The sequence below is a fragment of the Carya illinoinensis genome, chromosome 5 (assembly GCF_018687715.1).
Source record: "Carya illinoinensis cultivar Pawnee chromosome 5, C.illinoinensisPawnee_v1, whole genome shotgun sequence".
In the NCBI taxonomy this organism is placed as follows: Eukaryota; Viridiplantae; Streptophyta; class Magnoliopsida; order Fagales; family Juglandaceae; genus Carya; species Carya illinoinensis.
The window spans coordinates 46,267,451-46,338,734 of NC_056756.1; the positions used below are offsets into that span (position 1 = coordinate 46,267,451).

Sequence of the window (71,284 nt, forward strand, 5' to 3'; positions counted from 1 at the left end):
CATAGATATGTTCTTATTAGAAAAAAAAATAATTATATAAAAGTAAATTTACAAGCTGAAGTGGCTTAATGTAATACATGAAATCTACTTTACAATAAAAGTAATTTTATAATTTAACGTATCACGTGAATTTAATTTTATAAAATTTCTTTATGACTAAAGCATTTATTTTTCTTTTAAATTGCTATGTACTCTTTACCGTTTTTTTTTTTTTTTCCCTTTTTATATGTTGCACCATCATCAATACTTTACATATGGTATGACCATTGAATGTGATCATTAACTGGCAAGCTGCTATGTAGGTGGTGCTTGTGACAAATCTGATGCTTAAGTTAGTAATGAGTGATGAATAGTGATTCAACAATGTGTAATCAGATGATTCGAGAGTTACGAGTTACTCTTATATATAGGCGTAGAGATCTATTGGATAAATGCCATAAACAGATTAAATTCGCACAATGCTTATCCATTTGGAGGTTTATTCTTGATGTATGAGAGTTATCTAATCGCAATGTCGTAAATATCCATGGATTGAGGATTCATCCTTCCTAATAAGTAGGGCAGCTAGGCCTAAATTAAATCACACAACTTCCTTAGATAATTATACTTTAGTGGTGATAGGCATTAGGCCTTGTTTGGATCATATTAATATTAATCCCTCCACATACCTAAAGATCCCAAATCAGAGACCCGCAAGGAAAAGAAACAGAATGATCTCACTTTCTCTTGGTTAATCAGATTTTATCATCATTTCAGTTCGAATAAGAGTTGCAACCCAACTCAACTCAACCCTTCGATTCTTTTTTGCTTGGGTAAAGAAGGATACGGACGATACCTTCGGTTAATATCCTTTACCAAAGGCTTATCCATGAACCTTCTATCTATCAGATCAAATTACAAGCCTTTTTTTGTAATCCCTGCATGGACTTAACCCTTCTCTTTAGTCAAATTGTGGATCCGTGAATGACATTGGGCAGAGTTTTCTACAGGCCCAAGAGCACTAGCATTATATTAATTATTTTAATGGTCAAAATTTGGCTACTATATCACTTTTTGGTTGTTGACTATTCAAAACTCGAACTTCATATTAGATTAGTCATTACACTCTCTATAATAATAAAATATTATTATTTTCTTTTTTTTAATTTTTATCTACTTTTTAATGTAATTTTTTATTTATTTAAATATTTATTTATTTTTATTTTCACAATCTCTAACAATTTATATGCTGTTGAGCAAGAAATTGTACTACTGTCTAGAGTATATGCTGTTGAGCAACAATCATGGAAATAATAAAAAATACATATAACTTTGCTACAGTTCAAGTCATATATGACTTGGTTACAATTCAAGTCATATATGATTTGTGGGATAGATTTACTATAACTAATATCCGTAGATGACTTTACTTTAACTAATCTAATGTAGGCTAAATTTGAGTTACATTAATTAAATTATGACTTTCACTGACATCCGACTTAACTAATCTAATGTAGGCTGAAGATTTTATTGGATTACACAACATTTCCACCATTGAAAATCTAAAAGCTTCTGACTTAGGGAGCGTTCAAACCTGTGTAGCTTCCTGAAATTATATCCATTCAAGTTCTCTATAAAAAGGGTTAACAGTTCTAAAGCTCTATAGCTTCTCAAACCAATTTCAGAACATACTTATTTATCTATGATACATGCACTGTACGTTTGGTTACTTCATTATTATTTACAAACAGTTCATTATTATTCACAAATTATTTATTATTTTTCACTATTATTCACTACTCTTTATAGATCACCTGAGATTAGCTTAGCATCCAAATGCACTCCTCGATGCTGCAATTAATCGTTCACAGCAAAAATGCAAGAACTGCAGACAAGGACAAAATGGGATGGTTGGCACCCATGCGTAGGAGTTTTATCTTCCAAATGGTGAGCCAAATTTTATGGTTAGAGAAGAGAACGTACACGAATTTGCTCTCCCTTGACAGCAGCTACACAAAATAGAACAAGCTTTACAAAGAAGCATCACAATTGACAATACAGAGGAATGGCTCAAATTAACAGGACAAAAACATTGGTTGTAGCTTCCAACCATGCTCGTGTTAACTAAGTAGTCTATATATGTATACTACCTTCAAAGGCTCTAGAGTCTAAACATCTAATACAACGGTGGCTCCATGGGGTTCTAAGAGCCTTGAATAAGTGTGCCGTGACAAACCCAGGGGAGACAAGGTAAATGTCAACTCCCCTCCCCCACCCAAAAATAAATAATAGTTGGATATTATCTAATAAGCAGTCATTGCAAGAAAATCCTTAGTGTTAAGTATTCCATTGGTGCCAAGTGAACAAAACAATCACTGGAAAATGACTTGTGAATACCATATATCTTGTACTAAAATCCACAAAGGTCAAACAACACTATTACGAGCAGAACTAAGACAATCACACAGCTGACGTATCAAACCAGGCTGTGTCCAAGAGCAAGGTTCTATACTGTTATAACCAGAACTATAAGCCTATACCCGACCACTACAATTGTTCGACATATATTAGATACACAACTGATGAAGGTAGCATTGTTCTTGGTTGACACAGGCCACTGCTACCCACCCCCTTTGACTCCAGTGTGTTGCTTCAGAATACTTGTGTAAAACCTTCCTCTAGAACAGAAGCATAATAGACCCAGCAGACGTTTGCAAAAAGAATTACAGGTCGGAAAAGAAACATTGGCTAAACATATGTCCGTGTCTTCTCATCGTTGTAATAGAAAGAGATTGTAGTTACTTAAAAACATATTAAATGCACTTTCAGAGAAAAGCATGTACACCAATCCTGCCAAGTTCCAGATACAGACTGAAGACACCAAGCAAAACATGAATAGCTCCCCAATCAATTGCAGAGCAATAACCATGCAAGACTGTTAACTATAAAAAAAAAGTCCTAGTATGCATAGCAGAAAAAACCAGTAACGACAAATGAAAAAAGAAGCAAAATTTCATTTTCAAAGAGCGTTACAGGGCCAACATGCCGGTCATTTATCTGTCAACAAAAACTAAAACTCCTAATTCTTCTTCCTAATCATTTATCTCCATACTTGAGGAGAACCTTCCCAAAGTTCCTACCATATCATTGGTTCTAGAAAACCAAAGACTTCCCACCAATACAAATAATCACCAATTACTCTTTTCCACAATTTGTATCAAAGCAATGAATTTTCAATACTCATTATTCCTAAATATAAATGAAGTTAAACAGTGATCATAAAATCACTTGAGCTTATTCTTGACCGTGACGCCGAGCTCCCCGGCCACAATCACCGTAGTGGCCATGTCAAGGAACATCCCGTGCTCCACAACACCAGCTAGCCGCAAAATCTCATCGCTCGCGGCCTTCAAATCCCCAATATCCTTCTTAAAATACAAATCCACAATGTAATTCCTATTATCTGTCACAAAGGGTTCTCCGTTTTCGACAGAAGTCCTGAGCTGGGCAACGCAACCCGAGTCCTCAAACAGGTTCTGCAGTCTCTGTGCGGTGAACTTCCAACAAAAGGGTACTATCTCGACCGGCATGGCGAGCCCACTACCACCCAGATGCTTGACGAGCTTGGACTCATCCACAATGACGACGAACTTCCGGCAAGAGCTCTCCACCATTTTCTCGCGGAGGAGGGACCCACCTCGGCCCTTGACGAGGTTAAGGAAGGGGTCGACCTCGTCGGCGCCGTCGATGGCGAGGTCGACGACAGGGTGCGCGTCGAGATCAGATAGAGGGATGCCGAGGGAAACGGCTTGGTCGTGGGTTTTCTTCGACGTGGGGATGCCGACGATACTATGGAGCTTGCCTTGGCGCAATAGCTCACCGATGCGGTCTACTGCGTGCTTGGCAGTTGAGCCGGTGCCGAGTCCGAGGACCATGCCGGACTTCACGTACTCCACGGCCTTGTATGCGGCAATCCTCTTGAGCTCGTCCTGGGTCAGAATGACCGGAGACAGAGTAGCAGATGATGGAGAAGAAGGGACGAGAATCCCCGTCTCCATGGCGGACTTCTCTGAACCAATAAAATGGGGATAAGGGATGGCCATCTCCTAGAATATCTTTCCTCACCAAACCCAAGAAAACTAAAATCTAGGATTGCGATTTTAGTCTATTCAAGTGGCTATTTGTACGTTCATTGTGATGTAGGGTTCTGATGTACGAAGAAAACCCAGTACCTTGAATGAGTTAAGGCTTTTATCGGCAACAAAACAAAAGCCAAAAACAAATTCGAGACGAATAGTCGTATACCTGAAGAGATATGGGTTATCCCGGAATGTGTGGTGAAGAGAATGAGGGCGCGAGAGAGAGAGGAGGCTCGGACACTTGAGGCTTGTGTGGTTCGATTTATAAAGGAAAAAAAACTGAAGGTGGGATGGATGGTGCAGGGAAGATGACGGAGCAAATCAGGGGAAAAGGTTTCGATATATTACATTCAAATATTGAATGAATAGATACGAAAGATAGACAGAACTTTGGCGTACTTCAAGCGGCGGGGAAAAAAGACATTGATTCATACCCCTTCAAGCACGTTTTGATTCTTTTGAAGAAAAATCAAGTGTCGATTTACGTTGATTCACATTTGAATTGTTTAAAAATTAAACTAATTTCATTATATTTCTATTAATTAAAATCACAAAAAATAAAAATAAATTATAACATTTCATATAAATCAACTTGTCTTTGATAATTTATATTTTTTAGAAATAATAGTTGCAATTATAAATGTATAAGAGTTGTATAATTATTTTTAAAAAATTGAATAAATATAAAATTTATATAAAAAATTAATTTTTTAATAATAAATTCTATTATTTTTTTAAAATGATTACACATTGCATACTCTATAATTATATATAGTATTATTCATAAACTAATCTTTTGTATAGGTACATGTAATGCCGCTGTATCTATTCATTTGAGTCCAGACTTATATATTTTTTTCAAATGAAGTGTACAAATCTTAAATGCTCTAATACTGTAAAAATTATTTCTCTTCTAATAAAAAAATCACAACTAAAAATAACTTATAAGAATATAAATTTACAAATTCTTAATTTTATAAGACTATATATAGAACATATACATTTGGTTTTATTATCTTTAGAAAAATCAATTTATATATATTTCATTACAAAAATGAGTTATTTTAAATACTTTTATTCTATCATAATATTTCATGTCACTGCCTCATCACTACCCATTTATTTTTTTATAAAGTATTAAGAATTTTTTAAGGTATTTTTTTAACATCCTTAATAATTAAGAAAAAATTTAAAAAATATATAATTTTATTAATAACCACTTAACTAAGTAAAATTAAAAATTAAAAATTAAAAAAAATCAAATATAAAAACAGTAATAAATCGGTAATAAAAGAATAGTACTATCATGAAAAGGGTTGAAAAAAGAGCGAAGGCAAAGTTAAAAAAGAATGGTGAGGGTGGGGTACTATGGACCGTCCATCGTGGGCATGGTCGTGGTCCATCGATATAGGTTGATTTGATATAGGTTGTATCATGAGAGGTGGGCCAATGTGAATGGAATCAATCGATGAGCCAATTTCATGAGTTTTATCGGCATGGGAATTAACTAAAGGCGTGGAGCTTGCTGTCTTCAGTCTTCACGATTCTCCGCATATTCCCAATCTCTCCTGTCTGCCTGCTTTTATTCTCCGTTAATATTTCTTTTTTTAATGAAATAAAATATGAATAATTCTAGTAAGCATCTCATGCCTACATATATAAGATATAAAATTAGGATACATTTTTTTACCAAAGATATGTACTAATCTTGCATTAGTAAAATTTATATTCAGTACTACTCAAATTTTATATACTTTTAGCTGATTGTGATAAGATGATATGACTCATCAATCATTAAAGTCTTATTATCAGGTATGATATGAATTTTAGTCCACTTTATGAGGTTAGTAGGAAACATGTTACTGAGGCCACAGGCCTTGTTAATTCCCAATTCCATTCATGATGCATGGCTAGGAGTAGGAGTAGGAGTAGCATAACGAGATTGAGGGGTTGTTTGGAGTAGCATAACGAGATTGAGGGGTTGTTTGGACATAGAAAAATTTTACTTATTATATTCACACCACACATCATATATAATTTTTTATTTTTTTTCTTTTATCTAGATGATGAGTAGAATAATTCAATTAGTTTAAAAATAATAAAATTAAAAAGAAATTAAAAAATAAAATTAAGTGTGCCGTGTGATGTGTAGGATGATGCATAGCAAAACTCAAATAAATTATAACTTTTTCAAGTAAATTATTACAACTTTTCCAAACTTTCAAATAAAAAATAAAAAATAATTCAATATTTTTAAATCCTAAAATAAAATAATTTATTCTAATGATATTTTAATTTTATAATATTTTTTTTTCAACTTTTTATATCTCATTTTTCAAAACTTAATAAATGTTTAACTCAAATTATCTCATCACTATTCACAAACCATCGTACTATTATTCACAAAAATTTCATCTCATTTCATCTTTTAAACATCTCATCAAAAAAGTTGAAAGCACTATTGTAACTTAAGTTAAAAAATAAAAATAAAAATAAAGAAATCTCACGTATAATATTATGCAATATGAATGGAATCAATCAACAATCCCTTGCACATGATCACAAATAATTGATAATTGAATGAAAAATGTTTTAAAATATGATAAATTTAAGGTATTTGATAACTCCTTTCCCATCCCTTTTCGGATGCCGCACCTCATCAATCATCAAGACTTAAGAATGACCATGGTAATTAAATCTGAGGAAAAGAAATCCAGTCAAGGATATATATGTTAAGAGAGTTTGGAAAGACAAGCAACAAGCATAACAAAGTTCAATTTGACCACGAAATGGTCCGCATACTTTTCAGTTTTCATGCTCTTGACCAGGCTTCAGAGTTTTGAATAATTCATCAGTTAAGACACTAAAATTAAATATTTTGACATCGATTCTATTATATATACCGTTTAGGAATAATTCATATATAAATAAATTATATTTTAAAATAATAAGCAGCATATGAATAAATTATATATATAGAAAAATTATAAATAATCTGATCTAAATTAAGGGTTAAAAAATAAACATATAGTTTAAAGAAATTAAAAAAATAAATAAATAAATAAAGGTTGAAATATTAGTCGATACAGGCCAAAATATCAGTTGGTATGGGCTGAAACGACCAAAATTCAGACCAGTACGAAACAATATTCTTCTTTGTATCGATTAAGTCATGGAAACGAAATATTTCAACCGTACCAAATGGTATGGTACGAAATTTAAAACACTGTCTAGCTTCTCTTTTGAAACGAGGAGGGAAAACAATTTTAGGGCCAGAAAATTATCTATTTGTAAATTTATTTATTTATACATTCAATACATCCAGACCAACTTGTAAATAACATAACTTATTAATCTTTCTTTATTACAAATAGAGGTGTCAAATCGTATTAACGAGTTGTGTTCATGTCATGTCAAAGTATGTATATTATACTATATAGCTCAATCCTAATTTGATTCGTTAAACTTATCGTGTCAAAATTTCAAACCCCAACACGACTCATTAACATAATGGGTCATGTCGTGTCAACCCGTTTTAACTCATTAGTAAATATTATAAAATAGGTTAGCACGATATAATATGACTCATTTCAAACTGTTTATGTAACTAGATTGAATAAGTCCGAAATTAAGCAATTTGACCTAATTAAATTTATCATAATTTTATATAAATTTTAAAATCACAATATTTATAAAAACTATAAAGTTAATTATAAATCCAAAATTACAATCCAACTAATAAAAATATCGAAATTGAAATTATAACAATTTTATTTTAAAATATAAGGGTATGATTATAATTTTAACATTCTTAACTTGTCATAACAAGTTATAACGTGTCATAAAGGATTGATCTATTATCAACCCGTTAAGCAATCATATATTAACGGGTCAACTCGTTTTGACCCGAATCTATTAAGACTAAATCCTAACTAGGGGTGTCAAATCGTGTTAACGGGTCGTGTTCGTGTCGTGTCAAATCGTGTTAACGGGTCATATAGGTCAACCCTAACCCGACCCGTTAAGTTTATCGTGTCAAAATCTCAAATCCTAACAAGACCCATTAACATAACGGGTCGTGTTGTGTCAACCCGTTTTGACCCATTAATAAATATTATGAAATATGTTTTTTTTATAAGTAAACAAATAAATTAAGAAAATATTACAAAATAGGTTAATACGACACAATACAATTCATTTTAAACTATTTACATAAATGGGTTGAATAGACTTAAAATTAATCTGATTAAATTTAGCATAATTTTATATAAATGTTAAAATTACAATATCTATAAAAATTATAAAACTAATTATAAGTCCAAAACTACAATCCAAATAATAAAAATATCGAAATTGAAATTTTAACAATTTTATTTTTAGATATAAGAGTATAATTGTAACTTTAACTTTCTTAACGTGTCATAACGAGCTATAACGGGTTAACCCATTATCAACCCGTTAAGCAATCGTGTCTTAACGGGTCAACTCATTTTGACCCGAATCCATTAAGGCTAAACCCTAACCCGCTATTATCGTGTCGTGTTCGTGTTGGGTTAACGGGTCGTGTGACATATTGCCACCCTTAATCCTAATCCTCTATTATCGTATCGTATTCGTGTTAGATTAATGAGTCGTGTAACATATTGTCATCCTAATTACGAACAACCTTGACTATTTCATAATGTTTGAAACTTAAATATAGATATGGAGCATGTAACTTCCGTATGGTCTATTCGAAAAAAAAAAAAAAAAAGTTTGAATTATCATAAAAAAGTAAAATTTTCAAATGAATAATTTTTTTCAAAGTGCTTATATGAGGATTGAGCACTCTAACTTTGTATAAATCATTTTCCTATCAATTTTTTTTAAAGACAAAAAGGTTTCAATGTAATCAACTGTTGATAATGCATTTGAGTCAATTGGTTCAGTTGCTACAATAGGATAAGTTCAAATTTCAAACAATCAAACCAAATGAAAGTAATTAAGGATATAAACATAGTAACAAAGCCGATGAGCTTATCAGAAGCATCGTGACAGAATTTGGTAACAGGAAAGTCTAGCTAAAGCACAGACTAGATCTTATGAGTTTTACTACATACGAACAAAATTAAATATTAATGAACGAATCGATACTGATTCCTTCATATTCAAAATTATACTATTTATAATAAAATTTACTTTTTGACTAATCACATTAGATTGGTATATATATTAATGTACAATTATGCTTGCAATTAAATTTTTCTAGATCTTATATAAGGAAGCTGATAGGGCCCCCGAGAAAATTCACCGAAAATTTGTACCGACTTTGTAAATGTTTCTTTTCCTTTTTCAAAGCATTTTTTTATGTATTTAAAAAAAACACAAAAATAAAAAATAAACAAACACAATACTAAAAATAAACAAACACAAATCTTACAAATAAGGACATGATTGGTACAAATGATAGGTAAACTTTCTCGAATTATCTATCATTTTCCTTACAATAATTCCAAACCAAAATATTTTCTTGAACTCTTTTAAGTATAGCCATTTTCTCCATTTTTTCTAACATAACCATCAGGAAATATCCTCGAAATTTCATCGGGATCACCTTTTTCTTTCTATTACAGGACACGATGTCTCAACATTATCGAGACTCATGGACTGAGTTGGATTGAAAACCGGTGTCCTTGAAAATCAACCGAACTTCTACAACTGTACATCATAAAAGCCAAATTGTCTGAATTGACAGAAAGACATTCAAAGTAGGATAGCATGTTCGAAACTTAGGAACTCAGCCCCAGTATTCATTTTTCAAAAGGTTTTTGGTGCCGATATCTGCCTACTAGATAAATAATCAAGTCTAATTCCCACAAAACAGTTTATAGAAAACGGAATTAGTCGCAGAGTTGTGCATTCAGTAACTTCCACTGATGCATTCAATAAACAAGAAGAACCATATATAATCATTCTGCAAAGTTAACCTTCATAATATAACCATCAATCACCTCCACCACCAGTACTCAATAGAGCACCATAGAGCAAATATACAAGTAAATCTTATTTGAGCAATATACTACAATGGAGAGAGGTAACGATAATAACATTTACAGTAATCAATAATTGAAGGGCTTCAAGGCAATAGAATATCATACAAACCTCAAACATAGGAGATTATTTTGAAATAAATCACAATATACAATGAAAGAGAGAGGAGGGCAAACACATGCTGCCAGAAGAGAAGCGATGAAGCCTTGCCAACTGCATATCCCCTCAAGCTGGCAATTGCTCCCAACAAAATGGCACTTGGCATTGTGTACTGCAACAAAAGAACAAATCTGTACATTGCATCAACCTGGACCAGAAGATTCATCTTGTCAGATAATGCTACTATACCGATTCCAAGCACGGGAAGCACTAAGAGCCTTGCAATGCTTATACCAACTGTCGTTCGAAGCCCAAGTGTAGAATCTATTGGTCCCTCTGCGAGCATACCTCCAAGCATAAGCATCACAGAAGGCACCATTGCACCACCTAAAATCTCTAAACTGTCAGTGACAAAAGATAGTGGAACATCATATCCAAAGAAAAGAGCCTTTAGCTGAGGCACTGTGCCAATGATGATAGCTAACAAAGAAGCAATCGTTGGGGGTTGAAGTATGTGCTGTATTGGCGTTTGCTCGGCAACAATTCTGATCCTCCTCATGACTTTAGGCTCAGCCAAACATCTAATGGACCTGGGGCTGGACCTGGGGCTGTTCCTACCACCTTCTCCCAAAACCTCGATATCAGGAAAAGAAGACTCTGAAACATTTGATATGCTTTGGAAAGTTCTAGCAATAAAGGGTGTCTTGGAATGCTCAGTTTCTTTATCCTCAATACCTGGCCATTCAGCCTCTACAAGGAGAGGCCTACTGGCATCATTAACTGCTTGCTCTTCCTCAATTTCAACCCCTTCTTCAATAATCTCATAATACTCCAACGGAGGTTCCATCATGTGATACACAAGGGTATAAACAAGAATCACAGAAACCCAGGAAGAAAAAGAGACATAAGCCACCCCTCTCGAATGACAATGGGGTCCAAATGGGTTATCTGCAGTGTGACAAACAGATCCGACAATGGCAAGAGGGAGATTTCCGGTATTACCAAATGCAGTCATGATAATGGTGAATCTTTTAAACTGTGGTGGTGGGCGGCAAATAATCACGACTAAGTACCCAAGGAAACAACCAATAGCAGTACTGATCAACACATTAATGGGTATAAACCACCACTGAGCAAAGTTCTCAAGTGTAGTGCTTTCACCAAGTTCGGTAAAGATTAGGCACGGCAAGAACAGAGCAAAAACAAGCTTGCTGAGGAGCTTAAATGTCGCTCTCGGGATTATTTGGGTTTTTGGGTGGGCAAGAACCAGACCAATAGCCGTGAGGGAAAGGAGGTTCATCAAAGGGATTATTGCAGTTAGCAAATCTTCACCACTAGACTTCATATTATTTTGATATAGCTCAGTCAAGTAACGCGACATTTTGTCCGTTTGCACCAAAAACCAACAATTATTTCTGCAAATAGATCAAACAAAAAATTGACAAAAAATAAATGAATTCAATACAACCAAGATTAAGAATTGCAGACTATCAAGAATTGCAGATAAATTAATAATATTGCCATTGACAATATCATCACAGACTACCCCAAATCAAAGAAATCCAACATACATAGGATGACACGAACCGTAACAAACACTAATACATGAAACATGGGTTTATTTCTCCAAAAAGTAATAATAGAAAGAGGGTATTGCAGATTCTTTCTCTTTAGCTCGAAGAAAACCCACGAGAATAATAAGTGTTTCAAGCACTCAACAAAAAGATCAAAAACTAATTTGCATGAACTAGACAAGAGGCAAAAGAAGGAGATCTTACAGAACATGGAAGAGTAATAACCCGGGAGGCCTAGTAAGCTTGCGGCAAAAAACTTGAGTTACAGAGAGAAGATTCATGAGGTTCGGATACAAAGTACATACCTGAAGACGAAGACAGTCCCACAGCAAACACCCCTCTCAAATCCCAACAAGTTAACATTGTCTTTCCTTGAAAATCATACGGTCGGTCCCATAAGGCACAAACTGCGCCTCCCCCGTTTTGCCCAATAAAACCAAGGTCCGAAGAATTTCGCCGTAAATGCATTGGGCTTGATAGTGATATTTGTCAGTTGCTAAATACCATTGGAAAATGCCGCTCTAACCAAGAATCTCATCTAGCCAAATAGAAAGCCCATTATCTCTGTAACTTTGGGCCGATTTGGTCTTATTTATCTTGGGCTTTAGGCTCGACCTTTGCCCCATTATCTGCGTATGTATGACGCGTGTCACATTTTTTTGGATAATTATTTGGTATTTTGGATAAATTACCCTCCCGTAAATTAAACACTAAAGATTTAATTAATTATAAATATTTAAATATAGAAAAACACCAAAAAAAGAAAAAAGAAAAAAACATGGTGGCTCATTCAACTCATCACCAAAAGGTTCCTATCAAAAAAAAAAAAAAAATCTCATCGCCAAAAGGTAATTATGAGATAATTTTAAACTAGAAATATATGATATTCTTAATTTATTATAATATAACATATTGCTAAAAATTTATGATTGAGAAAGTGATTTTAATAATATAATATTTCTACCATACTTTACGTGCATTTTTTAATTTGAAGAAAAAAAATGATAATTTTTATTTAAACCCTTTTTAAAAATAGTTTTAAATTTCTAATTGAGTTTTCGTTTTAAAATATTATTTGACATTTAGCTTGGTAGTTTTTGTTTCAACTAACGTATAACTAATAATTTATTTTTATATGATTAACATAAGATATATATTAATGATCAATATATCAATAATAAAACATTATATTTTATATTTTTAATATATTTATATTTTATTAGGTGGATGTAATATTATCAAATAACATTTACCAATCAAAGGAAAATAATTATTAAATAGTATTTAGATTTAGGATGGTGTTAGTGGACCGCTCAGCTTTGACTGTTAGTCTGCCTATCAATATAAATTTTATTTTTTATATTTTTTTCATATATTGAAATATTTTAAAAAAATAAAAAATGCATAGATATATTAAAAATTACTTATTTAATTATTAAATAAAAAAATTAAAAATAAAATTAAATGTATAAGTAGTTAAAATGAGGGATAAACCTATATAAATTGATTTATTATAATTTTAAAAGGGAAATAAGTTAAAAGGCAATAATTCCCTCATTGTATACCCTGCATGACTTCTTAGAATTTTCCACGACCCACTAACGTTGGTTTCCGTGTCTCAATCCGGAAATCCATCCCTTTCTTCTTCTTCATCTTTCTTCTTCGGTTTGAGCTCGGCTCCTCCCCAGTACCTAAACCATTCGCAGATCTTGCCATGTAATCCCAAGGTGGGTCCCACCTGGGCTTTCCTCCTGGCTCCCGAACTTTCAACAAAATGGCGAAAAACTCCAAAGAAGAGCCCAAGACCGCTCCTCAGTCCGATCGCTGGTACAATCTAACCTTAGGCTCATCCTTCAAAACTGATTCCTCCAACAAATACTGCACCTTCCGATGTAAGTTTATAAAAAATTTTATATTGATTTTGTGGCTCTAATGTGCTGTTTGGTTCCCCGAGAAAGTGCGACAAAATCAATAAGAAATAAAAACTTTTTTATTTTGATATTGTTGCAGATGAATTCAAACCGGCTTCGATCGATAAGACGAAGCCAGGATCGCTGCACAAGACCAAGGAAAACAGGGTTTCTGTGGAATTCCAGAACAATCAATTGGGAAAACCCAAAGTCACTTTCGAGGGAAGCAGTGAGGAGTACAAGGAACACGACGCCGTTCTTTTCTTCGATGGCCAGACTTTTCGATTGGAACGGCTTCATCGGGCAGTTAATAAGCTCCGGCACGTTCGGCAGCCCGGTGAATCTGCGGCTGCCGGCTCTTCCAACGTGTCCGCGCAGTCGGTTCCAGAACCGAGGTTATCTCCGGTTGGGAAGGCTGCAAAGCCAGCAAATTTTAGTAGAAGCACATCTCACTCTGTACCGGTGAGTTTTTTAATTATTGGTTAAAATGGGTTTGCTTCGATATACATAGAGGATTGAAGCATTGCATTTTGCATTACAAAAAGAATAATTTAAAAGATCCCAGAAGACTTGACGTTAAAATTGGAATGAAACCAAATATATAATTGTAAGCTTGTTATCTTATGGAATTCTCAGACATTAAAATGCTTGTTTGGAGGTTGTTATTGTTTTCACTTCTGGATTTGAATCCAAATAAATGTAATTAGGGAACTCTAGTTGAAGCAGGTAGCCATTGTTTTATCTACTGGCATTTAGTTAATGGTAGAAAGCAATGTGATCAATGTGAAGAACTTTAATTTGTGAGCACTTTATCCAAGGATGAAGGAAGTCCATGAAGTTTTTGTTCATGGCGTAAATGACTCGTGATGAAGTGTTGATTCTGATAAGTTCCTTAATCTTACGTTTAGGTCATGTTCAGATCGAGAAAGACAATAATTCTCATGTTAGTTTCGTCAACATGTTTAACTTCTTAGGATTAATACCTTGATGGGTCAAGCTTGAGTTGTATAGTCTAGAACCTATGTAACATTATAAAACCTTGAGGGAAAAAATGTATCATTGATAATCTTTTTTTGAATTATACATTTGGCATATCATTTCTGTTGTAAATTGGAAACCCCATCGTAGTACATCGAGACTATAGCACATTAGATTATCAAAAATACCTGTTCAGTCCCCATAAATTCTTATCCGATTGTCTCCTGAAGCAAAATGAGAAAGTCTAAGTTGTTTAGGCCATTGGCTTATACTTGCTAAGCCTATTGAATTCAAGTTCTTGTGGAAAGATCAATTAGTGGTAACTCCAAATTTTTGAGAGAAAAAGCAAATGGCCATGGTTATCTATTCATATATCTTTGGAATCTTGATACTACGAGATATGTTTTGAAGTAGACATACATTAATTGGAACTTTTGTGAATCAACTAATGTCCTTAGTTGGATATTGACACCATGAGTATTTTTTAATCAACCCTTGTGAATCATTGGAGTTTTTGTTCGTCTAGTTCGTCTCTGCTTGTTCTAAAAAAGAAATAAAAAGGAATCGGAATTGTTGATCCATTATTCCTCCATTTGATATTTTTGGCTCTTATTTGCTCTGGATTTGTACAGGTTGAGGTGGAACGAATTGATATTGGCAAGCCAGAGAATCCAGGTATCTGTAATATGCTTATATAGGTTTCCATTATATATTCTGATGCTTATAAAAAAAGTATATATTTCCTGATGCAGCAATAAGTTGATAGATTGAAAATATAGCAGCGCACTTGTGTTGGTTAGATTCTGAAAATAACCTACTATTCTGACTTTTCCTGGGGATTTGGAAGATACGTTTTCCATCATTTACCAATAAAAACAAAAAAACAAAAGCTTTTCTGTCCTTGCCTCCTTTCAGATGTTAACTATTGGACTTACCTTTATATTATTATTTTTTATATATTTCATATGATGCTGTTGCTTTTATCTATCTGTATGCTCATATTGTTATTGTCTCCTATAAGCACTGTCAAACATTACATTTTTTTTTTTTTTTTAAAATTTGGAATGGGTTTATTAACAGGTATGCACCTCAGCCTTTGTTTACTTTGCCTCCCTTGCCTGACCGAGGGTAGCATTTTTGCCATGATATTGGATTGGACAGCCTATTCACTGAATGTTAGGTGTACTGCTCTCTATAGGCTTAAAATAGTACATGACTGCCTATTAAACATACTAACTTCTTTCAGGCCAAAAGTAAATTAATTAACCTAATGTTATCTTATCTGAAAGACTTTCAGTGCTTAAAAGATTCTTAAAACGTATTTCACTCATAAATCTTAGATTGGGGTCCATAATTTCTGGTTTTTTTTATTTTATTTATTTAATGTGATATGTGATTTCTATTGTCAAATGGTACTTATAAAAAATTCTCTTGTCAATAACTGGTTTCTCCTCATTAACAGTTCTGATGTGAAATCAAAAAGTATATGAGAGCAGGGATGAACGAAGGTAGGCAGGGGCGGGCCGGCCGCCGCCGGGCCGGGGGGGGGGATTGTGGTGTTAAGTTCCCCCAAAAATTAAAAAAAAAAATGCGATTACTATAGAAGTTAAAAATAAAAGTTAACCCTCCAAATTTGATTGTCAGTTGCCTTGCCCAAATTCAATAAAGCAAATCATGTATTTTAAAAAATTAATAATAGTAAATAAATAAAGCAAATCATGAACATGAAGATACTTATCAATCATTTAATGTTGACAATATATGTGGCCTTGTAGAGATGTTTTATCAGAAGATTTTACTGAACACGAAAAAGATTAACTAAAATTTTAGCTACAATATTACAAGCACAATGTTCCTTATCATCCAGATCTACAAAACTTGTCCACAATTTCTTACTGATGTCTGGTATTGAAAACTACTGGAATGACCAAGGTTTATTATCTAGTTGACAGATTGATTCAACTTGTCTTGACACTTCAAGTTTCAACGGCCACTACTGATTGAGCTTTTCAGCTATAAACATTGTTAAGACAAGGTTTCGAAACAAAATGGAGGATGACTTTCTTGAAAATTACTTTAGTAGTCTATATTGAGAAGAAAATTGCTGAAAGATTAGGACGGATGCCATAATTGATGAGTTTTATTTAATGAAAGAGTGATGAGTTCAATTAGCACAATTCATTGTATTTTATTTTTTTTATGGATTCAAACTTCTACTCAGACATACATACATACATATATATATATGGAGTTATGCCATATCTTATATACAAATTTTTACATGTGCCTTGGCCCCCCCTAAATTAGATTTCTAGCTTCGTCCCCTGCATGAGAGTGTACAACACATACATGTCAAGACCACAGATGATACTTTGTAATGGTTGCCTAAATATTTCATCACATGTATGTTCAGTTACAATTGATCAGCTCCTTTTATAGTGCTTGTGTTTCACCAGTCTTTAGTAGTAAGTTAGGTATCAGGTGCCTATATTTTTAACCATCTTGAATTCTTGTATAAAGTGGAGAGTCGAGACAATTAAACAGCCACATACTGGCTACTTGTTGCCTGTTTTCTTCAAAGGTCAAAGGAAAAATATTTTCAAGTCATTCTGTCCTTCAAGCTATTTTGAGCTTCTCCTCATTTGTCTGTGAATGATTTCATTGATTAATTTATTTAATACCTTATTCTGATGTTTATCAGAGAACTGGCGCAATAATCTGGATTCTTTTTTCCTTTTTCTTCTATGCCATGTTGCCCCTTGTAAGATGAATGCAATGTTTATGTCATGACAGGTGCAAAACATGCGGGTAAACGGATTGCTGATTATCCATCTGATCCCCCAAACGTCTCCATGGCGTCACCAGCCCCTAAGAATGATGAAGTTGAGGACCATCAAGATATAGATATTGATGATCTTTTTGGTAGTGGAACCCTTGAAGATGAACCTGTTACTGAAGAAAAAGACAACGTTGGAGTTAATATCAATGTACCACGTCACAATGAGTCTGACGAGGAGATTGCTGATGTAGATGATAGTGATGATGAGGTGGACAAGGGGCCCAATGCTGCAGAAGCACTTAGAGCCCAGGTGAATGCCGAGGAGAGGGAGAAGCATGCTTCTAGTTATAGTAGTAGCGGGAGTGGAAGCAGAAGTAGCGGGAGTGGAAGTGGCAGCAGCAGCAGCAGCAGCAGTGACAGTGAACGCAGTGATGAAGATGAGGTTACCTCTATATAACATTGGCAAACTACCTTAAACCTGAGGATATAGCAGTTGAAGACAGAAAATACAGAATCTATATGAAACCGAAAGAAGGATGGCTTGCTTGCAAACTAAAAACAAGCCATCCTGGTTTTGAAGGAGACATTTTGTTTACCTTCCTTTTGTTGTACCATTGGCATGGATCATCTTTACATGCTCTGGTGTTTATGAGAGATTTTCTTAAGCTACCCTATTTGTGTTACCATACCGCTTTTGAAAAATGTAATAATGGGTTATATTCTCATGAACAACATGAAACTCTCCTCTTTCACTCAGTATTTATCTTCCCAATCCGTGGGGTTTGACTGAATATGGAGGGAATATACCACCTACCTTTGAGAAAAGTGTTGGTCTTTTTTGTTGTGTGTGATAAAAGTGTGAGTTCTTATCAATTATTCGTCAGGTTTGATTACTTCCTATAATTTATTAACAGGTATACCATACCACATGATTGTTTATTTTCATTTTTTTTATTGGCTTTTTTTAATTTTTTTTTGTGTTGATTTGAACTGTTGTAATAGAGAATTAAGTATGACAGCGATGAGTTACCTAGTGGGGGAAAAAAAAAACCATCTAATTTGACTTATTGAAATTTGAAGTTTCCCATATATTAATTAATATTGGATTGAAAAATTATAATTGGGAATTTTAAACACTAAAGTCTTGCCGACCTTATTTGATTCATGACTAAACTTCGGGGGATTTTGATGGTTTCCAGACGACTTGACACCTCGAGCTGCTAACAAAATACCTTAGTTTTCAAGCCATTATTTATTTATTCATTACTTTTGACTGTGAATAACACACTTCAAAATCATCTTTTCCTCTCTCGTGGCTGGCCTTTGACCAACATACGCAAATATTCAAAATGAATAATGCACTTTACTGATTACTCCACTATTTTTGTCTCTTATTTGACTGTTTATGCATTTATTTATTTATTTTTACTTATTATTAAGAAATTAATTATTAGTATATTAATATTTTTTTTATATATTTTTAAAATATTTAAAAGTATTAAAAATATAAATAAAAAAATTTAAAAATTGAGTTTTACCTAGACTGCATGCCCAACAGTCATTGCTTGCAGTAACTCTATTCAAGATATTTGAATTCTTTTGGTATTTTTTTATTAGATTTTAGATTTTTTTTTAAAAACTATTTAGTTTTTATTGGTATATAGATTGCTAAATTATAACAGAGAAATAAACACATCTGATTTATAATAAATTATATTGCATCACCTTAATTAATAAACCATAAATTAATTGTATATTTTTAATTTTTCACAACATGGTCTTGTATAGTCAAACAACGTTAACAAAGATGATTCTCATAAATAGGAAATTATTCCGTTCTAATTATTATCTTATATATGCATAAATCCTTCTATGTATATATAATATGTTTTTTTTTAAAGTTATATTCACATATAAATTCTTATGTTGCCAAGAGGAAGTGAATAAAGGTTAGTATTAGAAATAAGCCAAATTGACTATCTTGATTGAGTTTTTCTATTTGCAAACTAGTGTGTAAATTATCGTCACTTATCTTATAAGATTTGATTTATAAATTTTAAATTTTAATATCTATCTTTCAAATCAAATTATATCACGTTAACGTTTTGTTATAGATTTATTTTTATCGAAATATTTCAATTTCATAATTTATCTTATCCGATTTTCATATAAATTTGACTTATCATAATTCATCTTATTTGAATTTCGACTTATTAATTTATTCTTTATATTTAATTTTTTTGATGATAACAAACATTTAATCTCGCAAAAGTGACTCTGCATATAGTTTTTGAAATTTGTTTTCTCATCCTATTTTCTAATTCAATTTTATATCACCATCTTTTTCATTTTAGTTTTGATTTGATTTTAATTCTCTCGGTTGCCTCTAATACTAACATATATTATTACTCCCAAGATAGAATTTTTATTATTTGCCTAATTAATACTCCCAAAATAGAATATAATCCAAGAGACATAAATCTTCATGAAGTTATTAAAGTTTTAATTTTAATAATGCGAATCCTTATTTCCACTTACAATATTGAAATTTCCATCAACTCGTTCTATGTGAGCGTGTAATGTTCCGTTTGGTTACTGAATTATACTGAGATTAATTTAGTTTAGTTTAATTTTAAATTAAATTTAATATTTAAATATATAATTTTTAAATCGTTAAACTCATATAAATTCAAAATTTTTTTACGATCCATAATTTTTTTAAATCAATATTTATTTATACGTAAAATCTATAAATATTTTTAACTTATCATAAATAAAATTAAACTCGTATTAATATTTAACCACATATAAATTAATTTTATAATCTCAATTCATTTTTTTCTATTAAAAAATCAACTTAATTCAACGTACAAACGCACCCTAAATCACTCGCATCGGCGGAGATCATTTAAAGCATTTGACTGAGGATCTGTTTATATTATATACTTTGCTAATGCAAGTAAAATGGAGTAATTCACAGTCTCCCATTCTTTCTTTTTCCAGAAATCAGACCGAATCAGTACACGAAGATCAATGGAGAATGAATGAACTCCATTTTCTTTCCAGCACAACAAATCTGACCTGGAAATCCCTACCCTAATGTCTGTCAAATGGTGATAGGATAAAATCTGTAGGAGAAGAGGCTAACGAAAAGAATCGAAGAGAAAGAGATGGGAAGAGAGAATGTAATTACTTTCGGTGAGAAGATTAGACAGTTTCTGATCTAATGTTCCGGAAACTCAAATCCAAATCCAAAGAAACCAAGATCCTAGGTGACCCACTTCACCAAACTCCCTAAAACTCAAATTCAGCCCCACCCACCTCCCCAAATCGTTGTTTTAACTCTTCCGTATAGCTGACCGCCCTGCTAAAAGAAGAAAACCCAACACCGACAGTGACAACAAGAGGAGCAGCGTTATGGGAGCTGAGAAGAGATGGCTGTTCACGCTCTTCGCTGCCGCATTGTTCTCTGTTCTCCTTCTCTTGTTGCTCACTTCTGTCTCTTCCTTCAGCTCGCCAAAGCCCTTCCCTTCTATCGTACAGCACGGTGCGCACTATCCGCCCGCCTTCGCCTACTACATCTCTGGCGGCCGCGGAGACGGGGACCGGATCCTCCGCCTCCTGCTATCCGTCTACCACCCTCGCAACCGGTACCTCTTGCACCTCGCGGTTGAGGCCTCCGACGAGGAGAGACGCCGACTGGCCGCGTCTGTCAGGGCCGTGCCAGCGATTCGAGCTTTCGGAAATGTGGACTTGGTGGGCAAGCCCGATCGTCTTACCTACATGGGCTCCTCGAATATCGCTTCCACGCTTCACGCCGCGGCGATAATGTTGAGAATGGATGGTGGGTGGAATTGGTTTATTACTTTGAGCGCGATGGATTACCCTCTTCTAACTCAGGATGGTATGCCACTTCGGTAACTGCTTTTCGGTTATGAAGTTTTTCTGTGTTAATTTCTTTTGGATATATTGGATTGGTCATAACCTTTTTTGTGTTAGGTGATTAATAAGAGGATTCGGGTCTCGAAATTATTGGAAAATTCTACTTTTAGAAACATTTGGCAATTTTTCTCATTTGATGCTATGTATCCCCCAATCTTTTTGGAAAATTAGCATGTTGGAATCTTTAAAACACGACGATTAAGTGTATTGGAATTGGTCAGGAAAGTCTAAGATTTGATTTTGGTCCTTGAATGAATTCATAATTAGAGAAAGCACTTTAAAATTTTAATCCTATATATAATTAGAAGCTTGTGTTGAAGCCTCTGCGCTTTGATGATGCTATCCCACCTAAGAAGAAATTTGTGTATAAGCGCATGCATATAGGCCATATTGAGTCCCTAGGGACCATAATAGATATTCAAAAACTGTGTTCAAATTTTTTTTTCATATGATGTTCTTGAGACGCAGATTGTTTCCAATCTGGACAGTATTTTTGAAACTTGAGGCATAAGTTGTTAAAGGTCTTGAATGTGTTTTTTGGATTTCAGACTCAGTTGTGATCATGTTGGATTGGGTCGGTAGATGCATGAGGTTTTAATTCAGGTTTCTTTTCCTTTTTTTTTTTTTTTTTAAATGGGTATGCGATTGCTTCTCCTAACCTTTTACTACCGTGAAAAACACTTTTCTCCAGATCCCATAATTAGTCTGTATGTAATTGTGCTAGCATATGCTATAATCAATTCCCTCTTCGAAAGTCCTTTGCACCAATCCTTCATGCTGAGATGAGTGCGTTTATTAATCGGTATAAACAAGTAGCTATTTGCTAAAACCATTAAGGTTGATGCTTTGACTTTTCTTAGTTGACTTCTGCATAAATCTATTGAATGTGAGGTGCCCTTCCAGTTGGAATAGGGCATCTGCGTAAGTTTCTGCAGAAATTTTGCTTACAAACTTCATGGGTACTCAATGATCGGAATTTTAAAACACATTTATTGTTCCCAGGGTCAATTATATTTAGGTTCAGTTTGGCCACTGAGAATTCTCATATGAGAATTTTGAGTTTTAAGATGAAATATTAAAATATTATATTTTAATATTATTATTGTTTTGAGATTTGAAAAAGTTAAGAAAAAGTTAAATTGTTTATTAGATTTTGTATGAGAATTTGAGAAAATTATAATGATGAAATGAGAATTTTGTATTTGAGATGAGAAATTTTAGTGGCCGAACCGAACCTAGACTCAGTTCTCTAGGGGATTAATTCTTGAAATAACATGAACCAGTGCATTTTTTTCAACAAAATCTTAAGCTTCAGCATCCCATAAAAGGCCAAATCCTATTTTTCTTATTTTTCTCAGTCGAACCCAAGATTATATAGTGCTTTCCTTTTCCCATTCACTTATTTCTTTCATAACGTAAAAGCACAATCATTTTATAAGAATTTTTTATTTTTTAAGAAGAGGACGGAATCACGTTATAAGAATTATTATTAGATTAAGGTGGTTATCTTCTATTAGAAGGAATGCCTATATAATAGGATATAATGAATTTTTGAATTGGAGGGAAATTTCCGAGGATGGAACTGTTGCAAGTCTATTTGGATATTGAAATTCCACAAGAGCAATGGCAAACCTGCTCAATTGCAATAGTGGTAAAAAGAAGTGTAAATTCTCTATTCACATCCCAAAGCCCTCAATATATATCTATTTTAATACCCTGTCAAGATCTTTCTGAAACCCCAGTGGTTTGAAATTGCTGTCTTTTCTTAATGAGATTTCAAACCAACTTGATGCCTGGTTTGAGTGCATAACTCAAAACTAAGCAGCGATAAAGTATAGCACATAGCAGCGGCTTCCTGAATCCTGATCAAGTGAAGGGTTCTTTTAGATGATTCTTCCAAGTGAAATACATTACCTTTTTTTTTTTTCCTTCTTCTTTTGGTGGTGGGAATGATCCATTTTCTTTGGAGATTGGAGGGGTTTGTTTTTTCCAAAAGCTTGCCTGGGCAACTCATGGCATATTGATTTAATTACATCTTGAAACCTCAGATGTCATGAATGGTATTTTTCATTTTTCTAGTATTATCTTCCACCCATGGAAAATACTAAAAAGAATTATTATAACTATTGGTCCTCCTTGTTTTTTTTATTTTATCTATATTCAGATTCTGTTGTTTTTGTTTTCTTCATAGTCGATTCGTAGCTTCTGATGTTGGCTTCTTTTATCCACTTTCAGACCTGTCCCACGTGTTTTCTTCCGTCAGTAGAGAGGCCAATTTCATTGATTACACCAGTGACCTTGGATGGAAAGAGTAGGCAAACCCTTCTCACTAATTTTAGCAGCTTCTTGAAAAGGAATTAATTTTTAATCCAATCTGAATCTTAATTGTTTACTTTCTGATTTAGAGCTCAAAGGTTTCAGCCTATTGTAGTCGATCCAGCTTTATACTTGGCCCGAAGGAGTCAAATTTTTCATGCTACAGAGAAGCGGAAAACACCAGATGCTTTCAAAGTATTCACAGGCAAAGTCTATTCTCCATAATGGGCTATATTTGCCACATGAAATACATGTATGGGTATGCTTTATTCACCGATCTTACTTTGCAGGTTCACCATGGATGATTCTGAGCAGATCCTTTCTGGAATTTTGTATACTTGGTTGGGATAACCTACCCCGAATACTTCTCATGTATTTTACCAATGTGGTTTTGTCCCAAGAAGGATATTTTCATTCTGTCGTTTGCAATTCACCAGAGTTTATGAACACCACTGTGAACAGTGATTTGAGATATATGATCTGGGATAATCCCCCAAAGATGGAACCACTCTTTCTCAATAGCTCTGATTTTGATCAAATAGTCCAAAGTGGAGCTGCTTTTGCAAGACAGTTCCATAAAGATGATCCGGTGCTGAACATGGTCGATGCCAAGATTCTAAAGCGTGGGCGTTATCAAGCTGTCCCAGGGGCATGGTGCTCTGGGCGGAGGGGCTGGATGATGGATCCTTGCTCCCAGTGGGGTGATGTCAATGTCTTGAAGCCTGGGCCTCAAGCAAAGAAGTTTGAAGAGTCAATCACGAACCTTCTTGATGACTGGAATTCACACACAAATCAGTGCAAATGAATGTGTGTTGAAGAGAGATCTTTTGAGATGTGATGCAATTCATTTGCATCCGAAATTCATGACCCGTTTGAAAGACTGGCATGAGATCAGATACATTCTTTAGACACTCGGCCTAATTTGTTGGGAGTTCTAGTCCTCAGGCTTTACTAGTGTTTATAACAGGACATGGTTGAAGGCAAGCAAGTGAATTCACTTTAGGTTTCGGGCTGAACTGTACCTTGGGGGGCCTAGTATTTATCACAGAGCCACCAAATCTTTCAATCAATAAGAGAATCTCCCTCTTTGTGCTGCCAATTGCTGCTGTATGTTCTTCCTGTCATATATATTTTGCACCCTTTTGAATGCTGAGTATTTCATTTGTTAAATTCCAAACTATTGTTTTCATGGTTCTCGCCTCCTTCCCTATCTATCTCAGCAACCTCCTTAACAATGATTAAAGAAAAGCAGATGCAGCTATTGCATCAGATGGCAGCTCGCTGTCCCCTAAGCTAAACTTTCCATTTTGGCACCATCAATATCAAGGAAGCAAAAATAAAGTCTTAAAAGGGCAATGTTGTAAATTCTGTTCCGGTGATCGTTCTTGTTTAAGTATTGAAAATAGAATATTTTGGTATAGGATATTTTGGCATATCATTTTGAGATTAATTATATATTATATATAAATATTTATATGTATATATAAACTAATAATTAATAGAATAAATACATATATATGTAAGTGTATACTATGTACATGTGTATATATATATATATATATATGAAAGAATTGAAGATTTATAAAATGAATATATATTGAAAAAATTACAAACTTGAGTTCAGACATAAAAATAAAGAAAAATAAATAAATAATAGATAAATTATTAGAAATAATGATATTTAAAAAAAAAAATGAGGGGATGCATTTAAAGTTACAAAAAAAATTAAAATTATATAAATACATTTTATATTTTAGAATAAATTAAATATTATCTAAATTTAAAATTACAAAAATGTTATCCAAGTGTAAGAAAATTACAAAAATAGTTTGAAACGAAATGAAACCGAAATGTCAATTCCAATCGAAATGGTTAGAATTTGACCAGAATGATCAAAATAGAACGAAATGGACTGAAATTTAAAATAAAACAGAATGAGATGCTATAATACCATACTAAAACGAAAATCTACTTGATCGTGTGTCATGGCTAAAGCTTGTTCAGGATATTCAGTACCTGTGTGCTCATGGTCGCTGGGCCAAAGCATAATGACAAGGCTATCAACATGCAGGCATCGGTGACACATTGGCCCAAGATTTGCAACCTAAATTAGTCGAAACACAGCTTGTTGTAGTCTATCTTTTGAGCCCCAATCAACTGATCAGCCCATCTCCGAGAGTCTCGTATAGATACCCAAACATCTCAATCACTCACTCATTGGTCTCATCCATCGACTACATTTTCAATATAAATAATATTATAATAATAACATACATTGGTGTCTTATAAACGGTATAAACTCTCTGGCTATAATTGTCATAATTATGATGAACTCAATAAATATTTGCTTAAATGTAAAATTTCTTGGTAGTCCCAAAAATTTGCCCCTTTTTTATAGGCGAAATTGTAATTTTAAGGAGTATAATCAACAAACAGTATGTCCTTCAAAATTACACCATTTTCATGGTGATAGTTTCTATAGGAGGTGATGGTTTGAAGAAATGTCTTGTGATACAACTTTTTGACGAGACACTTGTTAATGGTTGTCATTTGCCGATCATTGTATTACGAAGGGTTGTGCCATTTGCTAACTAGTCAATTTTTTTGTCTATCACTAGCTTGTGAAACAGATATCCTTACAAGAGTATCACAATATTGTCAAATTTCCATTCGAACTTCGTCCAGTTTTATTCTCTATTTTTCTACACTAATTACATATTTTTTCAAACTCTGAACACAACTTTTTGACATGTCACTTGTTAATGGCTGTTATTTGCCAACTATTGTATTACTAAGAGTTGTCTTTGCCAACAAGTCAATTTCCTTTATCCATCACTATCTCTTGAGACAAATATCCTCACGAGAGTATCACAATATTATCAATTTTCTATTCAATTTTTGTCCAATTTTATTCTCCATTTTTTTTACACTAATTACATGTTTTTTCAAATTCTGAAACTTGAAGTGTAGGACACGGTTGATCAATAATCAACTCAGCTTGTGAACCATGTGGCATGTCTTAATGACTAATTCAACCCCTACAGTAGTTCAAACTTGGCTATTTTCATGATTACAATACAAAACTTTAACCTAGTTATTGGGCAAACTAGATGAATATGCACAAGAATCATGATCATAATGTTACCAAGTTAATTATCCATCCAGATGACAATTTTGTTTTAATATCTTGCTAACGTCGAAAGATTGTTTACATTAATAAAGTGTTGGGTGTATTTATAATTAGGTTTAGTTATGAATTTTTCTTAGAAATTAGGCTCAAGCTAAAGATATGTGGTCTGATTGACATAACTCAGCATTCAAAATAGAGGTCTGGAGTTCGCGATCGCCCTCTCCAAATGTTTAAAACAAAAAAAAATAGAAATCAGGCTAAAAAAAGTCACATATCCAGCCTTTGGTTTCTCTGGCCAATATGTTGAAAGGACAAGCAGAAGACTTGAGTGATGACTTGTAATGGTTAATATCCTATATTCTAATAAATAAATAAATAAAATTGCTTGTAACGTTGTCTATAGTGACAGATACAGAGGATGTATACAACGACGTTTACCAAAACCACAGCTAACTCGCCCAGCTGGCGTTTTTACTTCAATTATCGTCGTTCTGGAGTCATCTGCGAGGTTTCCATGAAACTTACTTCGATATATATCTGGCGCCTATAGTCTTACCGTATCTAACCGAATCAAATACGATCTAAGTTCTCAATAAAGAAGAATGTGATGTTCACACCGTGGTATAAGATTTTTAAAAGAGAAATGATAGTTATAATGTTGAGAATATAAAGACTGTATAATTATTTAAAAATAAATAAATAAATACATGATTTACAAGAAAAATTAATTAATTTTTTAATAATATATCTTACTCTTTTTAAAGTGATTATATGACGTTTGCGTACTTTTTAACTGTATGTAATATTATTCTTTTTAAAATTGATATTTATATACTAATTTTAATGACATGATTAGGATAAAGTGTGTTACATTCTATATTATACGCATGATCGATCTAGCTAGGACTCATTTTCTATGCAACTTCTAGATCATCTGTTCCTATCCCAAATTAAGGTCACTTCTTTAATTTCACAAACAATAAATGGAGCCATAGTTGTCCAGACTGATTGAAAATTAAGAAAAAGCAAATTAATTAATAGGCCGAGCCCCACGACGCACCTGCAATTATCAAAGCGTTATGGAGGTTGACTCATGCTAGCTATCTAGTTCGCCGTCTGAGCGTCTCTGATAAGGATAAGGATCATCCAGTTCAAACTGGATAGCTTGCAAACGTTGCCTCCTGGCGTGATGTTCGGCAGTTATCATTTTATCATTTAACTTGTATTTAAATCTATTGTAATTCTTATCTCCTGTAACAAACACATGATCTCTTTGACAACTCTGTTTATATATATATATCTGAGAATATACACAGTATGTTTTTCCAGATTTCTTTCAATTCTTTCACTCTCGACTGCATGAGAAGAAAGAATAGACTTGACATGGGATATTAGCCGAGAGCTACCCCATCTTCTGCATAAGTTTTCCCTAATGCTCTTAAATGATAGGACCCATCTTTTAAAAAAAAAAAAAAAATTGCACACGAATAGATTATATAAAATAAGAGTAATATTACGTATTGTTAGTTTTATATATATTTTTTATATTTTATTGATATGATTAATTTTATTATTATTTTTAATATACAACCAATCACATCAGTAGACTATATAAAAGTGACTGTATATATAATTTTTGATAAAATAAATCTTTAAACTGACGTGGTCTTACGTGATCCGTTATATCTATTTTATATTAAAAATAATTTTATAGTTTAATATATTATATTAATTATATATTAATTTATAGATTTATTTTTATGTACTAGTTAAAATATTTCTCGTGTGTATATATATATCATTTATATATGCGCGCGCGCGCTTGTAGCCTGTGGCCCGGTGCTAGTTATTCTCAACTAGGTTTGGCAGCTCTACAAAGTCCAGCCCCATTAATGAATTAGTATGTATATATATGATGTATGGGAGATCCAATATTAAATGATTAATATTTTTTGAAAATTACTTGTCTTAATAAACTGATTTAGACGTGTGTTTTTAGTCTTTGTGAAAGTGAACGATGAGATGATCAGATCCACTTAAAATATAAAAGTTTTACCAATATTTTTTTTAATTTTTTGAAAATGACTTTTTAAGATTATTGTTGTTAAAGTCATGTGATCCGCTAACACGAAGAATAAATAAATTTATTTTTATTTTTATTACAGATAGAGCAACATAACAGCCCACAAAAAACTAATTTGAGAAAACCCTAAAGCAACCAGAAACACAGAACCAGGACAACATAGATACTATACCTACAGATTGTAACAAATTAATGTCTTTAGGGGATCATGTTTTCTTCAACAACGTACACCAAAGCTAGCTAGGCAGATTATAAAAAAATAAAAAAAATGTCTTTCGGGGGATGGAGGCAGCTAGCGCCCCGGCCCAGGCAGGCCGGGGTTGACTGGAATTGCAGAGTATTAATTGACTTCAAAAATTAATTTTTTTTATGGTCAACCATTTATAAATTCGATCCGGGGGGAACATTAATATTTTTATTTGCATAATATATATATAATTGCAATATATATTAGCATTATTATTATTTATTTATTTTTAGAATTAAATGTTGTGGTAGTAATGTTTACAAAGTAGCTAGGAAATTATTGAAGACAGATGAGGTCCATATCATTTATTAATTATTTGATGTGCTTTAGTACGGATCTCTGTGTATATATGAATAATTCCCGATCGATTCGTGCCCGTCTTCATGGATCGGTACTAGAGCAAATATTCCCAAATGCATGCGCGCGAGAGAAACCTCACCACAAAAAGTAACATCTTAGAGAAAAATAAATTTACCTACCGATCGAAGAGGGTGATCATAATTTAGTAATTTTTGTTTGCATTAAAATCATGATCGTGTCCTAATTAGTTAAGAGATCATCATCCCCTCAGGCCTCAGCTTAATTATGGCCGGCCGGAAACAGAAAAAAGGAGTACTGCTCCATATTAATCTGTTAAACAAATTAAGAATGTCAAGTTTTCTGTCATGCATGATGTTTCGTAGAATGGTATGCATGATGTAATTGGGGACACATGATGAGCTAATTATAAATGAATTAAGTGCTATATATAATATTTTTTTTATTTTAGTGCTAATTAAAGCACAACTTGTACCCCAAGTTCCTCTCCGCATCCATCCTCTTAATAAGAGTAGGTTGTGTATATTTTTTCTATATATATAGACCAATTCACAATCCATGTCCTTCACGCTTCTCCCAAAACTCTTGGAACCCTCTCTCTCTCTCTCTCTCTCTCTCTCTCTCTCTCTCTCAGACGCAGTACTTATTAATCTGCTTGTCTTTATTGATAAAAGATCCAAATGGGTGCTCTCGACTTTCTCTCAGATTATTTCACCATTTCCACTCGAAGAAAGAAACGTAAAGCAGTGCAGGTATTTTCTTCAAAACCAATGTCATCTCTCTCTCTCTCTCTCTGTTCTTGACTGATATTGGTCTCCTCCGTGGCTTAATTCTTCATGTCAAATCTGATATTTTTTTTGTTGCAGACTGTTGATATCAAGGTGAAAATGGACTGTGATGGCTGTGTAAGGAGAGTTAAAAATGCTGTTTCCAACCTGAAAGGTTCATACCACTCCCTCTCCCTCTCCCTCTTTCTCTCTCTATATTATATCTCTCTCTCTCGTTCGTCACCGTTAAGGCAACAAGATCTTGGCTCAAGTTGAGGGTAAAATAAGGTAGGAATATATATCGTATAGATATTAAATTCCACACCTTCACTAACAAATTAATATTTACTATTTTATTTTCAAACGGACATATACAGATGGAAAAAGGTCGGGAACGAATTTCATGTAGGAATTATGAAGGATACAAATTAAAGGGACTACCTGCACCCCCTTCCCTTTTATGTAAAACTTACACCGTGAGCAGCTCACACTTCTTGGAAAAGACTGGAGTTGATCTCCTCTTTTGAAACTTTCAGTTTTAGGTTTTGGGAATTTCAACTACGGTAAAAAAGCTAGGAATATGCAGTGCAAAACATTTTTTAGCTCCCTAGCTAGCTAGCTAGCTCGTTGGTGAACTGGAAGATGTAGCTGTAAATGTAATTAATCATGTTAATGTTGACTACTCGAGCTCATCTCTTTTCTGGTGTCCATGACTCCTTCAAGGTCTGAAATCATTCATTTTCAGCAGACTTATTTTGCAATTTCTGATTAAGATCTGTCGTTAAAACAAAAAACAGATCAAATGTAGTCATGATCTTTTTTATGAGACAATTTATATAGAGCTTTTCCAACGTCGGTGCTCCTCGATCTCTCTTTTTCCTTGAGCTTTATCCCATCATTTGTATATGGAAAAGTAAGTGGGAAAGCATTTAAAGCTCCTACACTGACGTATTAAATGCTTTGCAAGATCCCCTAGACCAGACGGCAGACAGGCCCTTATCATAATGGCCAGCGGTAACTAATTAGCTAGATTATTATCTATTTATTATTTCCTATGTTTTTACTGAGGCAAATATGGTGCAGACACATGATATCCATGCAAAATATTTAATTATAAAGGTATAAAAACTGCATGCAGCTTGTAAAAATCTCCTTCATAATCTCGTCTCTCTTTTTTTTCCCCATCTTTTTCTTCGATCTGTCGCAATCTTACTGCCTTTGCTAATTTGTACGTTTTTCGTCTGTTTGTTTAATAAAATCATGACAGGCGTAAAAACTGTGAAGGTCGACCGGAAGCAAAGCCGGGTAACTGTAACTGGATATGCGGAGCCAAACAAGGTCTTAAACAAGGTGAAGAGCACCGGAAAGAGAGCTGAGTTTTGGCCATACATTCCGTACAACTTGGTTGCTTACCCCTACGTGGCTCAGGCCTATGACAAGAAGGCACCGTCTGGTTTCGTGAAAAACGTAGTCCAAGCCCTCCCTAGTCCAAACGCATCAGACGAGAAGCTCGCTACCCTCTTCAGTGATGAAAATCCACATGCATGTTCGATCATGTAAGCAATAGGAACTTGTAGATTTTGTGATCTTCATAACCAGTTAGTACTTATATATGGTTTTGCGTAAGTAAATGTTTGAGCTTGCATGGTAATTTTGCTCGTCTTTCAGCTGTAGATTTTCTTCCAGACAGAATTAGTTGTATACCAATTAATTACCATGTTTAATTATCTAATGAAAATTATCTTGTAATTTTTGTACACATGATGGCCGCTGTGATGATCTACGTACGTGCCGACAAGTAAGAAATCAGCAGTCCATTTTTCTGAAAGATCATCTTTAGGTCAAGTTTAGCAGCCAACTGCATGGGAATTATTTACTAATTAATTTGCAGTGCTACTGTGGTCCCAAATTGTACTTTTCTTTTTATTTCAAACAATTTTTAAACATTTAAAAAAATAATAAAAAAATATCAATATACTAATTATCACTTTTTTAACCATTAAGTAAAACAAATATTAAAAAATAAAATAAAATATAGAGCGGTTAAATTGAGGAGACAAACTCAGGAAGCGTGCATAGTATCATTTTCCTATAATATATATATATATGTACGTATATGTGTTGATGTGAAAGAGGTAGGGGATCATGAGTATATAATTAATTGAAGGCAGGATAAGATCATATCATGCATATTTAGGAGAGAAGGAAGCTTCTTAATTCAAAAAGTCGACAGGTTTAATTTGTGTCATAAATATAATATAGGATTGTATGAATATTATTGATTATATGATGATGACTTTACCCCCACTAAATTCCAATCAATTATATACGATCGACATATTTTATTTTATCATGCACTATCATCATTTTTATACAGGAAGATATTTTCAAAGGAATAACTTTTTAATTAATTAATTAATTAGCCTAAGTGATAGATACAAAATTTATGAGAAAATGACTGCCACTTTGGTACGTAGTACAACAAGTATGACGAATATATGCGTAGTGTCGTCCCCATCCACTCTCGGTAACACTCATACTTGTAACCTCTAGAATTTCAAGAAATCAGACGAATAAATTTTACCACTAACTCCGAATTAACCAGTTTTGGTCACAACTCGATCGTGCAATCTCCCCTATATAGAATGAAAGAAGTGATCCCAGCTTGCTACCGAATGCACATGAATTTGTATGGATTATTAAACCATGTATCGTTATAAGAAAATTGTTTATCTGTAATTAGTTATTTTTTGTTAAAATGATTATTATTTTTTAAATGAGTCTATTAATCTTGTCAAAAATTGTTACTCGCATTGCAAATAACTTGTCATAAATGTTCATTTTTCTTATAATGTGTTAAGTGAATAGATCGTTGATCAACATTTGTTTTGCTATGTAATTTAGGCCTTGTTTGGATAGTCATATGAGATAAAATGAGAAATTTGTAAATAGTAATGAGATAGTTTGTGAATTGTAGTGAAATTGTTTGTGTTTTATTATATGGAATTTGGGAGAGTTATAATGATAAGATGAAAAGGTATGAAAGTGAAATTGAAAACTGTTTATGTTTGATACTGTTTAGATGTTGAAATAAAAAGAAATGAGATGAGATGGGTTGAGAGGATCAACTGCATTTCGAAATGGAGTCTTAGCCTACAATCCCTCGGACAAGGGTAGTCATGCCATTTGAGATAGGCAGGCAACATTCATGTGGCCGGCAAAGTCCATCGGTCCCGGTCCCCCCCCTCCCCCCCCCCCCCCCCAAATTTACAATTTTCATATGTTCATTAAAATTTTCTAAAATTTCAATATATTTGGAATGTCTTTCTCCAATTTTTTTTTCTTATGGTTCCAAAATTTTGTATAATTTTTATATATTATTTATTTTCAAAGATGTGGTCTTACCAAAATTAAATTAAAACTAAGTTGAGTGAAAATAATAAACTTATTAATATGGATCTCAAGTTTTCTATTATACAATATTAGACTTTTTAATATGGAATCCAAAGTAAAAATATAAGAAAAAGCATTTAAGGTTGATAGTTTACATGAAAAAGAGTTGAGATATTTTATCCTCTAGGCTTCATTGAGTAAAAAAAAAAATTATTTAAGGTCTCAATTATAGCATTAGAATAAAAGATAATCTTTTAAAATATCACTTGATAGTTTCTATGAAGAAAATAAATTTTAAATATTTCATTACAAAAAATAATAATAGATTAATATTATTCCATGAAACATTATCGTTAGAAATTTGAAATCTATATTAAGTTGTGTTTTTTTATAATTTTATTTCTATATATATGTAGCAAATTATTGAGATCTAATTTTATATATAGTTATGTTTTTATAATTTTTTTATTTTATATAAACGTGTCACACAATAGAAAAGTTGGCCTAGCCCCTCATAAAAGTTTTTGGTTCCGCCACTAATCGATGGTACATGATGTCAAAAGATTAATTTGTTGGTGATGCGAATGAAGTTCTTCTCTTTCTCAGAACTGAACTTTTATTTGGTTATCACTTATGATCAATGATTCAGTGGTGCTTCCCAGCCAATACTCTTGAAACTTGAAAGAAAACAAAGGGATGGAAGCTTGTCCAACTCATGTCCGTAAGTGGTCCTTACAACAGCACCAACTCTTGTTTCCATTAACTACGTTATAGTAAAGCTCTAAAAGCACTTTCCCTTGTTCTTCTTTTCCATCTTTCCTAATTAATAACAACTTGGAGACAGCACTCTTATTATATATATGTGTGTATATATATATATATATATATCATTTGATGATCATGACCCATTCACTAAATCCCACGTACATGACTAAATATATATAAGAGAAATGCAATAAACCCAAATGTGGGTATTGTCACACCTCAACTTCAATTCAAAATGAATTTTGCTACTCAACATCCTACACATCACATACCTAATGTTATCACAAAAACTTTAAAATATTTAACTCGACTGCTCTTTCAAATAAAACTTTCTATAAAGGACATTTTAGAACTCTGCTTCTAACACTCATGTATCCTCTAAGCTCTCTTATTGGCATCTTTCTCTTTAATTTCTATAAAATAAGTAATCTTTAATAGCTTGGGAACCAAAAGAGACGGCAGGCACGTTTCCAATCATGCTTAATGAAGAGAAGATAAAGCCTAGGTGAAACTCACCGTTTCATTTAAGCTGCACGCACTGATTATCTTACTCTTCTTCTGCTCTTTTTTTTTCCCCCCAAATTTGTTTTTAAGGGCACAACATGGGCCTAATAAGAGGTGGGCTTGGGCTTGGGCTTGTGTATTATAGATAAGATAAAAGTAGTTCAAAATGTCAAGCTTTTATAATTATTTTTTTAAGGAATTACTCGCATTATAATATTAACAATTTTTTTTTAATATAAATATAAATATGAGTGGTAATTACAGTAGTGTGGCAATTTAAAGCTATGTTTGGTTAATGAAGTCATCTGAGATCACTTCAGACTACTTCACTCCTACTATTTACAAACTATTTACTATTTTTTTTATTATTGTTTATTACTTTTTACTACTAATAGATCATCTGTGATTACCTTAATATCTAAACGTAACTTTAGACTGTAGGTATTTCGAGTCCTTCGTATGAATGAAGTCCAAATGAGCGGCTGTTTACCGCACTTCTCATTTGTCAAAAATCTTCTGGTCATAGTGAATCGGTTTGGTCCTATGCTGATGGATTTATGTTATGTAGCATCTAACCCACAAAGGAGAACTGACACAATAAATATTTGGGGCTACTGCTACTGTTTATTTAGTGGGTTTGTGTCTCTTGTTGTATGGAAAACAATCATATTTTGCCTTCCCTGACCTAATTTATAAAGTGGGCCTAGCTGACCCAACTATTGGTTCGGTAGAAATAAATAGCCTCATTACTAGGGTCCATCCACTTGCACTATGGGGCACAGGGACATGGTCTTTTATAGTGATGGAAGACCGAGGTCTATACCCACTGCAAGGCCCAATAAGGCCCACCCTCTCTCTCTCTCTCTCTCTCTCTCTCGTTTGTTTCTTTTGTTTTGTTTGCCATCAGAATCCAAAGCAATTCAAGTGTGGGACCCATCCAAGAGACTGGCTAGATTACTATTCTGGAGCATGGGATCCCAAAAATTGTGGGTCCCAATGGATACCAGTACCATAAAACCATCCTCATCTTGATCCTGAGCTTGATCATGATCCAGATCTATGAATATACAACAACATCTTCAGATTTTCTCAACTGCTGGTCTCAGATAATCTCATTCTCATCATATAAAAAACAAACAAAACCAGCGGCAGTTAATTGTGGAAGAAAATTACAGACTTCATGAACAAGCAAAGGTCGTGTAGCATTAAACAAAGAAAGAAAATAAAAGCAAAGAAAAAGAAAAAGGGTACTTCTGGGTTGGGACAGGATGCAGAGAGATTTTGCAGGTGGCTTGGGAGCAAGTAATGATGACATAGCCAACCCAAGGCAACACATATCCCCAGTCCCTAGTTCTTACATATCTTGCTTCACTTTTATCTTTCTGTGATTGCGTGCTATGTGCCGAACCCACAAAAGCTTTGGGAGGACACACACACGAGGTCCAAAAGTCACATCTTCTCCTGCATTATGCAAAAAATGGTTAAAATATGAGAAAGTATGTTTGGAAATTGTGACCTAAGAGGTAAAAAAAAGTGGACTTTTGGTTTCTCAGATTATTTATTTTTTCTACCCGGATAGAGACTAATAAACTACAGCAGTGAGTGCAGGAGGTTTAACCATCTTTCTCATTTTTCACAGGTGACCGACCATTCAATTCGGTGTTATATTCTGAGCACCAAACCCAAAGGTCTTTTCTGTTTAGCCTTTGGATACTGCATATTTCAAGACATAAATCGCCTGAAATGCAGAAACTGAGCTCATTCATAAGTTGGAGTTAACCAAGGAAAGCTACATAGCTAGCTTCAACAATCACAGCGGCTACTTAATTGTACCCATTTTAGTAGGACTGCATAAAGATTCCTCATTTTTTTGGTTAATGGCCAGTTGCAGTTGCATGGATAATCCGACCTCCATTAAAACGGCTTTCGTAGCAAAGCCATCGCTATTTCACCCAATTACCAATGGAATGTGTTTAAAGAGAAGTAATGGAAGAAAATCGTTTCAGAGCACTGAAAGCAGGTGTAAATGGGGAGTCCAATCGAGAAGGGAAAGGAAAAGGTATGGTTTAACATGAAAATAATAAAAAATAATATGGAAACTTTAAAAATTGTGCTAAATTAAAGAGTAGCAGTGTGTAAAACTTGTCCTCGGAACTGAAACCCTATTTGTCTTGCTCCCCACAACGGACTGATGTTTGGCCCACCACTCACGGGGATATGTGAACCAACCATTTTTGCTATTTCTTTTTAACAAAATTTTGGTGGTTCCGATACTAATTTTATTTTATTTATCACGTCATTACCAATTTCCCGTTTGTAATTAGTTTTTACTTTTATTTTTAAAAAATAAATTATCATCGTTTGATTACCATTTTGGATGGTCCTTTATGTTTGGATTATGAGATCTATGCTTCTTCAAAGAAACACGACAAATTCGAGAAGTGGATGCCCATTTAGCTCAACCGACACATTGTATCATTATTGCTTCATTCACCTATTACATTACAACACATACATGACCAAAGACATTAAAGAGCAAAGATTATTACATGAGAATAATATTACGTAAAGTCATAAAATGTATAAATATTATACAGTTATTTTGAAAAAAAAAATAGAATTTATTAATAAAAAATTAATATTTTTTTAGATTACACAATGCTTACACACTCATAACTATAATTATCATTTTTTCTTATTATACGAAGACAAATATATTTGAAGGAAATAGGAGGAGAAATGTTGGGAGTGAGGGGTCCTTCATTTTGCGTATCTTATAAACCTAAGAAAAGTTACTATGACTTTTTGTTTCTTGACTAAGATTATTTTCAATTGTTTTCGGTGAATTAATGGGAAAATGTACGTACATACATACATATATATATATATAACCTAACTATACGTACAACTTGGCTACCATCCCAAGAAAAATAAATTTGCATGGCACAACCAAGTAAATAAAATGGTCCATACTCATAGGATACATTATGCAGCATAGTCTTTAATGGCCAACCTACACCGACAACCAGTAGAATGGACCCTTTACCGGTCATTAGCAACCATTTGAGGTGATTTTAGTAATCACAAAGACCATTCCTTTTAGGCTAGCTAGGTTGATTTCATTATCGAATACTGTCATAAAAGCCATTCAAAACCAAAACCATGCACATACCTGTAAAATGGGGAACTATATCTTTGATTTTTACTGATGAACATCGTGTTTTTCATGATTTTTAGCTGTGTATGGAGCTTGTCATGAAGGGAAACTAAGGATAAAAGATGAAGTAAAAAGTGCAGAGGACAGCAAATGCATGTGGCCATAATTCATAACCTCCACACATTGGCAACTAATTCATAACCTACCCTGTGTTTTCTTTGGGTGGGGGTCGATCTTCACTCCTTTTCTCTATATATAAAACTCAAGGTAAAAGCATATGGACGATGCAGTGTCAATTTATCAATCCAAGTGGGTGCACACATTCCTATGTAACACATTATACACTCAATGACCCGTTATCCCCACAAAAGGAATCATACACTACAATAATTTTTATAAGTTATTTTATAAAAATCTTCTCCATTCAAAATAAAATTAGGTAAAAATTTGTATATGTGTGATTTTCTTATAAATAAATATGATAAATCTCTACCTCAATAATATTTAATATATCAATGCTTATTAATATTTTAATTCACTAAAAATCCATTTCCAGGGGTTTAGTTGGTCAACAATCGTCTGACTGAGTCTACAGTTTGAACTATATTCCTAACGACCAAACATTAAAAGCCAATATCATAGAGGTATGATTATTAAGTTTCACTATTAAATTCGAAAGTTTATGAACACAGAATTGAAGAAAATACTATTTGAAAAAGAAATAAAATAAAGAGGAAAAGGCTTTAGTTTCCAAAACACTATCATCTTGTTTGTATGGGATATTTTATAATATCGATTATGTACTGTGTTTTGTGTTAAAATATCAACCATTTCTGCTTCATCTCGCACGTGCATGCTACTTTATTCAGGAGAGGAAAATAAGGAAAGATAAAAGAAAAAGTTTAGAGAACATTACTTTGGAGTTCGAGACAGACGCAAGACACATTTAGCTTTGTTCAAAATAATTTATCACGAGAAATACTGGGGTAGCTGTGACAAATAGGACAGATAGAAGTCGGCCTGTCAAGTCGCTGTTCTTCTTTTATTGTTTTGCCTCAGTTTTTAACGTTAAATCACATCATTTCAGAATTCAGAGCAGCCTCTCTCTCAGTCTCTCACTCCCTCCCTTATTTTACTCTTTCACTTTATTCTTTCTGACTTTCATCTTCCTCCACACTTTATCCTGTCATTTTCGTTAGGCGATTAAATTTGCCTCCTGTGTGTCTCGGCATTTAGTTAATATTTTGTTTAACTTTAAAAGCTTAAGACCCATGTGCTTTTGTTTTGTTGGTCTTGAAAGAAGAGACTGAAGAGAGGCCAAAGGGGAACGGGAAGCATCTATAAGTTACAGTGAACTCACATGCCAACCCTTTTTACCCCCAATTGCATAAGTGGTATCCTTCTTTCTCTTCATTTATAGCCAGAGAGAAAGAAAGAAAGAAAAAAAAAAAAACTTTCATCCCCAACAGCACTGAAGAAATGACTAAAGAAGAAGACTTTAAGCTCCTCAAGATCCAGGTCTCTCTCTCTCTCGACCATATTCCTTCTGTCTTCATGTCTTTCTTTTTATTTTATATATATACTTATTTTACTATGAATACAGCAAATTGGGTGGGAATCTTCTTCTAGTTTTGTTGTTTATTTTGTTTCTTTATCTTTATCTACAGACTTGTGTGCTCAAGGTGAATATACACTGCGATGGGTGTAAGCACAAAGTGAAGAAACTCCTTCAGAGGATTGAAGGTGCTCAGACTTTATTTTCGTCGTTATAGTTTTTATTACGTGTATCTTGCTCCCGTTGGGGTGTCAGTGTAAACCGCATTGTTTGCTCAATCAATGCACATATATTTTGCTTGGGATGTACGATCTTTTAAAGCTTGTTTGGTTGCTGAGAAGTGTAATTACCGAAATTGAACTTCATTTTTCGGGCCCTTTTAAAAATAAAATCATAAAGCGAACTGTGCTTATACTAGTATTTCACTTTCTTAAGGTTAGCATCAAATTCGGATTAACGTCAAATTGAAGAAACTCAGCATTTGTAACACTTTTAAGTGAGTGATACATTATCCTATATGAATATGTGTGTGTGTGTGTGTGAAGACTTGTTTTAGTTGCGGCCGTCCGAACTATTGAACTGTCATTATCCCTTAACTGTTCAGAAAACTTCGTCAAAGAAGGATGCTTTTTCTGGTATAAATTAACCGCTGCCTATGACTAGGTAGTTTATTTTCATTTGAGAAAAAACTATTTCCATTCACTGTTCTTCAACTAAAGACTAGGTCAGATAGTTAAAGTTTTCCGGAGTAGACAGGCATAACTTTGGGCTATCTCTCACTAACTAGCCTTAAAACTTGAATACGAGCATTTGTAATGTCTTATTTTGTTTTACTGTTTTACAGGAGTGTATTTAGTAAACATAGATGCGGAGCATCAAAAAGTCACAGTTTCAGGAAGTGTCGATGCTTCCACTTTGATCAAGAAACTTGTTAGAGCTGGTAAACATGCCGAGCCTTGGTCTCAAAAGTCCACTCAAAACCAAAAACAGATGAACAACTGCATCAAAGATGCTAAGAACAACAAAAGTCAGAAGCCACTGTTGTACAAAGGTCTTGAAGCCTTCAAAAATCAACAAAAATTTCCTGCTTTCAGCTCTGAAGAAGAAGATGACTATTTTGATGACGAGGAAGAAGATGAGGAAGAGGATGAGCTGCGGTTTATCAGGGAGAAAGCTAACCAACTGAATCTGCTCAGGCAGCAGGCAATTGCTGCAAACAATGCCAAACAAGGTGTTGCAGCTATTGGTGCTGCTTCCAATAATGGAAAAATGAACAATGTCGGCAATGGGAATACTGGAAATATTGGAAAGAAAGCCAACACAGAACAGAACATGGGAATGAGGGCCAGTCCTGGTGGGATTGATCCGAAAACCCTGGCAGCTCTTACATTGAACAGTGCTCATTTGGGTGGTGGTAACGTGAATTCTGGTGGGGAAGGGAGAAGGGTGAATGATCTCAATGCCATGATGGGTCTTGCTGGTTTTCGTGGAAATGGGCTTAATGTTGCTTCTGCTGGTGCTTCTTTAGGAGGCAATTCCAATGGTTTGGGAGGGTTTCAAGTCCAATCCAACGAGTATCAGGGATCTTCTGCTGGGTTCCCTACTGGTGGATATGCCACCGGTCAATACCCATCATCCATGCTGATGAACATGAACGGCCACAACCATCCATCACCTATGATGATGAACATGCAGGCCAGGCATGCCATGCAACAACAACCCCAAATGATGTATCATCGGTCTCCCTATGTTCCTCCTACCACTGGCTATTACTACAATTATTCCCCTAGCCCCAACCCATACTCTTACACTGAACCTAATCACACTGGTCGTAACTCTGCAGCCTACATGTTCAGTGATGAGAACACAAACAGCTGTTCGATAATGTAATAAAAGGGAAAAAAAATAATATGTAGAGATAAAGTATGTTGTTGATTTGAAATCCTTTGTAAGTGGAGTTGGTGGTTTTTGACTGTTTTCTGCTGTCTGGAAGGGATGGGTTAGGATGGGATGCCTGCACAAATCCTATCCGTGTATGGTGTAGTTGTTAAGATTGTGTTCCTTTTTATCTTTTTAACTCTTCATTCCTGTCCTTTTGCTCTTTAGCCGTTTCAGGACTGACTTGAGCGGTGGTGAGACACAATCCTTATACTAGTAAATAAACGAAAGGAATGATGATTGATATAATTAATTCTGAGGGTGTTCTTGAAGGCCATGGTCAATCTCGAGTTCTTTATTATATCTATTAAACAGACGGGGGAGACAATGGATAGTGGATGTTCTAGTGCCATGATGACGGTGTGCAAGAGAGTAAAGAAAGCTTTGGTTTGACGATTTATCATGCTGTAAATGGATTTTTAAATGCAAGATTGGTAGGTGTGTAGCACTTGTGTGTGGAGATGGTTTCAACTTTCAACGACTGGACCACAACATTTTTCTCTAATTTTTTATGGTCCTTTTAGTTGTTTTAGATGGAAAAGACAGACGTGGTCCATACTAGAATATAGTCCCTTCCTATTATAATGGTGTTAGCTCTCTTGTTTTATTGATTTTAAATGCAGGCACGCGACACGAAAGAAAAGAACGCTTAAAAATGGGACACGGACCAATAACTTGTCCGATCTATTATTTTATTCACCATAACGCCAATAAATTGACTGCAGTTTTTGTGAAGCATCTTTATTCGGGTGGGACTCTTAAAATACGGTGGCTTTCCCAACTTCGACAAAAAATGTTCTTCATGGTTTTCTTGTATTTTCATTCAGTTTCTTTCTTTCCCATCAATGGTTTTCCATGAGCCTGGTTTTAGGTTTTCCATCTCCTCCGCCACAAGGGAGAGTCTAGTAATAAAATTGGGATAGTGTCATGGTGATGGGATTGAGAAGGAAACCCAGGTTGTTAAAAAGATGAAATGATGAGAAAAACCTCTTGTTCCCCTGCTGCTAGCTGAGGAAATATATTGTAGTTTATGTTGATGAGAAAGGTAGACAAAATCTGCACTGCCATTGTATCTTCTTCTTTGATTTTAGAGAGTTGCAGAAAGTAGAAAGAGGCAGAAATGTTGAGAGCAAAGGTGAAAAGAAAACTAGAGGAAATTACTTATGTGTATTTTGCATATCAGAAAAATTTATGAAATCTGTACAGGTACAAAGTATATATGAAAATGTAAACGTGACTTTATACACATGTGGCTTATTAGTCTGAAAGTATACTTCTTCTAAGAAAGGCCAAGGCATACTATGGATGAAAGGGCAAAGTGCAATTATGCAAGAATGTCCTTTTATGGTCCTAGCATTAAGGGTACGGTTGACAGCATCTAAAACTTTAATGATCCGTGGAAGTAGTCATGAAAATAGGTAGTTTGGTCTTTCTGCATCCTGAATGCAATGATGGCTGGAAACATCTGTCTCTTTAGAAAGAGTTGCAGAGGGAGAAATGTGAGAGAACAATTAATGGCTACTAACATTCATGATTCAGCGATTCCTTATGTTTCTGGGTCCTGCATCTCGAATACTTGTTTTCAGGAGTTGTTTGGCTTCTGTGATAATCTAGTTTATAATCATTAAACACCAAAAAAGGGCAACCAAGAGTTATTGTATTGTCACATATTACCACTAGAGCTTGTAACAAAACTTCAACTTGGTGAAAGTCAGCCAACTGGGTTGTGGAAGAAAGCAAACATGGAGAGAATACATAAACTCAAGTGAAGGTTACTCTCAGCATTATAGGGAAGCATAAGCAAATGAACCAACATAAATTGCAGCAGCTACAAAAAGGTTTAGGTTGGTTTGGATTCAAAGATGAGATGAGATTGGATGGTTTTAGATGAAAGTTGAATAAAATATTATTAGAATATTATTTTCTAATATTATTATTCTTTTGAAATTTAAAAAAGTAAAATTAGGATTGAAAAATGTTGAATTGGTTTTTTGTTTGGATAATGAGTAGGTAATACTTAGATTTTAAATTGAAAAATGTTTTGTATTTGAGTGGTGTTTCAGAATAAAATTACAATAAGTTTTGATAATTTCATATCATTTTTGTGTCTGGAGGCCATTTATATTAAAAAAACACTCTCAACCCATCTTATAATTACAACTTTTTCAAAGTTTTATATAAAATATAATAAAAAATTCGACATTTTCAAATCACAATTCAACATTTTCAAATCCAAAAACGATAGTAATATTAAAAAAATATTCTAACAATATTTTATTCAACTTTCATTTAAAACCATCTCCTCTCATCTTACTATCCAAAAAACTTCTAAATGTCCCCTTAATCTCATCAAGAAGCAATGATGTAATGGAAATCACATTCATTCACATGGAAATTACATCAAGAAGCAAGAAGCAATTCCACAATTTACAGTACTAGGCAGACAATACAAGATTTATTCGCAGTTGCAGTACAAAAATGAAGTTAGCAAGAACAAAAATAATAGTTGTGTTGATAGTTTTTTCAGAAGCAAATGGATTGCTTCCCAACACAACTTTGGTAATAATATCAATATCCTGATTAAGGCCCAAAATCGTAAGTGAAAAGACATACAGTAATGTATGAGGTCCATTCCCTAGACGTGATTGATGTGCTACAGATTGGACTACCGATTCCGTGGCCCAAAATTCAGGCCCCAGGTTGCTGCCAGAGACTCCCGGCCCAGAAGAGAAAAGGACTGCAAAAGCCCTGGGAATTACCCCTAGAGGGCCTACCAAATAATCAGGCTCCAAAATATCATAAATTTAATAGTTTTATTGAATTAAAAAGAATATAAAAGAAAATGATCGAGTAGGTAATCTCAACAGATGTTGCAATGGATAATATCTGGTTCACTAGAAACCAAATCACCTATGGTGCTCAATGCCTTCCATTAACTGGTTTGTCACAACAGTAACACAAATTTAAAAAGCACCTAGCAGCTTGGACCTACATAAAAGCTCAGCAGGAACCTATATGGCAACCACCACCAATAGGATTTTACTCACTCTTCTTGGATGTAGTTGTCAGACAAAATGAAAGTATTATAGCAGTTATATGCATAAATGACAAAGGAGCTCCTCTCTTTGCCCAAGCAGAAGTCATCCATATTACAAATCCTAATGTAGGAGAAGCTTCAGCAACAATAATGACAATAACAGAAGGTGAAAAAAGAAATCTTAAAAAAATCATCATTGAAGGAGACTCAGCACAAGCAATTTTGGCTATCAATAACCAGAAAACAGCAACAAATTGGACCATGCAGACAACCACCAAAGAAATTCATTTCTTGCTACAAGGCTTTGACTAGTGGACAACAAAAAAAATTAAACGATCACAAAATCGATGCGCGCATCAACTAGCACAATGGATAGCTTCTAAGCAAGTCTTTGAAAGCATACCCCTAAACTGGATCCCTCAAAGTCTCTTAGATTTCCCGAGTGGAAAAGACCCTCCCTTTAATATTGTTTAATTATTGTAATATTAACTCGTTACTCTTTTGTATCAGTTTTTTTTTTAAATGAATGCATATGTTACTTGAAAAAAAAAAAAAAAGGTAATCCTAACAGATTATATACCTGTCATAGTAAATATAGTCATAAACAATAAATATGAGTGTAACCGGTCCGGTTTTAAACAAAATTTAGGATTGAACCGGTATGTACCGGTTTTGTATTTTTCAAAATCAATTACGTACCGGTTATCCTCCTAAACCGGTACTCTGATTTTACCGGTTTTCGGTCCGGTTTGGTCCAGTTTTACCGGTTTTAATGTACTATATTATATATTATATAATATATATAATATAGTATATAATACTATAGTGATAATATATTGTAGTATATTATAATATATATTATAATTGTATTATAGACTATAATGATATATTATATTATATTATAATATATAGTGATATGGTATAAGTATAACCATTAATATGCACTATATAATATTGATATAACTATTAATACAATAAGCAAAATGATATAAGATTTTAAAATTTAATATTATATTAATTAATAATTTATCATATAGTACAAAACTATTTTATATATAGTTATATATTATATATAAATATTATATACAATATAAAAAATTAAAAAAAATATATAAATCGGTCCGGTCCGGTTTTAGAAAAAGAAAAATTAGAACCAGACCGATTTTGACTGGTTTTAAGAAAACTAAAACCGGTACTGGACCGAACCAACCTCGGAATCGGACCGATGTCACCGGTTTGGTCCGGTTTACCGGTTTATTGATTTTTTTTTACACCCCTAAAAATAAAGAAAAAGAAAACAATAATTAGTTTGAGGCCTCGTTTGGTTTCACAAGAATCAAGATAGTTTCAACCAATCTCATCTTATCTTAACATCAAAACATAATTCAAACATAAACCCTTTTCAATTTTTTTTTCATTTAATCATTATCTAACCATTACAACTTTATCAAATTTCTAAAGAAAATATAAAATTCATTTTTTTCAAATCTAAAAAAAAAAATATCTTAATTCAAATTATTTTACTATTATTCACACACTATTTTACTATTATTTATAAATTTTTATCTCATCTCGTCTGTGTAATTAAATGAAACCTGAGTCTATCTTTTGAACTGAAAACTATCAAAAAAAAAAAAAAAAAAACTGAAAATCAGTTTTTAATACAATCCCACCAAGTAGTTAATGATTCATTACTTGTTGTATGTTAATTCTTGATATCTCTTTATTAGCAATTTATCATCTTATTATAATCGAATAGGTGCTAAGATCCTAGTACTAAAAAATATAACAGGCATATTTACTAAATGGCTGATGAGATGTTTATTAGGTAATAAATTAATTTAAGAAAATGGTGGACGATAATGCTTCACCAAACAAGGCACTTAGTTCTCACAATAGCTAGTGCTTTACACTTAGGATATCCACAAGAAAATATGAAAACTGAAATCTAACTCATGACTATATATGCATGGGCCAAGAAAAAAATAGAATAATACTCATGACTATGGAACAAAGATATAGAAAATATTACTTTCCTACACATCTGCATTCAATCAACTTCAGTCATTTTAATAAGAAACCCCACCAAAAGTTCTAGTCAATACAATGATCTCCATGTCCATATTTAAGTAATTTTTCATTTAATTGTTATTCCAAATTAAAGAAATATACACACATCTTTTGAATTAATTCCCATTTTGAAAACAACGAGTTTATATTTTCAAACACAAACTGCATTATTATCTACACAACCAGATAAAAATCTGGCCCCACATGTAGAATCGAAGGAGTTAGTGGGAGGACTTGTTGTGCTGATGTGATGCTCTTTGCCCCCACAATTTTGGCTGCTTTTGAACTTTCTGTGGACACATTACAGACTCGTATACAAATGATAAGGGAATCAACCAAGGTATGGCATTTTAATTTATAACCAATTGTTATGGTCCCATCAAACATGTGGCCTGTTTTCACCTTTATATTATCTGTTCTTGTGTTTGATGCTTCAAAAGCAGTATGCAAACATGGGGCATTTGATATTCAATCATCACAAATATCTTCCTCAGGACATCAAGCTCGATCTACTAGTCAAGCTCCTTCATTCTTGACTTTCCCACAGAGAGATGAGAAAAAATTATAAGATCATGTCAACACAAAATAATGAGTTTTGAGAGGAAAATGCATGTCATTTTGGCACTAGTACTACTATATCCTCCACATCCAAACAAGATTAGTATTTCATTTGAACATGATCAACTTAATTCCATTGATCTTCTTGCCAGTGATTGATTCTTTGTGGTTCCTCTAATCAATTACCTTCATGTACATTCTTGTCTTCCACCAACTGCATGCCATCCTCGTCATCATCTACAAAGTCTATTATAACTTTAAACTAAATTATTACTTAAAGTCTACAGAATTTATAATCTAAGATTTGATCAAAGTTAGGTATTAAAGTCTGCATAATCAATTACCTCAGACATGATCGAAATCCCTTATCAAAATCTCTGGTTTCTATAACCTTTAACCCAATAAACCATGATAGTCTGCATAATCTAGCTAAAACCTCAAACCTTACAAATATCGTTCTCCTAAACTCTACAAAATCTAATACCTTATATCTCAAAGGAATTATAAAACCTCAGATTTCAAAATCTAGACAGAGTCTAAACCTATTCCATTTATAACATTTTAATGGAATGTCCAAATCACATTACCTATATTTTAAAAAGACTAGTTAATCATATAATTGGACCCTTATTGAAATATCATAAAGAATAATAAATTCTTCTTCCAAATCCAAATGGGATCCCATACACCAACTACCGTTCTCTTTTACGAGGTATCACAATAATTGTTGCATTGTTACAGAAATAATACAACCAATTTTCTTAACATATGAAATACAAAAAGGCAGATTGTTTATAGCTCCGAAATACAACAACCATTGGAAAGCGGAGTTCATGAGGACTCGAACTTGTTGGAAATTAGAGATATTAAACTCATTAATTAACTTGGAATTAGAAAAACAGATAATATCGACAAGTTTGTCCAGCGAGCATGGCCATCATCTCTCTAAAGAATTATCGAACATAACTTTCTTGTGCAAGTAGATAATAAAACAAAAAAGATTTGTCTAAAATCCCACCATTAATTTATGTGAAACGCTTTGGAACAGACCAACCGGTAATGGGAGAAAAACAACCTTCCAATAACACAAAGACACGTAAGAAAATTAGAAAAATACACAATGCATAAACCCACACATGATTAAAACCCACGAATGAAAAGAGCACGGTCTCCTCCCTCCAACTTCTTTGAATCTTCAATAGCATCTCATTCTCCCAGCAAAACCCAAATCCAATCGCATGTTGTTCATCAATCTGAACAAGAAAACCTACTAACAAAACCCAAACCCAATTGCAACAACCCTTAAAGAAATAGGAAAAAAAAATCACAACATAGAATTTCTCCAAGGCCCTAATGCTCCAGATCTCACATTCACAACAACCCACCTTTAAATCTCATTAACAAACCGATTTATGTGGTGATGAACGGCTGAAGGAAAACCCATTAACAAACCCACCATTGAATCCCTTTCTTTATCGGATAAACTGTAAGTTTTTGTGGAGTGTGGTGTTGTGTTCATCAATTTATGTGATGACGAACGGTTGAAGGAAAACCGAAGGTGGAAGGTGAAAGGTGCCGGCGACTTAGTCGTAGTTGATGCCGATGAATGACTGGGAATCTGTAACTCAGAAAGAAAAATCACTAGACATTGAAAAAAAAATCAATCAACTAGAAAAAAATTAGAATGAAAGTGGATGAAGGAGGAACCTAGGGATGCTTCAGTGGGCAACTGCAGGAGGAAGGGATTTCACGTGTGGACAGGTACATCGTATATGAAATGGGAGAGCTACGTGGAAGTTTTTAGTTGGAGGGCTGTTATTTTAGAAGGAATGGACCGACCGGTGATAAGATATTCTCTTAATTTATTACACAGGAGAAGTACTATTCATCACATTAGGAAAGCCACATCTTATTGATCTCAAGGTTCATACTCCAAAACAAAAGTGCAGAAAGCTAGCTAGCTAATTCAGTCATGTTGGGTTTTTGGGTCTCCCTACTAATCCTTACACCAAGTGAGTCATTGTTTCTGATCTCCTCTAGTCTTCTATACGCCACATGCATTGCATCCTGTGTGCAGATAGACGAACCTTAGCTTATTTCTCCTGGTTTTGAAAGCAAGAAACTTCTTTATATTCATTATTTTTTTGTCTCTGTTTCTGAAGGTTATAAGATTTATGGAATAACCTTAGCTTCTGATATTTGCAATTCTTCAATGTGGTCAGTAAATATATATATCTGCAATTTGTTGGGAGCCTGCAAGTTCATGATTTTGACCTAGTTTGCAATAAATGGAAGAATTTAGATGTGGGATTATTGATTTAACAATCAATGCATTAAGCTCCAAAATCGTTTAGAATTAAAAGAGGCGTACGGCTTTCGCAATGTAAAGGTCCAAGTCGTGTTATAAGTACTTTTCTCTTAAATTTAGCAATAGATGTTGCCTACTCTTAAAGTAATAGGACTAGACGAAAAGAACATGTAATGGAAGTAAAATTAGACAAATTCATTGGAATAATTGAAGTTAAAAAAAAATGAAAAAGAAAAAAGAAGTGCACGAGAAGATGCCACAGAGAGAAGAGAGGAGGGAGGGGGGGAGGGGGGCGGATGCGGGAGTTTGTGTGGTTGTCTAGTTGTAAGTACACTTGTACACTAATATATGTATTAATTTATTGTAATTGGTCAAAAAATAGATTTTATTAAAAACAGTGCTAATTTAACTTTTAAGTATGAAAGAATCAGTATTGGTATACAAATTAATACGCGACTTTGCTTGTACATAACAAAATTCTAATCTTTATGCTCTCGCTTTACCTCTGTGAAACATCAAAGGTCCACCAACGAGAAAAAAAGGGCCTGCTTTCTTTTTACACAAGGATTCCCTCAGATAATAATGCAAAAAATCTAGTTACTAATATAAATACCACAAAAACCTCACTCACTCTTCCATCAAATCTCTCTCTCTCTCCCCGGTGTTCTAGCATGCAAACAAGAGATGATCACTGAGAGAATTATGCTATCTAATCTTCTTTTTGTTGCTATTTTAGGACTGCTCACAACTTCATGGGGAGAGGACAGGCTTTTGGATCCATCCAAGTTGGAAATGTTTGTGGATGAGCTTCCAGACATGCCCAAAATCCAAGGCTTTCATGTCGTGTCTGGTGTTCTCAAGTCCAAATCACTGAAGATTGGCATGTTCAAGAAGAAATGGGTAAGTAAGACACCATTTTTCTATGGTTTCAGTTTCTACTGTCAAAACTATATATAGAAGTTCATTTCTCGTCCTTTCGTGGTTTAGAATCTTAGATGCATTCTAGGATAGTAGAACACTTGAGATAAAGTCATCCGCCACTTTTGTGGGTATCAATCATCATGGCACTCCATGCTCGTGATTGCAGAAAAAGCAATCTCCATGAAGCTCTGAGACCATCAATATCTCTGTTGCTTAGCTTTTTCTCAATGTTGTTTAATAGTTTCCTACTGACGACTGAGAGAGAGAGTGAGGGAAGGAATAAAAAACTGTGTCAAAGTGACTTTTCTTCTCCCGTCTTTTCCTTCTTCCCACCAGCTTTCCAGCTTATAGATGACAAAAACCAATGGCCAAACCATTCCGTACACATCACTCTGCCCCCTTCCCTCCTCCCCCCGCCTCTTGGCCACTGGTAAAGCTACTTTGCCAACTGAATATCTCTAGCCTGGATCATGAACTAGGCCATGATTTGTTGCTCCCTTCCACTTTACAGCACATTAATATTCTAACTCCGCACTTACCCATTGAGATTAATATTGCAGTACTTGATTCACTAATCCTTTTCCAACATACAACTTCAAAATAGGAAGAAGATCAACTCTGTTTGACAAATGACAGTGAATCGTTGTTGTGGTTTGGTTTTGCAGAAATTCCATCGAGATCTACCCCCGACCCCGGTGTTTGCCTACGGTGTGACCAAGGACACGGCAACTGTTCCTGGTCCAACAATCGAGGCGCTTCAAGGAGTTGACACATACGTGACGTGGAGAAATCACCTCCCTGGAAAGCATATACTTCCTTGGGACCCAACCATCCCAACAGCCATGCCAGCTAAACAGAGGGGGATTCCCACGGTGGTTCATCTCCACGGTGGCATCGATGAGCCCGAGAGTGATGGAAACTCAAACTCCTGGTTCACCTCTGGGTTCAAATCAAGAGGGCCCACCTGGACCAAGAAAAAGTATCATTATCACAACCAACAACACCCTGGTAATTTATGGTACCATGATCATGCCATGGGATTGACTAGGATCAACCTCCTAGCTGGCTTGATTGGCGCTTACATTATCCGGCACCCGGATGTGGAGACGCCACTTGGACTCCCTAGCGGCGATGAATTCGATCGGCCGTTGCTCGTTTTCGATCGTGGGTTTCGCACTGATGGTTCCATATACATGAATTCCACCGGAAACAATCCCTCCATACATCCTCAGTGGCAGCCTGAATATTTTGGTGATGCCATCATAGTAAATGGCAAAGCTTGGCCTCGTATGACCGTGCGACGTCGCAAATACCGGTTTCGAATTATCAATGCAAGCAACGCTAGATTTTTTAGGTTCTTTTTCACCAACGGCTTGAGATTCATCCACGTGGGGTCCGATTCAGCTTATCTTAATGAGCCGGTGGTTACCAATGAGATTTTACTAGGGCCATCTGAGATCACTGACGTGGTTATTGACTTTTCCATGTCAAAGAATGACACTGCTATCCTGGCCAACAATGCACCCTATCCCTACCCATCGGGGGATCCAGTCAACGAAGTAAATAGCAAGGTCGTCAAGTTTGATATCCTCAAACATCAAGAATTCGACACGTGCCGAGTTCCCAAGAAGCTGATAGAATACCCAGCTCCATCTTTGTCCAGCGTATCGCGTACACGGTATATCGCTATGTATGAGTACACTAGCGATATCGACGAGCCAACCCATCTGTACATAAACGGGAAACCGTACGAGGCACCCGTTACGGAGGCTCCTAAAGTGGGGGCCACCGAGATCTGGAACATAATCAATCTGACAGAGGATAATCATCCTCTGCACATCCATCTTGGACTCTTTAAGACGTTGGATCAAACAAAGCTGGTGAATTTGGAAGAGTTCAAGAGCTGCATGACCAAAATCAACGATGCGATCAAGTGCCAAATAAGCAAACATGCACGCGGCAAAAAGATAAAGGTGCTGGCTCACGAAAAGGGGTGGAAGAACGTGTACAAGATGACACCCGGATATGTGACAAGGATCCTAGTCAAGTTTTCTTACATACACTCGAACGCATCGTATGCCTTCGATGCAACTTCAGAGCCTGGATACGTATATCATTGCCACGTAAGTATTCAAATTCTCCAATATTTAGATAAAAAAAGAAAAAGATATAGGAAAATCTGCGTTTTCCAATGAAATTTTGCCGTCACGACTCACGGGTCTCCTTTGGTTCTCTGGAAAGAGCAGTAAGGGTTTGTCGTTCGGACAACGATACATCACTCACTATTTTATAATTTATCTATAATTTTATCTTAAAAAATTATTATTTTTACTTTAATTCAAAATGATTGCTTCAGCAAGATTTTAAAGTACAATAAAAAATAATTATTTAATACATATTTGTAAACTGTAATATAGTTAGAATTATATCATTTTCCTTGTCGTAAAGCTCGTCAGCTGTGTCCTTTGCCTGACTCTAAAATGGCCATTGGCCAGGCTAGCTAAGCCAGCGTGACAACGAAAGTCAAGCTCTGTATTTTCAAGTTCAGAAATGTTATTTCACCGAAAATAATTCCGAATAGTTCTTTGAAACTAAAAAAAATATACACATATTTTTATTATTATTTTCTTATTAATTGTAAAAATATTTTTTTAATTATATTATGAATTTTTTTATTTAAAAAATATTTAAAAATATAAAAAGAAGAAAAAAATTAAAAAAAATTTTAAAAATGTTACGTTAAGAGATGCTGCTGCCTTCAGTTTGTGCACATTTTAGCTGAAGGAAAATGCTATTCAATGGGTATCTATTTTTTTTATTTAATTATTAAATAAGCATTTTTTTTTAATAATATTGTAAAATTTTTTTAAAATATTTAATATAATTAAAAAAAGAAGAAGATTAGATGTCTTGAGACCCAGAATCAGAACCATTATCGGTAGAACATAGCATTAACCTTACCTGAAATGCTGCATCTAAATTGATATGTTAAGAATATGAAATATTACATCTAATTTTTTTTAATAAAAAATGAAAAAATCTTCTCTTTGAAATCTTTTTGCAGATCTTGGATCATGAAGACAATGTGATGATGAGGCCCTTGAAATTCTTGAATTGAGAAGAATATCCACAGATACAGTACGTAGAGAGCCAATGCATATTGATTTTTGTAAGTCATTTTTTTTTTACTAATCTTGCTATGATATCTCTTATTCTGTTTTTAACGACAAATTCCCTTTTCCATCTTTAAGTTTTTCTTACTATATGCAGGATCAGCTTTGAAATAATCCTGTCTCGTGGTTGGTCCTTTTTATTTTTTATTTTTTTTTAAATTTAATTTTTATTGGTCGGGGGTTGTCAGTGGAGTGGTTAGAATGTCTGTTTTATAAGAAATAGAAGATATTGTAGTTTGAAGTTTAAATTGAAAGACATTAGCTGTTAATCACGGAAGTAAAAACTCTAATGTCAGACCGATTTATAATGTTATAATTAGAATAATGTTACATAAGTTATTATTTGATCGATAAATGCTGATTCAACGAGGCTTTAAAGTTCTTCTTTCGACTCCGCATCCTGCCCAGCTTCCTAAAGTCATATAGGAGTTATGTTTTACGTTTACGTGTTAACCTTTGCCAACTTGCAATTGGGAAACAAATCATTACTGAAAGATTACTCATTCAATTATAACAAAAAGAAAGAGAGTTTTGCTACACATAAATCTACACATTAAATATCATATATTTTTATTTTATTTTATTTATTATAATTTTTTTAGATTTATTATTTTTTAAATTAATTGAATTCTTCTACTCATTATCCATATATCAAATATTTGATAAAAAAAAAAAAAAAGTGGTGAGTGGGCTTAATTTTTATAGATAATAAATAGAAAAACTCAATTAACCAATTAGGAAGAATAAAATAAAAAATAAAAATAAGTGCTATAAGGAGTTGCAAAACTCTTTCACTTCTTATATTTATGAAAAAATATGATTGTAAGCAATTCTGTGCATAACTACATATACCTATTTAATGTGATTGGTTAGAAAGTCATATTTTAATAAAAATGGTGCTAATTTAAATTTTAAATATGAAAATAACAGTATTGATATATAAATTGATATGCAAGTTCGCTTGTATATAATAAAAATATTTATAGCTACCATTGAGTGGAGCCATAATCATCATTATATAATTGATGTTTCATTTATAACTATTGTCATGTCTTCCAGCACAGCGTTCAATTCATTTTCCACTATTAGGTGATGGAAGTCTCACTCTTATCCACTTGTAACTGACGTGTTGAGTGATTAGATCTAAGATTTTTTACTTGTTGGTTGGCTAGATCTAGGGTTACCTCAAGGCAACACAAAGATCTAAATTAGTTTGTTAGTGAAAATAAGACTAACTCAAACTAACACTTAACTCTCAAACGTATTGAAGAAAAAATTCTTATTCATTGAATAAGATTGATGAACTTTGAATAGGAATTCCCCCTAGGGTTGGTGCCACACGCCTTCCCCTCTCTTCCCTATATCTAGATCTAGATCTCACTCTTACATCCACTCCTAAATTTAAAGAAGCAATATCTAATGCCTAAAATAAATTAAATTAACTAGGAAATAAATTAGAAATTAAATTAGGAAATAACATAAACATATTAAAAATAAATAAATCCCTAAATAAAAGGGTTATGGCAAGCCACCACCCCTATTTTTTAGGAACTTATCATCTTGTCATGCAACCTTCTTGTCATCCAACCTTGTCATCCAACTTCTAAAATCAAGGAATTGGCCAACACATGAAACTCCTCTAGTTGCACTTGCCTTGGACATCTATTGCCTCACCACCCGAGCCATGCATGCAATCCAATGCAATTATCCTAGTTCTGGTACGCCTAGCCCTCTTAGTGACATTGTGAAGAAGACTTTAAGCTCCTCAAGATCCAGGTCTCTCTCTCTCTCGAACATATTCCTTCTGTCTTCATGTCTTTCTTTTTCTTTTATATATATACTTATTTTACTATGAATACAGCAAATTGGGTGGGAATCTTCTTCTAGTTTTGTTGTTTACTTTGTTTCTTTATCTTTATCTACAGACTTGTGTGCTCAAGGTGAATATACACTGCGATGGGTGTAAGCACAAAGTGAAGAAACTCCTTTAGAGGATTGAAGGTGCTCAGACTTTATTTTCGTCGTTATAGTTTTTATTAGGTGCATCTTACTCTCTTTGGTGTGTCAGTGTAAACTGCATTGTTTGCTCAATCAATGCACATATATTTTGCTTGGGATGTACGATCTTTTAAAGCTTGTTTGGTTGCTGAGAAGTGTAATTACCGAAATTGAACTTCATTTTTCGGGCCCTTTTAAAAATAAAATCATAAAGCGAACTGTGCTTGTACTAGTATTTCACTTTCTTAAGGTTAGCATCAAATTCAGATTAACGTCAAATTGAAAAAACTCCGCATTTGTAACTCTTTTAAGTGAGTGATACATTATCCTTTGTGAATATGTGTGTGTGTGTGTGTGAAGACTTGTTTTAGTTGCGGCCGTCCGAACTATTGAACTGTCATTATCCCTTAACTGTTCAGAAAACTTCGTCAAAGAAGGATGGTTTTTCTGGTATAAATTAACCGCTGCCTATGACTCGCTAGTTTATTTTCATTTGAGAAAAAACTATTTCCATTCACTGTTCTTCAACTAAAGACTAGGTCAGATGGTTAAAGTTTTCCGGAGTAGACAGGCATAACTCTGGGCTATCTCTCACTAACTAGCCTTAAAACTTGAATACGAGCATTTGTAATGTCTTATTTTGTTTTACCGTTTTACAAGAGTGTATTTAGTAAACATAGATGCGGAGCATCAAAAAGTCACAGTGTCAGGAAGTGTCGATGCTTCCACTTTGATCAAGAAACTTGTTAGAGCTGGTAAATATGCCGAGCCTTGGTCTCAAAAGTCCACTCAAAACCAAAAACAGATGAACAACTGCATCAAAGATGCTAAGAACAACAAAAGTCAGAAGCCACTGTTGTACAAAGGTCTTGAAGCCTTCAAAAATCAACAAAAATTTCCTACTTTCAGCTCTGAAGAAGAAGATGACTATTTTGATGACGAGGAAGAAGATGAGGAAGAGGATGAGCTGCTGTAACAGCCCGCTAGAAATTCAATTGTGAAATTTCTATTAACTTTAGGAACCTCATGAAAAGCCCATAAGTTTTCACAAATCCATTAATCGTATAGGTTTTTGTCTAACTACATAGTTAGTATTATTATTTAATATGGTATCAGAAGTGTGTTTTTGATTATTGGAGATAGTTAGAAGTGTCAAAATGTATTATGGTTTGTGCCATTAGACTCGGAGGGTTATTTAAAGTCTTATGGCGCAATAACATTTTTTCATATTTTCAGACAAAACGTCTGTTCAAAACTGTAGATATTATTGGATAAAAATAAATATCTTAAGGTAATTTTCATGAATATTATTGGGTAAAAATATTTTAAGTTGATTTTTATAGATATTATTAGATAAAAATATCTTAAGTTGATTTTTTGTAGATACTATTGGATAGAATATTATGAGATAATCTTTTATAGATATTTTGGGTAGGAGAAAACTACACTCAACTCTCAACTCCAGCCTCATCTCTTCCATATCTCATCCATAAGTATCTCCACCCACCTCTTCCCACGAAATTATCTTCATTTACACTTTCCATTGAAAGAATATCAAACACTCTCTCTCGGACAGCTTTTAGGAGGTCTTTTGCACGCCCATTTCGAAGCTGTTGTAAGTGTTTTATCATAAAATCTCCTGCATATAAGTTGTTCCTTTTTTAGTCTAGTTTACATGGATATCTTATTTTCCCCATTTGAAGATCATTTGGTGAGTCAAATATTGTATAAACTATAGAAAGGTCATTCTGGGAGATAAACTGGAGAATATGTTATAGTTTGGAGTTTTTGACCAAGCTAATGGATAGATATTGGTCCGAAATTTTTATGGAGTATTGTTAACATGTATATATGACTATTGGTTGAGAATTTTTGCATGATTAAATATTTTGATGAAAGATTTTTTAGATTTAGAAACTTAGAAACTGGAAGAGGAAAAACAGTTTCTGTTTTGAGAAAGTTTAACTCTTTGGTGGTCTAAACCTATTCTAATGACTTTGATAATTTTATTGGAGGATCCTAAACATCTTATATACATGTTATATTATTATTTTGAAGATAATTGATGTTAGTTTCAAAGATATGAAATTTTATGCAAAGAGATATTCAGATAAGCCAAAGTGTGGATATTCTTGGCTAAATTTATGTTTTGGTTAATTTCTAACCATGTGATCTTGAATTAGAAGCTTATATATGTTTTAGGACATCTTTTAAACCATGTAATGGTTTGGTTTGAAGATCATATATTTATAAGTCATAGATCAAGAGATTTATCAAAACTAGTTGAGGAAAAAGTTTCTATTTTTGGACTAAGTGTAAAACCAAAAACTCCAAATGTTATTTTGTGATTTTGGTGACTTTAGTTTGATGATTTAAAGCATGGTTGATGTTAGGATGATATTATGAATATGTTAGAAGTATGATTTGATTTTTGAAATTCTTGGAGATGTTTTGATTTAAGGTCAAAACTTGTGATTCAAGTGCTTGGATCTTTTTACAAAAAAGGTTGGTGTTGATTATTAGCTTTTTCTAAATGGATGTTTTAAGTATGGTTTTGAACTTAGGATTGGAAGATGTTTGTTACAAAATTTTGGTTTAAGCATGAGTTTTGAAGTTGGAAGGAATTGCAACAAAAATCAAGGAAAATGGCCTATGGATGTTTCGGCCATAGTGTGTTCTTCATAGTTGTGTTTTGTTTTAAATTTTTCTGAGTTTATATTTAAGTTTAGGACAAAATTTACATGAGGAATGTAAATTTTAGAAACTTTTGGAGTTAGTATGCAAAATCCTTAAGTTATGGGTAAAACGGTCATTTTCCCACATGTAGAGAGTAAAATGAAAATTTTACTCTTTAAGTTAGTATTTTCCATATTTCAAATATTTAGTGATTTAGTTCTAACTTTTAGAATCACTAATTACAGTTCCTCGTGGTCGCACTTGAAGTTTTATAAGAAACGCGGAGATCGAGGTAAGTTAGCTTTTAACTTACTAGTAATCTATTGTGTATGTGTGCTAAGTAAAGGAACTACAGTGTATGTATGTGTGTTATCATATATGTCATGACATGCCAAGTTATCACGTAATTGGCTATTATACAGAATTTATTCTGTCAACAATTTTTATCTGTTACATAATATATTCTGTTATGTATTACTGTACATTACAAGTACGTCATGCTAAGTATGTCATCTATTACATGTATGTCAAGTCATGTAATATTCACTGTTGCAAGTATGTCATGTTAAATATGTTGTCTATTATATGTTATGTCATGTTACGAAATGTTTCTATCTCAAGTTGGTCATGTATTTCAGTTATGTTCAAGTCACGTTACGTTACGTCAGGGCTTCAATCCTTTCGTATTCCAGTCACGTTTCATCTTGATTACTTATGTATGAGGTCACAGCAATTGTGACGCATACACTACGTGAGACACAACAATTGTGACACGTAGAATACATGGGGCCACAACAACTGTGGAGTATGTATTTACACGTAGAATACATGGGGCCACAACAACTGTGGAGTATGTATTTTTCATGTTAAGTCAAGTTTGTGTAGAATACATGGGGCCACAACAACTGTGGAGTATGTATTTTTCATGTTGAGTCAAGTTTGTGTAGAATACATGGGGCCACTACAACTATGGAGTATGTATTTACACATAGAATACTTGGGGCCACAACAACTGTGGAATATGTATTTTTCATGTTAAGTCAAGTTTCAGATCAAGTTCATGTCAAGTCAAGTTCAGTTCATGTTTCAATTTAAGTTATGTCAATTATGCTATGTTGCACGCCAAGTTATGCTTTAATTGCTTATGAATTTGATTATGCATTTATGCTTTTACTGTCATGCATGCATCATTAGCTTGTGTGGAAGTTTTTTGTTAACTTACTGAGATTTGTAATCAAATCTCACTTTGGTAGTCCCAACTACCATTCCCCCCGAATGGTAGATCTTGTTACAGGACCTGAAGGAGAATCAGGAGCTGATCAACTAGACACAGTTGACTAAGTGACGGTGCGACGTCAATGTTAATATAGTAGTTAACGTAAATTACTACTTGTACAATGAAGTTGCATCTTTAGTATTTTTGGATCATAACCATTTTGGACTAGTGTTGTGATCTACTCAATGGGTCTTTATGTATGAAGTATGTTTTAAGCAATTGGGATATTTTCAATTTTGTGCATAGTATTGCTAAAAAAAAAAATTATCCGCTACGAATATTGCATAATGTTAAATGCATGTTAGGAACATTGCATCTTATATGTCATTAACGGGGGCAGGTAACCTTGTGTTGCATGTCTCGACGCTTCAAATGTCCGTCCGATCCCAAACGGAATTTGGGGGCGTCACAGCTGCGGTTTATCAGGGAGAAAGCTAACCAACTGAATCTGCTCAGGCAGCAGGCAATTGCTGCAAACAATGCCAAACAAGGTGTTGCAGCTATTGGTGCTGCTTCCAATAATGGAAAAATGAACAATGTTGGCAATGGGTATATTGGAAATATTGGAAAAAAAGACAACACAGAATAGAATATGGGAATGAGGGCCAGTCCTGGTGGGATTGATCCGAAAGGCCAAGGCATACTTTGGATAACAGGGCAAAGTGCAATTATGCAAGAATGTCCTTTTATGGTCCTAGCATTAAGGGTACGTTTGACAGCATCTAAAACTTTAATGATCCATGGAAGTAGTCATGAAAATAGGTAGTTTGGTCTTTCTGCATCCTGAATGCAATGATGGCTGGAAACATCTGTCTCTTTAGAAAGAGTTGCAGAGGGAGAAATGTGAGAGAACAATTAATGGCTACTAACATTCATGATTCAGCGATTCCTTATGTTTCTGGGTCCTGCATCTCGAATACTTGTTTCAGGAGTTGTTTGGTTTCTGTGATAATCTAGTTTATAATCATTAAACACCAAAAAAGGGAAACCAAGAGTTATTGTATTGTCACATATTACTACTAGAGCTTGTAACAAAAGTTCAACTTGGTGGAAGTCAGTCAACTGGGTTGTGGAAGAAAGCAAACATGGAGAGAATGTTGAAAGCCACCGAAGTGGCCATGATTTGCACATGCACCGTAAGGTGCATTGTTGTGTTAGGCCCCGTTCGGTGCTTTATTGTTATCAGGAGCCTCCCATAATTTTAGCAGCAATTTGCTGCACCGAATTTAGCAACCTAGTGAGGAGAACTCCTCCTATAAATAGGAGAGTTATGATCTGCAGAGGAGGCAGTGGGTGAAGAGAGAAAGAGGGACGTGAGAGAGAGAATTTGTAGATTTATCTGTAAATCTTGTACAAATTCTATAAAAGAGGCTCCAGTGGATATAAACAATTTTCTGAACCACTTTAAAATTGTTTTGTGTGATTTTCGGACAGGCTAGAGGCACAATAATTGGTATCAGATCGCTGGTTCGAGCTGTCCGAAAATCAAGTTGCTCGAAATCAATTTTTGACAACTCCAGGGTGTTCCTCGCGTTGAGACGAATCCGTTGCCACAAACGGAATCGAAAACGGAGGTCAGAGGAGCCCACACGCGCCCCTAGAAGGTCAGCGTGTGCATCTGCTGTAATTCACGCGCCCCTACGCGCATCGGAGGAAGAAGACGACTGAGCCACACACGCCCACGCGCCCCCACGGCTCCAGAGGTTGAAGACGCGTGAAAGACACACGCCCACGCTCCCCCACGCGCCCTACAGAGGTTCAGCGCGTGTACTACACACGCCTCACTCTCCCCCACGCGCACACAGTACTATAGAGCGTGTAATACACGCGCCAACTCGCCGTCCACTCGCACTGTGCAGTGCGTGCATCCCACGCGCCAGACAGATCAGAACCGTTCGTTTTCTAGATCCATTTTGGGTTTGATCTAAGCCATCTGGAGTCCGATTTTAACGATCAAATAGTGCTTTTCAACTATTTGGATTATTCTGGACTCATCTGTACGGTTAGAAGTTTGAAATTTTGAGTCTAAAATTTCTAAATTCAAATGGAAAGATCTGGAAGAGATAGGAGTTCTGAAAATGCCAGTAGTTCCGGGCGTCGGTCTACTGTGTCAAATGCCAAGTTTGAAATTGAGAAGTTCGATGGAACAAGCAACTTCAGCATGTGGCAGTGTGAAGTCATGGAAGTTTTGATCCAACAAGAGTTGGATATTGCTTTGGGAGGAAAGCCAGATGATATGACTGATCAGGATTGGAAGAAACTTAATACTCAAGCTTGTAGTACAATCCGATTATGCCTTACCAAAGAACAAAAGTATTTTGTCATGAGAGAGACAAATGTTAAGGTACTCTGACAGAAATTGGAGGATAAGTTCATGAAGAAGAGCATTGAGAGCCGTTTGCACTTGAAAAAGAAGCTCTTCAGATTCCAATTTCGTGAAGGTATTTCTATGTCTGAACATCTGAATAGTTACAACCAAATTCTTGCTGATTTGTTAAACTTTGATGTTGAAATCGAAGATGAAGATAAAGCTTTACTTTTGTTAAATTCCTTGCCCGATACATATGAGCATTTAATTACTACTCTACTATATGAGAAGGAAAGTATTAGTTTTGACGATGTATCTAGTTCTTTAATTAGCAATGAGTACCTGAAAAAGGATAAGCAGGTACAACAAGATACATCAAGTGAAACTTTAACAGCAAGAGGGAGACCACAGTCAAGGTATCCCAGAAAGAAGAACGGTTTTCAATCGAAAACCCGGGCCACATCATGTGGTTCATCAGTCGGCAGAAAACTCGCCAAAGACGAGTGTTCCTTTTGTCACAACAAAGGACACTGGAGGAAGGATTGTCCAAACCGGAAGGGACAACAGCAGAATCAACCCTCCACAACCAATGTCGTGGACAGAGATGATGATTCGGATTTTTCATTGATAAGTTCATCATCCATTTGTCATTCCGATGAATGGATTATGGGTTCCGGATGTACTTATCACATGTGTCCCAATCGGGACTGGTTCACTAACTTCACAAAGATCGAGAGTGGAGCAGTACTTATGGGCAATGACAGTGCCTGTAAGACACAGGGAATAGGTAGCATTCGGTTAAAGCTGCACGATGGCAGCGTCAAAACTCTAACAAAAGTTCGATATGTTCCGGACTTGCAGAAGAATCTCATCTCACTGGGATCTCTGGATTCAAAGGGATTCAGAATCGCCATTGAAGACGGAACTCTCAAAGTACTAATGGGAATTCAGGTAGTAATGAAGGGCTTGAGGCGAGGAAACTTGTACTTCTTGCAGGGAAGTATTGTTGATGGAAGAGCTTCCACAGGCTGTGAGAAGCTAGATGAGACTGATGCCGACACCACCAGTCTTTGGCATATGCGTATGGGACATGCAGGAGAAAAAGTTTTGCAAACACTGATGAAGCAAGGCTTACTCAAAGGTGCCAAGACTGGTAAACTATATTTCTGTGAGCACTGTGTATTAGGGAAGCAAAGGCGGATCAAGTTTGGAACCGCAGTACATAATACACAGGGAATACTTGACTATGTGCACTCCGATGTTTGGGGACCTACCCAAAATGCATCTTTGGGAGGTAAACATTAGTTTGTAACTTTTGTTGATGATTATTCTCGTCGTGTGTGGGTGTATACGATGAAGAAAAAAGATGAAGTACTGAAAATATTCCTTGATTGGAAGAAAATGGTTGAGACTTAGACCGACAGGAAGATCAAGCAGCTCAAATCTGATAATGGAGGTGAGTACACTTCAGACCCCTTCATGGAAGTATGCCGGAGAGAGGAAATTGTCAGACACTTCACTGTATGAGGTACACTACAGCAGAACGGTATGGCAGAACGAATGAATCGTACTTTATTAGAGAAAGTGCGATGTATGTTGCTGAATGCTGGACTCAGTAAGAAATTTTGGGCTGAAGCTATGACATATGCTTGCCACCTCATCAACTGACTACCCGCAACTGCCAATGACGGAAAGACACCCATTGAAATGTGGAGAGGTACACATGCTACTGATTATGACTCTTTACATGTTTTCGAATGTCCTGCTTACTATTATGCTAAAGAAAGTAAGCTTGATCCTAGAGCCAAGAAAGCAAACTTATTGGGCTTTAGTACTGGTGTAAAAGGGTATATATTCTGGTGCATAGAGTCCAAAAAGGTAATTATCAGTAGAGATGTAACATTCAACGAATCTGAGATGCTTAAGTCACATAAGCATAAAGATTCCAGTGAAGGCAGCCATGATAGCGAAACACCTGGTGATTCACAAAAGGTGGAGTTTTCCACTCGAAATGATTCAGGAGAAACAAATGGAGAGCATGGACAGGATGAGGTTGATAGTCCAGTCACAGTACCTCCAATACAACCTGAATCAATAGCAACCAATAGACCGAGACGAGAGAGACGTGTACCGACACGTTATGCAGACTATGTGACATATGCATTACCAGCTGAAGGGGGTGAGATCCCAACCACTTACAGAGAAGCGATACAGTCCAGTGAACAAGTTGAATGGACAAAGGCGATGAATGAAGAGACTGCATCTCTTCACCAGAACCAGACTTGGGAGCTTGTGCCGCTTCCAAAAGGAAAGAAGATAATTAGCTGTAAGTGGATCTTCAATCAGAAAGATGATCAAGCTGCTAAAAATGGAGTGCGAGACAAAGCTAGGTTGGTAGCCAAGGGCTACGCTCAGACAGAGGGAATTGACTACAGTGAAGTATTCTCTCCTGTTGTGAAGCATTCATCCATTCGGATATTACTAGCTTTGGTTGCACAATATGATCTTGAGTTAGCACAGCTCAATGTAAAGACATCTTTCTTACATGGTGATCTGGAAGAGGAGATTTATCTGTCTCAACCAGAAGGATTCAAAGAAGCTAGCAAAGAAAATTGGGTATACAGTCTGAAGAAGTCTCTCTATGGCTTGAAGCAGTTACCTCGGCAATGGTATAAGCGGTTTGATCGCTTTATGATGGATCTGAAATACACTCGTTGCCAATACGATCATTGTGTATATTTCAGAAAACTTGTAGATGGATCTTTCATTTATTTGCTTTTATATGTAGATGATATGTTAATTGCATGTAAAAGTAAGGGGGAGATAGATCGTTTAAAAACTAAGTTAAGTAATGAGTTTGAAATGAAAGATCTAGGAGAAGCACGAAGAATACTGGGGATGGAGATCAGCAGAGATAGGGTGAAAGGTACAGTTCACCTTACTCAGAAGCAGTATCTGAAGAGAATATCGCAACGCTTCAACATCGACTCGAAGACGAAGCCGGTGAGTACTCCTATGGCCTCATATTTCAAGCTCAGTACATTGTAGTCTCCTAAAACTAATGAATAGCGGGACTACATGAGGAATATCCCATATGCAAGTGTTGTTGGAAGCTTAATGTATGCCATGGTGTGTACACGACCTGATATCTCCCAGGCCGTTAGCTTAGTTAGTCGCTATATGCATAATCCTGGAAAGGTTCATTGACATGCGGCTAAGTGGATTCTACGGTATATTATTGGGACCGTAGATGTTGGTTTGAGGTTCGAGAAGAGTGAAGATAGTCTAGTAACTGGATATGTTGACTCAGACTATGCAGGTGATCTTGACAAACGCCGATCGACAACTGGTTATGTGTTCACTATGGCTGGAGGACCAGTTAGTTGGCGATCAACTTTGCAGTCAACAATTGCACTATCATCAACTGAGGCTAAATACATGGCTGTAACAGAAGCCGTGAAAGAAGCTATTTGGTTACAGGGATTGGTAACAGATTTAGGCTTTGAGCCGCAAGAGGTTACCGTTTACTATGACAGTTAAAGTACAATCCATTTGGCCAAGAATCAGGTTTATCACTCTCGAACAAAACATATAGATGTCCGATTTCACTTTGTACGTGAAATATTAGAAGAAGATGACATCAAACTTCAGAAGATTGGCACTGGAGATAATCCAGCAGATATGTTGATGAAGGTCGTCACAGGAATCAAGTTCCAACACTATTTGGACTTGATCAGTATTGTACACTGCTGAGCACCCTCGGGTGCAATGGAGCATATTCGATAGCAGAAGTCTCTCATGTCAAAGAAAGAGGTGCATTCATTTGAAAAATGAATCAATTTGTAAAAAGCCTAGTATGGCACACTTGGGTGGAGGGGGTAATTGTTGAAAGCCACCCAAGTGGCCATTATTTGGACATGCACCGTAAGGTGCATTGTTTTGTTAGGCACCGTTCGGTGCTTTATTTTTATTAGGCGCTTCCCATAATTTTAGCAGCAATTTGCTGCATCGAATTTAGCAACCTGTTGAGGAGAACTCCTCCTATAAATAAGAGAGTTATGATCTGCAGAGGAGGCAGTGGGTGAAAAGAGAAAGAGGGACGTGAGAGAGAGAATTTGTAGATTTATCTGAAAATCTTGTATAAATTCTATAAAAGAGGCTCCAGTGGACATAAGTAATTTTCTGAACCACTTTAAAATTATTTTGTGTGATTTTCGGACAGGTTAGAGGCACAACAGAGAATACATAAACTCAAGTGAAGATTACTCTCAGCATTATGGGGAAGCATAAGCAAATGAGCCAACATAACTTCCAGCAGCTACAAAAAGGTTTAGGCTGGTTTGGATTCAAAGATAAGATGAGATATGATCGTTTTAGATCAAAGTTGAATAAAATATTATTATAATATTATTATTGTTTGAAATTTGAAAAAGTAAAATTGGAATTGAAAACAGTTGAATTGGTTTTTTGTTTGGATAATGAGTAGGTAATGCTTAGATTTAAAATTGAAAAATATTTTGTATTTGAGTGATGTTTAAGAATAAAATTACAATAAGTTTTGATAATTTCATATCTCATTTTTGTGTCTGGAGGCTGTTTATATTAAAAAACACTCTCAACCCATCTTATAATGACAACTTTTTCAAATTTTTACATAAAATATAATAAACAATTAGACATTTTCAAATCCCAATTCAATTTTTACAAATCCCAAAACGATGGTAATATTAAAAAAATAATATTCTAACAATATTTTATTCAATTTTCATCTAAAACAATCTCATCTCATCTTACTATCCAAAAAACTTCTAAATGTCCCCTTAATCTCATCAAGAAGCAATGATGTAATGGAAATTACATTCATTCACATGTAAATCTCACTTAAACATACAATTCCACAATTTACAGTACTTGGCAGACAGCTAATACAAAATTTATTCTCAGTTGTAGTAAAAAAATGAAGTTAGCCGGAACAAAAATAACAGTTGTGTTGATAGTTTTTTCAGAAACAAATGGATTGCTTCCCAACACAACTTTGGGGTAATAATATCAATATCCTGATTAAGGCCCAAAATCGTAAGTGAAAAGACATACAGTAATGTATAAGGTCCATTCCCTAGATGTGATTGATGTGCTGCAGATTCAACAGATTGGACTACCGATTCCGTGGCCCAAAATTCAGGCCCCAGGTTGCTGCCAGAGACTCCCGGCCCAAAAGAGAAATTGACTTCTTTTAAAGCCATGGGAATTACCCCAGAGGGCCTACCAAATAATCAGGCTCCAAAATATCATAAATTTAACAGTTTTATTGAATTAAAAAGAATATAAAGGAAAATGATCGAGTAGGTAATCCCAACAGATTATATACCTGTTACAATAAATATAGTCATAAAAAAATAAAGAAAAAGAAAATAATAATTAGTTTGAGGCCCCGTTTGGTTTCACAAGAATCAAGATAATCTCAACCAATCTCATCTCATCTCAATATTCAAATACGATTCAAATATAAACACTTTTCAATTTCAAATTTTTAACTTTTTTATCTAATCATTACTTAATAATTACAACTTTATCAAATTTCTAAAGAAAATATAAAATTTGATTTTTTTAAATCTCAAACAAAAATTATATTAAAAAAAATTATATTTTAACTTTATAATATTTTTATTCAAAAAACTAAAAATTAGTTTTTAATACAATCCCACCAAGTAGTTAACGATCCTCTACTTGTTATATGTTAATTCATGGTATCTCTTTACTAGCAATTTATCATCTTATTATAACCGATCGAATGGGTGCTAAATATCTTGGTACTAAAAAATATAACAGACATATTTACTAAATGGCTGATGAGATGTTTATTAGGTAAAAAATTAATTAAAAAAAATGGTGGACGATAATGCTTCACCAAACATGGCACTTAGTTCTCACAACAGCTAGTGCTTTACACTTAGGATATCCACAAGAAAATATGAAAACTGAAATCTAACTCATGACTATATATATATATATGCATGGGCCAAGAAAAAAAATAGAATAATACTCATGACTACGGAACAAAGATATAGAAAATATTACTTTCCTACCTACTCATCTGTCATTCTATCAACTTCAGTCATTTTCATAAGAGAGGAGCACTTCTATTCAATAAAATAATCTAAATGCCCATATTTAAGTAATTTTTCATTTAACTGTTATTCCAAATTAAAGAAATATACACACATCTTTTGAATTAATTCCCATTTTGAAAAAAAGGAGTTTATATTTTCAAACACACACTGCATTATTGCCTACACAACCAGATAAAAATCTGCCCCCACATGTAGAATCGAAGGAGTTGGTGGGAGGACTTGTTGTGCTGATGTGATGCTCTTTGCCCCCACAATTTTGGCTGTTTTTGAACTTTCTGTGGACATATTACTGACTCATACAAATGATAAGAGAAGATTCAAACAAGCAATGGCATTTTAATTTATAACCAATTGTTATGGTCCCATCAAACATCTGGCCTGTTTTCACCTTTATATTATCTGTTCTCGTGTTTGATGCTTCAAAAGCAGTATGCAAACATGGGGCATTTGATATTCAATCATCACAAATATCTTGCTCAGGACATCAAGCTCGATCCACTAGTCAAGCTCCGGTCATTCTTGACTTTCCCAGAGAGATATCAGAAAATTATAAGATCATGTCAACACAAAATAATGAGTTTTGAGAGGAAAATGCATGTCATTTTGGCACTAGTACTACTATATCCTCCACATCCAAACAAGATTAGTATTTCATTTGAACATGATCAACTTAATTTCATTGATCTTCTTGCCAGTGATTGATTCTTTGTGGTTCCTCTAATCAATTACCTTCATGTACATTCTTGTCTTCCACCAACTGCATTTCATCCTCGTCATCATCTACAGAGTCTATTATAACCTTAAGTTTGGAACTACATTATTACTTAAAGTCTACAGATTTTTTAATCTAAAATTTGATCAAACTTAGGTATTAAAGTCTACATAATCATTTACCTCAGACATGATCGAAATCCCTTATCAAAATCTCGGGTTTCTATAACCTTTAACCCAATAAACCATGATAGTATGCATAATCTAGCTAAAACCTCAAACCTTATAGAAATCGTTCTCCTAAACTCCGCAAAATGTAATACCTTAAATCTCAAAGGAATTATTTTTTAAAATCTAGAGGATCCAAACCGTAAACCTTATCAAGATCACTTCTTAAAGTTTGCAGAATCTAAAATAGTAAAATTACATAAAAGTTACTTCTTAAAATCTGCAAAATATACAACAATAGATTTGACCAGCGCATATACTAAAATTTATAAAACCTAATACCTTGACTTTCATCAAAATTAGATTTAATGTTTGCAGAATCCAAAACCTCGTATTTCATAAAACCTTAGATTTCAAAATCTAGGCAAAATCTAAACCTATTCCATTTGTAACACTTTAATCGAATGTCCAATTTACATGACCTATATTCTAAAAAGGTTAGTTAATTATATAATTGGATCCTCATTGAAACATTATAAAGTGCAATAAATTCTTCTTCGAAATCCAAATGGGATCCCATACACCAACTACCGGTATCTTTTACAAGGTATCGCAATAATTGTTGCATTGTTACAGAAATAATACAACCAATTTTCTTAACATATAAAATACCAAAAGGCAGATTGTTTATAGCTCTGAAATACAACAACCACTGGAAAGCGGAGTTCATGAGGACTCGAACTTGTTGGAAATTAGAGATATGAAACTCATTTATTGACTTGGAATTAGAAAAACAGATAATATCGACAAGTTTGTCCAGCGAGCATGGCCATCATCTCTCTAAAGAATTATCGAACAGAACTTCGTTGTGCAAGTAGATAATAAAACAAAAAGATTTGTCCAAAATCCCACCATTAATTTATTACACAGGAGAAGTACCATTCATCACATTAGGAAAGCCACATCTAAGTGATCTCAAGGTTCATACTCCAAAACAAAAGTGATGTTGGGTTTTTGGGTCTCCCTACTAATCCTTTCATCAAGTGAGTCATTGTTTCTGATCTCCACTAGTCTTCTAAATGCCACATGCATTGCATCCTGCGTGCAGATAGATGAACCTTAGCTTATTTTTCCTGGTTTTGAAAAATACTTTTCCTTGTTTTGAAAGCAAGAAACTTCTTTATATTCATTATTTTTTTGTCTCTGTCTCTGAAGGTGACAAGATTTATGGAATAACCTTAGCTTCTGATATTTGCAATTCTTCAATGTGGTCAATAAATATATATATCTGCAATTTTTTGGGAGCCTGCAAGTTCATGATTTTGACCTAGTTTGCAATAAATGGAAGAATTTAGAGGTGGGATTATTGATTTAACAATCAATGCATTAAGCTCCAAAATCGTTTAGAATTAAAAGAGGCGTACGGCTTTCGCAATGTAAAGGTCCAAGTCGTGTTATAAGTACTTTCCTCTTAAATTTAGCAATAGATATTGCCTACTCTTAAAGTAATAGGACTAGACGAAGTGTACCCATCGAAGAACATGTAATGGAAGTAAAATTAGACAAATTCATTGGAATAATTGAAGTTAAAAAAAAATGAAAAAGAAAAAAGAAGTGCACGAGAAGATGCCACAGATAGAATAGAGGAGGGAGGGAGGGGGGGGGGGGAGTGCGGGAGTTTGTGTGGTTGTCTAGTTGTAAGTACACTTGTACACTAATATATGTATTAATTTATTGTGATTGATCAAAAAATAGATTTTATTGAAAACAATGCTAATTTAACTTTTAAGTATGAAAGAATCAGTATTGGTACACTGATTAGTACGCGATTTTACTTATACATAACAAAATTCTAATCTTTATGTTCTCGCTTTACCTCTGTGAAACATCAAAGGTCCACCAACGAGAAAAAAAGGGCCTGCTTTCTTTTTACACAAGGATTCCCTCAGATAATAATGCAAAAAATCTAGTTACGAATATAAATACCACAAAAACCTCACTCACTCTTCCATCAAATCTCTCTCTCTCTCCCCGGTGTTCTAGCATGCAAACAAGAGATGATCACTGAGAGAATTATGCTATCTAATCTTCTTTTTGTTGCTATTTTAGGACTGCTCACAACTTCATGGGGAGAGGACAGGCTTTTGGATCCATCCAAGTTGGAAATGTTTGTGGATGAGCTTCCAGACATGCCCAAAATCCAAGGCTTTCATGTCGTGTCTGGTGTTCTCAAGTCCAAATCACTGAAGATTGGCATGTTCAAGAAGAAATGGGTAAGTAAGACACCTTTTTTCTATGGTTTCAGTTTCTACTGTCAAAACTCTACATCGTAGTTCATTTCTCGTC

General features: G+C 34.5%; 8 protein-coding genes across 11 annotated transcripts in view; 6 read left to right on the forward strand and 2 right to left on the reverse strand.

The window, feature by feature from the left end:
• Nucleotides 1–2,973: 2,973 nt before the first annotated feature.
• On the reverse strand, nt 2,974–4,510 carry LOC122308833 (probable ribose-5-phosphate isomerase 2). The gene has a single exon (XM_043122090.1). The coding sequence runs from the start codon at nt 4,080–4,082 to the stop codon at nt 3,264–3,266; it is 819 nt and encodes a 272-aa protein (XP_042978024.1). The 5' UTR covers nt 4,083–4,510; the 3' UTR covers nt 2,974–3,263.
• A 5,533-nt stretch (nt 4,511–10,043) lies between these two features.
• LOC122311801 (protein PIN-LIKES 2-like) lies at nt 10,044–12,286 on the reverse strand. Of its 2 annotated transcripts, none has more exons than XM_043126480.1 (2): nt 12,127–12,286; nt 10,044–11,662 (listed from the first exon to the last, which is right to left on the reverse strand). In XM_043126480.1, exon 2 carries the CDS (start codon nt 11,626–11,628, stop codon nt 10,261–10,263), a length of 1,368 nt encoding a protein of 455 aa, XP_042982414.1. In that variant the 5' UTR covers nt 11,629–11,662; nt 12,127–12,286; the 3' UTR covers nt 10,044–10,260. The 2 variants fall into 2 exon arrangements, with proteins under 2 accessions (XP_042982414.1, XP_042982413.1); XM_043126479.1 differs by having other exon boundaries at nt 12,026–12,277.
• A 1,097-nt stretch (nt 12,287–13,383) lies between these two features.
• On the forward strand, nt 13,384–18,310 carry LOC122310891 (ELL-associated factor 1). Its single transcript, XM_043125130.1, has 4 exons — nt 13,384–13,713; nt 13,832–14,193; nt 15,342–15,384; nt 17,503–18,310. The coding sequence occupies exons 1-4, from the start codon at nt 13,596–13,598 to the stop codon at nt 17,943–17,945; spliced, it is 966 nt and encodes a 321-aa protein (XP_042981064.1). The 5' UTR covers nt 13,384–13,595; the 3' UTR covers nt 17,946–18,310.
• Nucleotides 18,311–20,432: 2,122 nt separating this feature from the next.
• LOC122311635 (beta-glucuronosyltransferase GlcAT14A) lies at nt 20,433–24,935 on the forward strand. Its single transcript, XM_043126252.1, has 4 exons — nt 20,433–21,392; nt 23,666–23,741; nt 23,836–23,951; nt 24,037–24,935. The coding sequence occupies exons 1-4, from the start codon at nt 20,906–20,908 to the stop codon at nt 24,549–24,551; spliced, it is 1,194 nt and encodes a 397-aa protein (XP_042982186.1). The 5' UTR covers nt 20,433–20,905; the 3' UTR covers nt 24,552–24,935.
• A 5,142-nt stretch (nt 24,936–30,077) lies between these two features.
• On the forward strand, nt 30,078–32,050 carry LOC122308930 (heavy metal-associated isoprenylated plant protein 22-like). The gene is made up of 3 exons (XM_043122207.1): nt 30,078–30,276; nt 30,391–30,466; nt 31,559–32,050. The coding sequence occupies exons 1-3, from the start codon at nt 30,205–30,207 to the stop codon at nt 31,849–31,851; spliced, it is 441 nt and encodes a 146-aa protein (XP_042978141.1). The 5' UTR covers nt 30,078–30,204; the 3' UTR covers nt 31,852–32,050.
• A 7,248-nt stretch (nt 32,051–39,298) lies between these two features.
• LOC122309717 (heavy metal-associated isoprenylated plant protein 37) lies at nt 39,299–41,856 on the forward strand. Its single transcript, XM_043123311.1, has 3 exons — nt 39,299–39,628; nt 39,778–39,853; nt 40,510–41,856. The coding sequence occupies exons 1-3, from the start codon at nt 39,590–39,592 to the stop codon at nt 41,553–41,555; spliced, it is 1,161 nt and encodes a 386-aa protein (XP_042979245.1). The 5' UTR covers nt 39,299–39,589; the 3' UTR covers nt 41,556–41,856.
• Nucleotides 41,857–50,175: 8,319 nt separating this feature from the next.
• On the forward strand, nt 50,176–55,903 carry LOC122309716 (multicopper oxidase LPR1-like). 3 transcript variants are annotated; one of them, XM_043123308.1, is made up of 4 exons: nt 50,176–50,476; nt 51,163–52,620; nt 53,562–53,666; nt 55,596–55,903. In XM_043123308.1, exons 1-3 carry the CDS (start codon nt 50,261–50,263, stop codon nt 53,613–53,615), a joined length of 1,728 nt encoding a protein of 575 aa, XP_042979242.1. In that variant the 5' UTR covers nt 50,176–50,260; the 3' UTR covers nt 53,616–53,666; nt 55,596–55,903. The 3 variants fall into 3 exon arrangements, with proteins under 3 accessions (XP_042979242.1, XP_042979243.1, XP_042979244.1); XM_043123309.1 differs by lacking the exon at nt 55,596–55,903 and adding an exon at nt 53,768–54,036; XM_043123310.1 differs by lacking the exon at nt 55,596–55,903 and adding an exon at nt 53,774–54,036.
• Nucleotides 55,904–70,809: 14,906 nt separating this feature from the next.
• Nucleotides 70,810–71,284, forward strand: part of LOC122308994 (multicopper oxidase LPR2-like) — a 4,027-nt gene continuing 3,552 nt past the window's right edge. The window contains exon 1 of the mRNA XM_043122302.1: nt 70,810–71,211. Within this exon, the coding sequence (XP_042978236.1) occupies nt 70,996–71,211 (216 nt within the window). The 5' untranslated portion in view covers nt 70,810–70,995. The remainder of the gene's footprint in view (nt 71,212–71,284) is intronic.

What these genes read in the sequence shown, in the direction of transcription:
- LOC122308833 (XM_043122090.1), bottom strand. Translation starts at nt 4,082, where the DNA reads ATGGCCATCCCTTATCCCCATTTTATTGGTTCAGAGAAGTCCGCCATG.
- LOC122311801 (XM_043126479.1), bottom strand. Translation starts at nt 12,102, where the DNA reads ATGAATCTTCTCTCTGTAACTCAAGTTTTTTGCCGCAAGCTTACTAGG. An exon ending in TTATTACTCTTCCATGTTCT is followed by an intron (nt 11,663 to 12,025) that starts GTAAGATCTCCT and finishes ATCTATTTGCAG; the next exon opens with AAATAATTGTTGGTTTTTGG.
- LOC122310891 (XM_043125130.1), top strand. Translation starts at nt 13,596, where the DNA reads ATGGCGAAAAACTCCAAAGAAGAGCCCAAGACCGCTCCTCAGTCCGAT. An exon ending in CAAATACTGCACCTTCCGAT is followed by an intron (nt 13,714 to 13,831) that starts GTAAGTTTATAA and finishes ATATTGTTGCAG; the next exon opens with ATGAATTCAAACCGGCTTCG. An exon ending in TGGCAAGCCAGAGAATCCAG is followed by an intron (nt 15,385 to 17,502) that starts GTATCTGTAATA and finishes ATGTCATGACAG; the next exon opens with GTGCAAAACATGCGGGTAAA.
- LOC122311635 (XM_043126252.1), top strand. Translation starts at nt 20,906, where the DNA reads ATGGGAGCTGAGAAGAGATGGCTGTTCACGCTCTTCGCTGCCGCATTG. An exon ending in AGTGACCTTGGATGGAAAGA is followed by an intron (nt 23,742 to 23,835) that starts GTAGGCAAACCC and finishes TTTCTGATTTAG; the next exon opens with AGCTCAAAGGTTTCAGCCTA. An exon ending in TGCTTTCAAAGTATTCACAG is followed by an intron (nt 23,952 to 24,036) that starts GCAAAGTCTATT and finishes CTTACTTTGCAG; the next exon opens with GTTCACCATGGATGATTCTG.
- LOC122308930 (XM_043122207.1), top strand. Translation starts at nt 30,205, where the DNA reads ATGGGTGCTCTCGACTTTCTCTCAGATTATTTCACCATTTCCACTCGA. An exon ending in AGAAACGTAAAGCAGTGCAG is followed by an intron (nt 30,277 to 30,390) that starts GTATTTTCTTCA and finishes TTTTTGTTGCAG; the next exon opens with ACTGTTGATATCAAGGTGAA. An exon ending in TGCTGTTTCCAACCTGAAAG is followed by an intron (nt 30,467 to 31,558) that starts GTTCATACCACT and finishes AAATCATGACAG; the next exon opens with GCGTAAAAACTGTGAAGGTC.
- LOC122309717 (XM_043123311.1), top strand. Translation starts at nt 39,590, where the DNA reads ATGACTAAAGAAGAAGACTTTAAGCTCCTCAAGATCCAG. An exon ending in TTAAGCTCCTCAAGATCCAG is followed by an intron (nt 39,629 to 39,777) that starts GTCTCTCTCTCT and finishes CTTTATCTACAG; the next exon opens with ACTTGTGTGCTCAAGGTGAA. An exon ending in ACTCCTTCAGAGGATTGAAG is followed by an intron (nt 39,854 to 40,509) that starts GTGCTCAGACTT and finishes ACTGTTTTACAG; the next exon opens with GAGTGTATTTAGTAAACATA.
- LOC122309716 (XM_043123308.1), top strand. Translation starts at nt 50,261, where the DNA reads ATGATCACTGAGAGAATTATGCTATCTAATCTTCTTTTTGTTGCTATT. An exon ending in GCATGTTCAAGAAGAAATGG is followed by an intron (nt 50,477 to 51,162) that starts GTAAGTAAGACA and finishes TTGGTTTTGCAG; the next exon opens with AAATTCCATCGAGATCTACC. An exon ending in GATACGTATATCATTGCCAC is followed by an intron (nt 52,621 to 53,561) that starts GTAAGTATTCAA and finishes ATCTTTTTGCAG; the next exon opens with ATCTTGGATCATGAAGACAA.